Source organism: Panicum hallii, chromosome 8 (genome assembly GCF_002211085.1).
Source record: "Panicum hallii strain FIL2 chromosome 8, PHallii_v3.1, whole genome shotgun sequence".
Classification (NCBI taxonomy): domain Eukaryota; kingdom Viridiplantae; phylum Streptophyta; class Magnoliopsida; order Poales; family Poaceae; genus Panicum; species Panicum hallii.
In genome coordinates, this window is record NC_038049.1 from 26,300,573 (window position 1) to 26,372,661 (window position 72,089).

Below are 72,089 nucleotides of genomic sequence, written 5' to 3' on the forward strand. Positions count from 1 at the left end.
CGACTTCTACCGGTCCTATAAGCAGAGCAACTAGTCGGACTCAAGTTCTAGTGTCCAATACATTGGTTCCTGGAATAATGCAACTAAGCTTTCCAAACAACTCCTAAGAACCTAATGCATAAAAATATATATATAAATAATATAGGTTGCAGTGTATTAAAGTAGGGGTTATGTCCGGGGCTTGCCTTCGCTGATGGGGTTGGGGTTAGTCAAATTATTTTCTTCCGAACCTTGGTTCGGGGCTTCAGAGAAATCCGCGACGAGATTCCCGGGGTCTTCAGAATAAACTTCTTCTTGTTCCGGGATCAGCTGATAATCTCCGTCGGCGAGAGTGGTCGAGTCTACATGATATGCAAAATGAAGTTTAATGGGTGCATACACTTTTATTTTAATCCACGATAAAATTGCAATCCAAAATAAAGAACATTACATTACGACAATGATCTAACTACACTGCACTGGGCAGTCATTTATCGAGTACTAGTTATTTTTTCTAAACCCATTAGACAACGGGGTTGATTACATTAATTATCTAACTAGTAGCACGGAGCAACAAAGTGGGGTGGTTCCTAACACTTATTTTACATAACTATAATTATTTGTTATATTAATTATTCACATGGAACTTAGGTTACTATTACATTATAGATCAATTATATTATATCCAATTTATTTATCACCTAATTCTTGGTTGGAAACTTAATAACATGTTATAATATTATAGAACAGAACCCTAATATATTTTTCATGATTTTTGGAACATTTAAAAGTGTAGTTATTAATTATACAAAGAAAACTACACATTATTTCTAATAAAACTTGTACATTAAGGAAATAATACTAGAATACCATGATAATTATTTTTCTTCAATTCTACATGTAAAAAGAAAATTAACTCAACTGGTTTCACTAATTTATCATTTTTCTATAAATTACTATGCATTTCTTAAGCCTACAAGTCATTAAACTTAACAATTAAATTTGATTATCAAACATTCAGAAACTGAAGTTGACCCTTTAAGTAAAGTTGTAGATCTTTATCTAAGGATTCCAACAAAATTTAGTCTACAATTTTATCATTTTTTCTCGAATAGATATAGCATTTCTAAGTTGACAGCAATATTTACACAAGGGGGTCCCTGGTTACTATTTCTCTGAGTCTAAGGCTATGCACATAACCCCCTGAAGTTTTGATTCTTCTAAACCGAGGTCCTTGGCTGGGGAACCGAAGCAGAGCAAGGCGGGGGCGGCCGTGTTCCGGCGACGGTGGTCACCGGCGGCGAGGTCCAAGGGCAGGGAAAAACTCAGGGGCTTACTGTGGTCTTGTTGCGCTACTTGTCGAGGACTGGGAGGGCCGGAACAGAAGAGCTCGACGAGGACCCGAGGCGGCGGCGGAGGGGTCACCGTCGACGGTAGTGCTCCGGCGGTGAACGTCGGCAGCAAGCCTGCGCACGAGCTTCAGTGAGACACGGGGAACGTGTACGTGCAACCAATTGAACGAAAACGTACTGGATCAGAGGTGACCGACGGAGACAGAGGCGGCGGCGACGAAGAAGAACGCCGGCGAGCGTCGGGGAGGCGCAGTGGTGGACTAGAGAGTCACTGGGTGGGTCGGGGAGCTTCACAGGGATGATGTGGTGCTGGCTAGGGTATCGTGGTGGCGTGGAGAGGCTTAGAGCGAGCTGCCCACGGTGAGGCCGAAGGTGGTGGCGGCGGCGCTTCGTCGGAAACGAAGTTCCAGTGGAAATTGGAGGAGAACAGTTGGTCGTCGAGCACGAGCAAGTAACGGGGAAGCTTGTGCAGGTGTTGATTGGGGCGGGGGTGAGCTGGTGAGGGCTGCCCACGGGCGTGCCGTGCGCGACCGGAGCGGAGGAGGACGGCGGCGGGGAAATGTGGCTCGGATGCTCGAAATTGAGTGCTGGGAGTAGCAGAACAGCACGTAGGTGTTGAAGTGGTGCTGCTGCGCGCGAGAGAGAGAAGGTTAAGGCGCGGCAGTGAGCTGTCCACGACGACGAGGAGGTGGCGGCCGGCGATGGCTCGGGGTGTCGTGGCGCGCGCGCGCGAGACCACCAAGGGAGAGGAAAGAGGTCGGGATCAAGGGAAGATGATGCGTGGACATGTGCTGCAGCTGGAGGTGGAGCTCGGGGGCCTGCACCGGCGGTGAGCGGCGGTGGCAGGCGCAGCGAGCAGAGCAGGAAGCGGCGTGCCAGAGGAAGACGAAGCAGGGAGGTGTCAGGGGGACTAGTTTGCAATTCCTAAAAACTTCAGGGGCCTCTCTGTAAACTAAAACTTCTCACTGCTACAAAGGTCAAATGAAAAAGTGTTCAACATGAAAGTTGTAGAGTTTTTCAAACTCTACAATATTGTTTTAGGGCTTAGGTTCAGAAACTCAAAGTCTATAGCTATTTGGATTATATTTTGAAACAAGATGGAATTCAAGTTAATTTATCTTTGCCCACCTAAATTTGATCAAATTTTGGGCATGTTTACAAATTTTCTGACCTGTCATGATTACTTGTATATTTACACCTTAACCCTTAAGTAAATTTGAATTCGCCTTTTATATTCCAACTATTTCAAATGTAACCCTTATATTTGTGTTAATTACACATAGGCCCTTGGTTTCATACAAAGTTTATTTCTTTTAGGTTTTAACCTAGTATTTGTACTTTTCTTTTCTATAGCCATTTGAATTTGACATTTAAGAACATTTTCACACAATTGTACATAGGGACTTATAAAATTCATAATTTACAAATACACCCCTAATTCTCTGTACAAACCTTAATACAACACACTAATACCTAGTGTCTATATTCTAATTACAGTAATGTTACAGCCTCCCCCCTTAAAAAGAATCTCGTCCCGAGATTCCGAAGCTGAGCAGAACGGATGATTAGATTTGGGGATTGGCTTGCAGGAAGTCTGGGAAATTTCGTCGAAGATAAGACTCTGTTTCCCAAGTCGCTTCTTCCTCAGTGTGATGATCCCATAAGATTTTGTACATCTTAACAGCCCTTCTTCTGGTGAGTCTTTCCTTGGTATCCAGGATTTGAAGAGGTTGTTCAATGTACGATAGATCGGGTTCAATCTCAATGGCACATGTCTCAACAATTTCCGTGGGTACTTTAACACACTTCTTAAGTTGAGAGACATGGAAGACATCGTGAATAGCCGCCCATTGAGATGGAAGATGAAGTTTGTAAGCCACTGGGCCACAAATATTAAGAATTTCAAAGGGTCCGACATACCGGGGTGCTAATTTCCCTTTTATGCCAAAATGTTGGACACCTTTGGTAGGAGATATTTGGAGATAGACAAAATCTCCTATTTGAAATTGCAGAGGTTTCCTCCTCTTATCTGCGTAGCTCTTCTGTCTAGACTGAGCGGTTTTAAGATTAGATTGAATAACCTTAACCTTTTCTTCGGCTTCAACGACTAGGTCTGGTCCGAAGATTTTGCGTTCACCGGTCTCAGACCAACTCAAAGGAGTTCGACATCTGCGACCATATAACGCTTCGAAAGTAGCCATTTGAAGACTAGCTTGATAACTGTTATTGTAAGAAAATTCAGCTAGAGCAAGGCACTTGTCCCAACTTGTACCATAGTGAATAATACAAGCTCGGAGCATGTCTTCAAGGATTTGGTTAACTCGCTCGGTCTGCCCATCAGTCTGAGGATGATACGCAGAGCTTCGAATCAATTTGGTTCCTAGAGCTGATTGCAATTGCTCCCAAAACCGTGCAATAAATTGGGGCCCTCGATCAGAGATGATGGTTTTAGGAACCCCATGCAATCGAACGATTTGTTCCAGATAGACTTCGGCATAATTTTTAGCAGAGTAGGTGGTATGCACAGGAAGAAAATGGGCTGTTTTTGTGAGTCTATCAATGATTACCCATATGGAGTCATGTTTTCGAGACGTGTTGGGAAGACCGACAATGAAATCCATGCTAATGTCTTCCCATTTCCATGACGGAATGGGTAATGGCTGAAGAGTACCAGAGGCTTTTAAATGGCTAGCTTTGACTCTCTGGCAAGTGTCACATTCAGATACATATTTGGCAATTTCTCTTTTCATTCTGGTCCACCAAAAATGTTGTCGTAGATCTTGATACATCTTGGTGCTACCAGGATGAATAGAGAATTTGGACAAATGTGCTTCATCAAGGATTTGCTTACGAAGTGGATGATCTTTAGGTACAACAATACGATTGTTGAACCAGAGGATTACTTGATGATCAGTGTGAAAACACTTATATTTGGCTTCTCCCTGGGATAACTTTGATTTGATGATTTTGATACCCTCATCATGTAGTTGCGACATGATGATTCTATCTCGAAGAGTAGACTCAATGGATAACAGATTCAGACTACCTTGAGGAATAATCTCTAAATTGAGCTTTCTCATCTGATTGCAGAGAGTGTCACTGAAGGTTACTACTGATAAGCAGTGACAATGTGCCTTGCGGCTAAGTGCATCCGCAACCACATTGGCTTTGCCCGGATGATAGTGTACCTCAAGGTCATAGTCTTTGGTCAGTTCTAACCAACGCCTTTGCCTCATATTTAGGTCAGCTTGAGTGAAAATATACTTGAGGCTCTTATGGTCAGTGTAGATATTACACTTAGCGCCCATAAGATGATGTCTCCAAATCTTGAGAGCATGAATAACAGCTGCCAATTCAAGATCATGAGTTGGATAGTTCTGTTCATGGCTCCGAAGTGCTCGGGATGCATAAGCAATGACCCGGTTGTTTTGCATAAGAACACAACCAAGGCCAATTCCAGAAGCATCCCAATAGACATCAAAAGGCTGAGTGCTATCTGGCTGAGCTAACACTGGAGCAGTTGTCAGGAGTTTTCTCAATGTATGGAATGCTTCCTCATATTTGTCATTCCAGCAGAATTTAACTTCTTTCTTAAATAGCTCAGTCATGGGTTTAGCTATCTTGGAGAAATCTGGAATGAATCGGCGATAATATCCCGCCAATCCAAGGAAACTTCGGATTTGATGAACTGAAGTTGGAGGTTTCCAGTCCATAACCTCTTGGACTTTGGTTGGATCAACCGATATGCCTTCACTAGAGATAGTATGTCCCAAAAATTTCACACTATCCAGCCAGAATTCACATTTCGAAAATTTGGTATAAAGGCGATGATCACGTAGTCGTTGAAGAACGACACGTAAATGATTAGCATGGTCTTCTTTGGTTTTGGAGTATATTAGAATATCATCAATGAAGACCACGACGAATTGGTCGAGTTCCGGCATGAATACTGAATTCATGAGATACATGAAATATGCCGGTGCATTAGTAAGTCCAAATGACATAACCAGATATTCATAGAGTCCATATCTGGTCGAGAAGGCCGTTTTTGGAATGTCACTAGGCCTGATCTTGATCTGATGATATCCAGAGCGTAAGTCAATCTTAGAGAAGACCTTAGCCCCGGCTAGCTGATCAAACAAAATATCAATGCGGGGAAGAGGGTACTTATTTTTGATAGTAACCGCATTGAGTGGATGGTAATCGACACATAGCCTTAGGCTATCATCTTTCTTCTTGACAAAAAGAGCAGAACAACCCCAAGGTGAGGCACTTGGACGTATATAACCCTTATCAAGAAGATCTTGGAGCTGGATTTTCAGTTCTGCTAATTCATTTGGAGGCATACGATACGGCCTCTTTGAAATCGGAGCAGTGCCCGGTTGAAGTTCAATGATAAATTCGATGTCTCTATCTGGTGGCATTCCAGGCAAATCGTCTGGAAAGACATCGGGGTATTCACATACTATAGGAATATCCTTGACTTGGATATTTGTGATGGTATAAGTGCAAGGATGTAGACATTCTGGCTGCGGCAGATAAAGGGTGGTGATCCCATAGTATGGTGAATCAATTTCAACAACTCGGGAAGAAATATCTAGCCGTACTTGATGTTTAGTCATCCAGTCGGTCCCAAGTATAACATCAATACCCTCCAAACTTAGTTAAACCAAATCAGTTTTGATTTCTATACTACCAAACTGAATTGGCACACTTTTAACCATTTGGTTAGAGGTGATTTTTCCTCCAGGGGTAGAGATCATGTATGACCCCTGGATAGGACAAGAATCAAGTCCTAGTCGGGTACCACAGTTGTTACTAATAAAACTATGTGTTGCTCCAGAATCAAATAAAGTAACAACTGGTTTGTGATGAATAGAAAATGTACCCGACATGACGGGAGCTCCATCTGGAAGTTCTGCCAGAGTGGTGAAGTTAATTCGTCCTTGTCGGACTTGCATCACCGGCTTCTTGCCCTTGTTCTGGTTACCCTGAGTAGAGCTTTGCCCTGGATTAGGTTTCTTGGGCCGCGGACAATCTCGGATGAAATGATCCGCACTCCCGCAATTGAAACAGCGATAATTGCTGCCTCTTTGTGGCACTTGTTGAATATTGGGCCGTTGGCCAGGTTGTTGTGCTTGTTGAGGGGGTACAGGAGGTCTGTACCTTCCTTGCTGTTGAGGCGGCCTGAAAACCAATCTACCCGTTGGGGCATTCCGCTGCGGTGCTTTGGGCGGTGTATTGGGAATAACCCGATACCTCGGTGATTGAGCACTCGAGGGTCCAGTAGGAGTCTTCCTTTTCTTCTCAGCATGATGTGCTATGATACAATCTTCTTGAGTTAAGGCCATATTAACCAGCTCGCTGAAAGTATTAGCCTTCACAAGATTTAGGTGTTCCTTGAGCTTGGTATTAAGGCCTCGACGGAAACGATCTTGTTTCTTGACATCGTTATCCGCATGATATCCTGCATATTGACACAGATGATTGAAATTCTGTGCGTACTGCAGGACTGTACTGGTACCTTGGTTAAGTGCCAAGAATTCATTCAACTTTCGCTCCAGCAATCCCTCCGGAATATAATGTGTTCTTAAGGCTGCCCGAAATTCATCCCATATGATAACATGCCCTGCAGGTTGCATGGCATAGAAATTGTCCCACCAGATTCGAGCAGCACCACGAAGTTGTTGGGCAGCAAAGGAAGCTTTGCTAGAGTCCGCACATGGTATTGTCAGTAAAGCGAACTTCGATTCGATGATATGGAGCCAAGCATCGGCATCCAAAGGTTCTTCGGCCTTACTGAAAAAGGGCGGCTGGGTACTGAGGAAATCTTGGTAACTAGCCACAGGAGGATTGTGATCATCACAGCCTCCTCGGAATTGATGCTGCTGGTTCTGCTGTGCTTGAACCAGCAAGTTAAGCAACTCCGTTTGCTGAGCCATAACTTCGGCAAGGTTGGGAGGAGGTGGTGGCGGTTGTTGAGAACCGCTGGCCTGATCAGCCCGGAAACCTTTTGGGGTTCCGCGTGTGGCTCCAACCATCTGAAATAAAGGAGATGTCCATCATTAACCATATAGCCTTACTCCCAATTTCAGAAGATATAAACAAAGCACATACTCCATTCAATCATCTCATTTCAGAATCATAAGGATAATGATCAAGATGATAAAACAGGAAACTTATATTACAATATTGGTTCTGTTTGTTCTCCGCATCGTACATCCGAAAGATCTCTACGCAGGCCATCTATGTTACAACAAATGGCATGAGATCTAGGTAAGTTACACACTCCCTAAGTTATTACACTCCCATAGATTACATCTAGCTAGTCGGCGATTTTCAACACTAGAAATCATCGAAGTTGCCTATTGACGACTGACTGCCAGAGGGAGAGTGAAAGGGACTAAGAACTGGGTCCCCATGCTCAGAGTCAATCTCTGAAACACCCTCAATCTCTTCTGGGTCTTCTTCTTCTTCTTCAGGCATTATGGGTATAGCGTGAAGTATCGGTTGCTGCTGTAATTCCTCAATGTGAGCCTGAGCATCATCAGCTGCAAGTATCAGATCATGAATTTGTGCCTGTAGGAACAACAGTGTCATGCTGAGTGATAATATGATCACTCTCATTGATCTGATCTTCACGATGGAGGATTGTCTCATCCCTTGCTGCAATGATTTCATCTTTCTGAGTCACCAAAGCTTGTAATTCCACTATTTGGGTCACTTGGCGGTCAGCATTCCGATAGTGGCTTTGAGCCACACCAGTTATCTGATTCATACCGTGACGCAGTAGAATCTGGTAATGATGTGGCGTGGAGAGGCTCAGAGCGAGCTGCCCACGGTGAGGCCGAAGGTGGTGGCGGCGGCGCTTCGTCGGAAACGAAGTTCCAGTGGAAATTGGAGGAGAACAGTTGGTCGTCGAGCACGAGCAAGTAACGGGGAAGCTTGTGCAGGTGTTGATTGGGGCGGGGGTGAGCTGGTGAGGGCTGCCCACGGGCGTGCCGTGCGCGGCCGGAGCGGAGGAGGACGGCGGCGGGGAAATGTGGCTCGGATGCTCGAAATTGAGTGCTGGGAGTAGCAGAACAGCACGTAGGTGTTGAAGTGGTGCTGCTGCGCGCGAGAGAGAGAAGGTTAAGGCGCGGCAGTGAGCTGTCCACGACGATGAGGAGGTGGCGGCCGGCGATGGCTCGGGGTGTCGTGGCGCGCGCGCGCGAGACCACCAAGGGAGAGGAAAGAGGTCGGGATCAAGGGAAGATGACGCGTGGACATGTGCTGCAGCTGGAGGTGGAGCTCGGGGGCCTGCACCGGCGGTGAGCGGCGGTGGCAGGCGCAGTGAGCAGAGCGGGAAGCGGCGTGCCAGAGGAAGACGAAGCAGGGAGGTGTCAGGGGGACTAGTTTGCAATTCCTAAAAACTTCAGGGGCCTCTCTGTAAACTAAAACTTCTCACTGCTACAAAGGTCAAATGAAAAAGTGTTCAACATGAAAGTTGTAGAGTTTTTCAAACTCTACAATATTGTTTTAGGGCTTAGGTTCAGAAACTCAAAGTCTATAGCTATTTGGATTATATTTTGAAATAAGATGGAATTCAAGTTAATTTATCTTTGCCCACCTAAATTTGATCAAATTTTGGGCATGTTTACAAATTTTCTGACCTGTCATGATTACTTGTATATTTACACCTTAACCCTTAAGTAAATTTGAATTTGCCTTTTATATTCCAACTATTTCAAATGTAACCCTTATATTTGTGTTAATTACACATAGGCCCTTGGTTTCATACAAAGTTTATTTCTTTTAGGTTTTAACCTAGTATTTGTACTTTTCTTTTCTATAGCCATTTGAATTTGACATTTAAGAACATTTTCACACAATTGTACATAGGGACTTATAAAATTCATAATTTACAAATACACCCCTAATTCTCTGTACAAACCTTAATACAACACACTAATACCTAGTGTCTATATTCTAATTATAGTAATGTTACACAAGTCATGATACTGTACATGACCCCGTCCATGATCCTTATAGTGATTGCAGAATAGTAAACATTCAACCCCTATATCGCGTGAGTGACAGGAAATCACCCGAGTTCTGTCGGTCCTATTAGCAGTGCATCTATTCCGTAAGGACTCAGGCACAATACATAGGTTCCTAGAATTTATGCATCTAGGGTTCCATTTCAACTCCTAGACGTAATGCAAGATATAATATACAAGTATAGCATTGTAGTAAATTGAAATACTGGGTTATGCATCGGGGCTTGCCTTCCTGAGCGGGGCTGGGGGCAGGAGTGTCAAAGATTTCCGAACTTTGGTTCGAAGCTTCAGTTAGAGTCTCGACAATGCTCACTGGGTCTTCAGAAAACCTTTATTCTTGTTCCGAGACTAGCTCGTAGTCTCCGTCGTCGAGTGTCGTTGACTCTACATGATATGCAATGATTTGGTTTAGATGGTTCTCGAGTTAAGAGTTTCATTTCACGATAAATTTGCAATCCAACAGAGTAATTCACACAAATTCATAAAGCAAGAGGTTTAAATATAATTTTATTATTGGTATCCTAATCCAATTATCCTAATTAGTTGAATTAATTGAATTAGGTTAATAAGTTTGATTTTTATTTTGAAATCCACAAAGGCCATGTCTTTGAATTTTTATGAATAAACTTATTTCTAGTGGATAAGTTTACCATGAATTTTTCATAATTTTCTAAAAACATATACTAAAGTATTTGAATTTAGCTCAAATGTCAAGTTTAAATTCAAAACTTAGGTAGAACAATACTATATATTCTTGAAAAATTAATTATGAACTAATTATAAACATATCAACACATAGTAAAAAGATCTAAGCATGAAAAGCTTAGGAACAGGTTTGAAGAAATTTAAATCCTCTCAAGCTTGATTTGCACAAAATTTAAATTAACTTAAGCTGGAGTGTAGCATGATAGGTGAATTTTTCACACAAGATCACTTATACCTTAAATAAGCTACTCACCAAAGTTCACAGGTAAAAGAGCTAGCATGCAAAAGTTATGTACAAGATACCCTTTTGCTAAAGTTTAAAATAAACTAAAAAGTATTTAGTTTCAAACCAGACTCAATTAACAAAAGTTGTAGAATTAGACTCCTGGATTCCAACAAAACTGGTTTGGTAATTTTCAGATTTTTCTGCAAATTTCTCTGGATTTTACAAGTTGACTGATTTGAATTTAGAGAGAGGTGCTGATTTCCTACAGATAGGCCCCTGGAAAGTTCTGAATCGTTGCAATTAGGCCCTTGGTCGGGTTTTACAGAGGGGGCAGATCGACGGTGACCAAATCCGGCAAGGGGGCTCACCGGCGGCGAGGGGCAAGTGAGGGGAAATGCTCAGGAACTCACGGTGGTCACGGGGGTGGTCGGTGTCGGGGAAGGGAGGGACTGTGGCGGCGTAATGACGGTGAGCAGGGACGGGCGGCGGAGGTCCGAGGGACGTCGACGGTGTTCCGGTGGCCGGAGGGCCGGAGGGCGGTGGAGGAGTAGCTAGAAAGCTTCCCCGGGATGATGTGGTGCTGATGGTGGGCTTGGCTGGGGCTAGGGGGCAGTGGATCGACGGGAAGACGGCGAGGCCGAGCGGCGGCGCAAGCTCGACTCACCGTCGTAGTGGTCCGGTCGTTCCGTTGCACGAGAGTGAAATTGGGAAGGCTGGGGAGCACCAGTGGGTCGTGGCGGTGCTCTAGGAGCACTGGATCGGGGATGGGAAGCGGCGGAGGCGGCTGTTGACGGCGAGCCGAGACAGCGGCGCTGCTCCGGCGGGGCGTGGTGGTCGGGACGGAGAGAATTAGTGGAAATGCACGTATGTGAGCGCAAGAGGGGGTCCGTGGGGAACTTCAGGACACGCTTAAGGCCTAAAAGAGGACACGACGGTTGAGAGCAGTGCTGGCGGTCGACGGCATGAGTGGCGGCCGCGAGCGGAGCTCAGGCAGAGGCAGGGCAGTGTGGCGCGTGCGGGAGAAGACAGTGAGGAGCACTAGGGCGGCGGCTGGCCGGGGAGCGACACGTGGAAATGGCCAGAAGCAGGAGGTGGTGCTGGTCGGGCTGCAGCGACGGCGAGCGGTGTGACACCCAGGTAATTAGCTAGGTCATACCTTAGAATTTAAGTATGCTTGTATATTCAAAGTTTGGCCAAAAATGTATTTTATATATGCAATGCTATGAAAGAAAGAATGTTCATGCAATTAATATTAACTAAAGGTCCTTTTATGCAAATTGGATGGAGGTGAGGGAAAAGTTTAAAAGCATAAGGGTTATTTTGCAAAAAGTAGTATCTGTGGTCAAATTGCAAAATTATGTGTGAAGTTACCATAGGATGTATGTGCAAAAGTAATTTTACTTAGGGATTTACATAAAACATGAAATATTTACTAAGTTCATTTTATTTCTAAAACTATTGCTCAACTGCAGATGAACCTTAAAGAGAAGTTGTAGAGTTTGAAAAACCATGCACTTTTGCTTTTTGGACCATCTTCATTTGAGCATTGGTTTAAAAGTTGCAAACCCTTTTCAGTAAGGCCCCTACCTTTCTCTGGTTTCACAACTCAGTCCCTGAGTCAGTTCACCCCCCTTCTTCCTCCCTGCGCTCTGCTCCCCCTGCTCTGCCTCCCCTGCTCCTCTGTCGCCGGCATAATGCGCCGCTCTGGCTCACCGCCGGCGATCCCCTGTGCCCCCCCCCCCGGTCCACGCGTCGCCCCTCCGCTCGGCCACCGCTTTACTCCCCCCCTTGCTGGCGCCTTGACCCCGCGCCACGGCGCCTGCGGTACTGCCGCACCGCCACAGGTTCCCCTGCCGCCGCCGCACCTCCGAGACTCCTCTCCCCCGTAGCAATTCCCCGATAAGGCTCTGCTCATCCGTGTTTTCCCCCTCCTCTTCTCTCCGTTTGGCTATAAAAGAACCGCCCGGAGCACCTCGCGCGCGTACAGAAACCGTCACTCCACCATTGCCGCCGCCGTGAGCTCGGGTCACCGTGGGACCTCTCCCTCCGCCCTTTCCCTCCCCAAATTGACTACACTAGCAGCTTCCTCGTGCCCCACTGCACCTTCCCCGCCCGCTCCTCCCCTTCCCCGCACGCCGGAACCACCCCGCCGCCGAGCGCCTCCGGTCGCCGGCCCGGCTCACCGCGGGTAGCCCAAATCCGGCCATCCCAAGTCCCCCCGAGACCACCCACAGGTAGCTTTGGCCCTCCTCGTGCTCCCCCTCTCTTTCCCCCTCACCGCCGGCGACATCCCGGCCGGAATTTGGCCGGACTAGAACCTCTCCCCGCCGGCCATGGTTGTGGACTCAATTGCTTGAGAAACTTTTCTTCCAGGGGGTTTTCTGCTAAATGCTGAGGGCTGTTCTGTAAGGATGGTTATTATTTCATGTGAATGTGATTCCCTGTCTTGTAAAATTCATAACAATTCATTGAAAAATCCAAAAATAGTGAAACCAACTTTGTTAGAAAGTAGATTTCAAACTCTATGACTCTTATTAATAGAGTTTAGTTTGAAATAAGATATTTCTACATGTATTTTGAATTTATTGTTGAAGGGTAAAATACACTCAATCTTGATATTTCATGTTCTTTTGTTCTTCTTAAAAGTATAATGTGAATGATTGATGAACTCTAGTTAACTTGTGTTAAGTTGCCAACTTAAACTTGATTTAAATTTAACTTCTTTTAATTGAACTTTCAAATTTGAAATATTAAATAAACTTATTATATAACCTCTTCTAAATTAACACCATTACTAGTCTCTAATGTGATATTTTATAATCAACTTCTAAAATCTTTTATTTGAAAGTTTTTAATTCAAATTTGGGTTCATTCCAAATTTAATTTAAATATTTTAGTTCTTATTACCATAAATTCTACCATAAATAGTATTTCAAATCTAAACCCTCTTTATTTATGCATGTTTGTGTGCTAATTGAATGAATTATAATATTTGAAATATGGTTTTCTAAATTTAAATTTTGCCTTGTTAACTTATTGCATTTCATATAGAATCAACGACACTCGACGACGGGGATTACGAACTGGCCTTAGGACAAGACCAAGGTTTTTCAGAAGATCCAGCACAAGCCGTCGAGGGACTAACTGAAGTTCCGAACCCGAGTTCGGAAATCTCTGACTCTCCTGCCCCTACCCCTGCTCCCGAAGGCAAGCCCCGGACATCTCCCACTACTTTATTTACACTGCAATCTACATCTATCTATATTATATTTTGCATTAGGTCTAGGAATTGAGGTGGAACCCTAGATGCATAAATCTTAGGGATCCAATGTAATGCTCCCGAGTCCTTATCGGATAGATGCTCCGCTAATAGGACCGGTAGAAGTCGAGTGATTTCCTGTCACTCGCGCGATATAGGAGTTGCATGTTTACATTACTGCAACCACTATAAGGATAACGGACAGGGTCATGTGCTGTATCATGACCTGAGGTTTTACCCTGTCTGTTTTGATAAAAGTCTTAAGGCCGAAATGTTTGGTAGTGGTGGCTAAGTTTTTGAAAGTACTAGCCACATGCCGCGAAATATGGTAAGCGGTAAGCCTAGTACCCGATTGGCCCGGCAAATGGACGCGCTCCCACCACTCGACTTTTATTTTATGTTACACGCACCGACGTGTGGGAGTACGTTCTGCAAGGCAGACAGGAATACGGGTTTTGTAGTCGCGCTACAGACGTATGTCCTGTACACATTGGGTGTGCGTACGGTCCTGCAGTCGCTTGTGGTGGCCCCGATCCATAACCCGGAATATGAGGGAAACGGTTGCTTCGGAATGCCCTGTTGGTATTCTAAGCGTGTGAGTTAGGTTTACCTTGCAAGGTTAAATTCGATTCGAATCGTCCGCCTCTCACGAGGATTGAGACTGCTTATCCCTTCTGCCACATTGAGTAAGAAATGGAACTAATGATAGATAATCTTGTTGAATGATAATCACTACCTTGCTTGCTTAGTATAGGTGCTAATCTAGAATAAATACTCAACTAGAAAATGAGAGCTAAAACTTGAAAATAGTTCATACTCTTTGTTACTTTTCAGCTGAAAATAAACCCAGAGCCTTTGCAATGCCTTCATGAGTCTAGTTATGGGCTAAGTATACCCAATCCCGGGTAAGCCTTGCTGAGTATTAGAATACTCAGCCTTGCCAATGTTTGTTTCAGGTATAACCTACGAGAACCCCACGGACAACCTTGGGTGGCCAACGTCCGTTCCGTTTGGCTGGTCCGTGGAGTGGGACCCGTCCCCGGCCGGCACTGACCCTCCGGAGTGACACCAGGCCCTGGGCTAAGCTTGGCGTCCGTCTTCGCGACGTGTGTAGTCGCGTAAAACTTTTTCTTCCGCTGTGAGTTTAGACAAGCTGTTATGCTTGTCAGTTGAACATGGTTATGTATAAGTTTACTTATCTTTGAAACTCGGTTGTAATAATGCTGTATGGTTGTAAATTAAAATTTGATGAGCTATTCTGTGATATGAACTCGCCTTCGTGCGAGATAAACCTGCTTCGATCCTGCTGAACCGTGGTTGAATCGGGCGGAGACCCGACAGACCAAAGGATTGTTCCGTTTGAAGTGCGTTAAGCCGATTGCAGTTGTACGGCGATCAATAGCGCACTTGAGCCGGAATAATTCGAGCGGTTCTGCCACAGCTGGTATCAGAGCTGTAGGTTTATCTTTACATCTAGAATAGCTCTTAAAAGGTGTTTTCTGCATAAAAGTTTGCCAACAAATGAGTTTATAAAATACGTTGGATCCGTTAAGGTTGTGCTTAGAACGTAAAGCCCTAAGGGTTTATATGGGAAAGTATCAGGTGGCTAATGGTATCTATATATGTATAGATAGATCTGACTTGCAGCACTACTTTCTGTCAAAACTTAAATTTCTGCACAACCCCAACCTTACTTCTTGTAACGACATCTACGAACGGAGGTAAGAAGGTAAGGATCCTCAGCCAACTGAGGGAGCTTGGCCTTCCCGTCGGTGATGCGAACCGAACGCTGTTTCTCAAGCAGTGGCCTACTTGAGATGCTGCCAATATACCAACTTAGGTTGATTATATTGGGAGTATATGGTTCGGCGCAGGGTATGGCGATCGCTGTTCATACCCCCGCATTTTGCGGTACCCCCCGTGAATACGTTGTTTCGATAACGTATGCTAACGTTGTCTGTACGGCGGTAATTGTACAGATGCTGTTTCTATAGTGAACAGTAATGTTTGGGGACGCTTTCATGTCGTGCTGCCATGAAAGGTTCATGAGATATATATATATATATCTGTGTGTGTTCTTCTGCAGGTACACTAACCACGTTTACGCTATTAGGATGCGTAGGGTTTATCGACTAGTTATATATAGTGAGAGACGTATGGTCATGCCACCGGAATTAACTACGTAAGTCCGAAAATATTCGGCAGTTGTTTTGGTTGTGAGGGCGAGTAGCGCGTGCATGCATCTTTTGCCAATAAAAGAATTTTATACATCATGGATATGTTGTTTGTTTTTGGAATAGGGTAATGAAGAGTTAAGGACAGCTTTAAGCTGGGTATCTTATATGGGATCTTAGCTTTCCATCTGATTTCCAGCCTTTGCTGTTAACAAAATTGGTTATCTTGATTCGTTTATCTTGTATTCTTCTAACAAGATAACAAGTTTTACCATTTGCATCCTGGTCGCAGATGGCAGTACCTTCCAATGTTTTCTGGGATCCGGAAGGGCATCTCCACACCAATGCCCTTCATTGGGAGGGTTTTCCCCGCTTGCTATGGGAATCTTTGCAGGCTTTCCATTATACAGAACCTCCTCAGTACGACGCTGTTGAACATGTGGAAGACGGAATCCATAGGGCCTATGTCAGGATGAGTATACCTCAGCATCCTTTCCGTTCACGATGGCAGCCCATTGAGATCAGCACGACGGGCTACAGAATTATGGACACCATTGAAGCAGCGGCCCTAGAAGCTATTTATGCTTTTTGCAGTCAACATCCCGAGGAAGTTGTAGGACAACCTATAGGTTTGTTTGCCACGACAGATCCTGGTGAAGCGGAGCGAGACCTCGAAACAATTCCTGAAAGTCATAGGCTGGAAGGTCCACCAGAAAAAGTAGTGCAAGGAATGAGGCGTTATACGGGTGTGCAATACCACTATCACATGCTGCTACGCCGTGAGATAGGCCATCTGATTACTGCTGCGCGAAGTTTCCACGGGGACGCTGCCAGATATTTTACCCAGGCAGATCTAAATATGAGGCAAAGACGCTGGCTAGAACTAATCAAGGATTATGATTTAGAAGTACACTATCATCCCGGCAAAGCTAATGTTGTTGCCGATGCTCTCAGTCGCAAGGCGCATTGTTCTTGCCTATCCATTGAAGCGTTCAACGAGACTCTCTGTTGGGAAATAAGAAAGCTCAATCTAGAGATCATTTCCCAAGGTGACTTAAACCATCTTTCGGTTGAAGCCACACTTAGAGATAGTATTGTTCTAGCACAACAGCGTAATGAAGGGGTCAAAATCATTAAACAAAAGTTAATCCAAGGTGAAGGAAAGTACAAATGCTTCCGAGTAGATCCTGAAGGAGTTTTATGGTTCAACGAACGTATTGTTGTACCCAAGGACCATAAGCTCCGCAGGCAAATAATGGACGAGGCCCACTTGTCCAAATTCTCTATGCATCCTGGCAGTACGAAGATGTATCAGGATCTGAAACGGAACTTTTGGTGGACTCGTATGAGGCGAGAAATTGCCAAATATGTGTCAGAATGTGATATCTATCAAAGAGTCAAAGCCAGTCATCTGAAGACTGCTGGTATCCTTCAACCTCTACCCATTCCCTCGTGGAAGTGGGAGGATATCAGTATGGACTTTATTGTTGGCTTGCCCAACACTTCTCGGAGGCATGACTCTATTTGGGTAATCGTTGATCGATTAACCAAGACTGCACATTTCCTTCCCGTGCATACCACATATAATGCCAAAAGGTATGCCGAGATTTATCTAGATCAGATTATTCGACTCCATGGAGTACCTAAAACGATCATTTCAGATCGTGGAGCACAATTTGTCGCTAGGTTCTGGGAGCAACTTCATGATGCTCTTGGGACTAAATTAATTCGAAGCTCTGCCTACCATCCTCAGACAGATGGGCAAACTGAGCGAATAAATCAGATTCTGGAAGATATGCTCAGAGCTTGTGTACTCCAGTTTGATAAAAATTGGGATAAACACTTGTCATTAGCAGAATTTTCCTATAACAACAGCTATCAGACAAGTATTAAGATGGCCCCCTTTGAAGCATTATACGGTCGCCGATGCCGAACTCCTCTGAGTTGGTCACAAACCGGCGAGCGTAGAATTTTTGGACCTGATCTAGTTGTAGAAGCAGAGGATAAAGTCAAGCTTATCCAGAACAATCTAAAAACTGCCCAGTCTCGACAGAAAAGCTACGCGGATATACGAAGAAGACCATTACAGTTTTACGTTGGAGACTTCGTATATCTTCGAGTATCGCCTATTCGAGGTATTCAAAGATTCGGTGTAAAGGGGAAACTTGCTCCTTGATACATCGGACCCTTTGAAATCCTTGAAATTTGTGGACCTGTAGCTTATCGTCTCCAACTTCCACCTCAATTAGCGGCCATCCATAACATCTTTCATGTATCCCAACTCAGAAAGTGTGTTAAGATCCCCACCGAAATCATCGATTCCCAAGCTATCGAAATCGAACCCGATCTGACCTATATGGAATATCCCATTAGAATCCTTGACACTAAAGAGAGAAGTACCAGAAGAGAGACCACCAAAATATACAAGATTCAATGGAACCATCACACAGAGGAAGAAGCAACATGGGAAACCGAATCTTATCTCCAACGCAACTTTCCCGATTTCTTCCAATCCAATCTTCGAGCTTGATCTTTTTGTCCCATCCTGCTTCGGAATCTCGGGACGAGATTCTTTTTAGGGGGGAAGGCTGTGACACCCAGGTAATTAGCTAGGTCATACCTTAGAATTTAAGTATGCTTGTATATTCAAAGTTTGGCCAAAAATGTATTTTATATATGCAATGCTATGAAAGAAAGAATGTTCATGCAATTAATATTAACTAAAGGTCCTTTTATGCAAATTGGATGGAGGTGAGGGAAAAGTTTAAAAGCATAAGGGTTATTTTGCAAAAAGTAGTATCTGTGGTCAAATTGCAAAATTATGTGTGAAGTTACCATAGGATGTATGTGCAAAAGTAATTTTACTTAGGGATTTACATAAAACATGAAATATTTACTAAGTTCATTTTATTTCTAAAACTATTGCTCAACTGCAGATGAACCTTAAAGAGAAGTTGTAGAGTTTGAAAAACCATGCACTTTTGCTTTTTGGACCATCTTCATTTGAGCATTGGTTTAAAAGTTGCAAACCCTTTTCAGTAAGGCCCCTACCTTTCTCTGGTTTCACAACTCAGTCCCTGAGTCAGTTCACCCCCCCTTCTTCCTCCCTGCGCTCTGCTCCCCCTGCTCTGCCTCCCCTGCTCCTCTGTCGCCGGCATAATGCGCCGCTCTGGCTCACCGCCGGCGATCCCCTGTGCCCCCCCCCGGTCCACGCGTCGCCCCTCCGCTCGGCCACCGCTTTACTCCCCCCCTTGCTGGCGCCTTGACCCCGCGCCACGGCGCCTGCGGTACTGCCGCACCGCCACAGGTTCCCCTGCCGCCGCCGCACCTCCGAGACTCCTCTCCCCCGTAGCAATTCCCCGATAAGGCTCTGCTCATCCGTGTTTTCCCCCTCCTCTTCTCTCCGTTTGGCTATAAAAGAACCGCCCGGAGCACCTCGCGCACGTACAGAAACCGTCACTCCACCATTGCCGCCGCCGTGAGCTCGGGTCACCGTGGGACCTCTCCCTCCGCCCTTTCCCTCCCCAAATTGACTACACTAGCAGCTTCCTCGTGCCCCACTGCACCTTCCCCGCCCGCTCCTCCCCTTCCCCGCACGCCGGAACCACCCCGCCGCCGAGCGCCTCCGGTCGCCGGCCCGGCTCACCGCGGGTAGCCCAAATCCGGCCATCCCAAGTCCCCCCGAGACCACCCACAGGTAGCTTTGGCCCTCCTCGTGCTCCCCCTCTCTTTCCCCCTCACCGCCGGCGACATCCCCGGCCGGAATTTGGCCGGACTAGAACCTCTCCCCGCCGGCCATGGTTGTGGACTCAATTGCTTGAGAAACTTTTCTTCCAGGGGGTTTTCTGCTAAATGCTGAGGGCTGTTCTGTAAGGATGGTTATTATTTCATGTGAATGTGATTCCCTGTCTTGTAAAATTCATAACAATTCATTGAAAAATCCAAAAATAGTGAAACCAACTTTGTTAGAAAGTAGATTTCAAACTCTATGACTCTTATTAATAGAGTTTAGTTTGAAATAAGATATTTCTACATGTATTTTGAATTTATTGTTGAAGGGTAAAATACACTCAATCTTGATATTTCATGTTCTTTTGTTCTTCTTAAAAGTATAATGTGAATGATTGATGAACTCTAGTTAACTTGTGTTAAGTTGCCAACTTAAACTTGATTTAAATTTAACTTCTTTTAATTGAACTTTCAAATTTGAAATATTAAATAAACTTATTATATAACCTCTTCTAAATTAACACCATTACTAGTCTCTAATGTGATATTTTATAATCAACTTCTAAAATCTTTTATTTGAAAGTTTTTAATTCAAATTTGGGTTCATTCCAAATTTAATTTAAATATTTTAGTTCTTATTACCATAAATTCTACCATAAATAGTATTTCAAATCTAAACCCTCTTTATTTATGCATGTTTGTGTGCTAATTGAATGAATTATAATATTTGAAATATGGTTTTCTAAATTTAAATTTTGCCTTGTTAACTTATTGCATTTCATATAGAATCAACGACACTCGACGACGGGGATTACGAACTGGCCTTAGGACAAGACCAAGGTTTTTCAGAAGATCCAGCACAAGCCGTCGAGGGACTAACTGAAGTTCCGAACCCGAGTTCGGAAATCTCTGACTCTCCTGCCCCTACCCCTGCTCCCGAAGGCAAGCCCCGGACATCTCCCACTACTTTATTTACACTGCAATCTACATCTATCTATATTATATTTTGCATTAGGTCTAGGAATTGAGGTGGAACCCTAGATGCATAAATCTTAGGGATCCAATGTAATGCTCCCGAGTCCTTATCGGATAGATGCTCCGCTAATAGGACCGGTAGAAGTCGAGTGATTTCCTGTCACTCGCGCGATATAGGAGTTGCATGTTTACATTACTGCAACCACTATAAGGATAACGGACAGGGTCATGTGCTGTATCATGACCTGAGGTTTTACCCTGTCTGTTTTGATAAAAGTCTTAAGGCCGAAATGTTTGGTAGTGGTGGCTAAGTTTTTGAAAGTACTAGCCACATGCCACGAAATATGGTAAGCGGTAAGCCTAGTACCCGATTGGCCCGGCAAATGGACGCGCTCCCACCACTCGACTTTTATTTTATGTTACACGCACCGACGTGTGGGAGTACGTTCTGCAAGGCAGACAGGAATACGGGTTTTGTAGTCGCGCTACAGACGTATGTCCTGTACACATTGGGTGTGCGTACGGTCCTGCAGTCGCTTGTGGTGGCCCCGATCCATAACCCGGAATATGAGGGAAACGGTTGCTTCGGAATGCCCTGTTGGTATTCTAAGCGTGTGAGTTAGGTTTACCTTGCAAGGTTAAATTCGATTCGAATCGTCCGCCTCTCACGAGGATTGAGACTGCTTATCCCTTCTGCCACATTGAGTAAGAAATGGAACTAATGATAGATAATCTTGTTGAATGATAATCACTACCTTGCTTGCTTAGTATAGGTGCTAATCTAGAATAAATACTCAACTAGAAAATGAGAGCTAAAACTTGAAAATAGTTCATACTCTTTGTTACTTTTCAGCTGAAAATAAACCCAGAGCCTTTGCAATGCCTTCATGAGTCTAGTTATGGGCTAAGTATACCCAATCCCGGGTAAGCCTTGCTGAGTATTAGAATACTCAGCCTTGCCAATGTTTGTTTCAGGTATAACCTACGAGAACCCCACGGACAACCTTGGGTGGCCAACGTCCGTTCCGTTTGGCTGGTCCGTGGAGTGGGACCCGTCCCCGGCCGGCACTGACCCTCCGGAGTGACACCAGGCCCTGGGCTAAGCTTGGCGTCCGTCTTCGCGACGTGTGTAGTCGCGTAAAACTTTTTCTTCCGCTGTGAGTTTAGACAAGCTGTTATGCTTGTCAGTTGAACATGGTTATGTATAAGTTTACTTATCTTTGAAACTCGGTTGTAATAATGCTGTATGGTTGTAAATTAAAATTTGATGAGCTATTCTGTGATATGAACTCGCCTTCGTGCGAGATAAACCTGCTTCGATCCTGCTGAACCGTGGTTGAATCGGGCGGAGACCCGACAGACCAAAGGATTGTTCCGTTTGAAGTGCGTTAAGCCGATTGCAGTTGTACGGCGATCAATAGCGCACTTGAGCCGGAATAATTCGAGCGGTTCTGCCACAAGCGGCGGCGCAGAGCAGTTCGGCGGGCGGCAAGACGGCATGGCAAGACGTGGAAAGGCCAGCGTGATCGGATGAGCGGCGGGCAGGGTGCTGGAGCAGCACATGGCGCGCAGAGGGGCGATGCGGGGCAGTTAAGGCACGGCACATGGCCGGCGCAGGCGGCGGGGGCGGCGCAGAGAGAAGCAGAGAGAGGAGAGAGCTGGAGGTAGACGAAGGGACTGACTCGTAATTTTCCAAATATGCAGGGGCTTCACTGTAAAGTTTAGCTAACTTTCAAACCATAGCTCAATTGAAAATGTGCCCAAAAGCAAAAGCGTAGAGTTCAACAGATCTACAACTTTGCTTTAAGGTTTAGTTGCAAAAGAGCTAAGTATTTGAAACTAACAAAAACTTAGCAAAGTTTTAAACTTTAAATAAATCCTATTTAAAAACTACACCACACTTGCATCGATGGGGTAGTTTCACCGATATTTGCGGTTTAAAAGCAAGTTCTTAACTTTTGCAAAACATCCTTCATATGTTTTGATTTCACCTCCCATTCTCACCCATTTAACACTAAAGGACCTAAATTTTTGAGAATATATAAAAATATCCTTTTCCCCTTGCATTTAAATTTGAACACACATACACAAGATCAAACATACCCACTTTGTACTAGAATCTAGGGTAGTTTAATCCTAAGTACCTGAATGTCACAATTAGGGCTCCAAGTGTTGAACCACCTGCAGCGCCTTGCTCATTAGAAGCATGCTGCTGTTGCGGGCTCCTTGCCACATCATTACTTCATAAGCAAGCATGAAAGCATCAAAGAACTCATGTGAAAGGATGATTAACTTAACTTACCCATGGGGTTTTCTAGAACCCATCCCGCATTTTCCGACTCTGTTTTAGCGACTGGCACATCCCTCACACCAGCATCTTCGGATCCAGTGGATGAGGGGACATGAATCTCAGGTTGTACCAATGGCTCAACAACCTCTATGGTTGTTGGCGTCACATCAACTACCTTCTCTAGCTCGGGGGCTAGGGCATCCGTGGCATTGCTAGGCTGCTCCAAGCCCAGAGCAGAGGATGGTCTGCATACAAGAATAGCTTTATGAGTTGTTGCCAAACAGATATGAACCTACAATCGACAAGGAAAAAGCATTCGGATACTTATAGTGCAGATTTCTTTATAGCTAGTTTTTTCTTCTTAAGTACTTTGGGCATTGGAACAGTACCCAAAGCACTCGCTGACGCTGGTTTGCCAGTTGAGGGTGGAATCTGCCCCGGCGAGGCAACCGTGATGATTACCATCGAATTCAGGCTAGCCGAGGGAGATTGTTTCGATGTGGCCTCAGCAGTACCGCTTGATGGGTCAACTGCGATGGTGAGCACACTCTGTCCCCTCGCAGTGTCATCCCCGACCTCCTTCTCAACAATAACCTTAGCATGCTTGGGGTTCGGGGAGCTGATAAGCAGGAATCAAGAAGAAGGGGAGATTTCAACCGAAAGTAGTCAAAAGTACATGGAAAGCAATGGGAGGCACTCACCTGGATGTCCCGATATCACCTCCACCTAGTGAGACGCTAGCCTTGTGCTTCCGGACGGTGGCTCTTGGTCCCTGAGGGTGGCCAGGCAAATGATCACCACAAAGAGAATCTACACTCTCCTAGACGGTTTTCTTTCCCTTTCCCTCCATCACCTCGGTCAATGGGCGACTGTCATCGCTATCTTGATCCTCCTCCGTGCTGGTTGGTTCAATGTCACTGTGAGAGATCAGCTTCTGGAATGCCGACGACAGAAGATGGCACGGACGTTCAGTGTCTGGCATTGGTGGCATACTCCTATAACCATTCACATCCTGCTACAACAAGATTGAAAGACATGTCAGTACTATTCAATTTAAATCTTCAATAGAAGAATACGGATACTTATCCATACATGTTTTGGAGGCTCCTTGGCAGAGTACATCTTCGGAACATATGGCATGGTTTCAGTGCCCATGAGTACTCGGCTTACTCTCAGAATGGCATCAAATTTCTGAATGGGGTCTCCAAAAAATCGAGAAGGGTCTAAGACTCCAAGGTAATCGAAGCCAAACCTAGACCACTTCTGCAGTGGTTGGATCCACCTGCCAATCCACGAATACATCACCGTCACACCAGTGACTCCTGCATCCCTCTACTTCTTGATCATACCGAGCAGCTCTGGGATTTGCCTTTCATCCCGGCAGGGCTTTCTCCACTCGGTTGTGATCTTAAGCGCCCCGGCGGTTCTTTCAGGTAGGGAAGGTTCATGGTTTCCAATGTAGAACCACCTCTGCCTCCATCCTGACAAGCTAGTCGGGAACTTGTAGGAGATGTATTTCTTTTCCATCCCCTACCTCAGTTGGAGTCTAGCACCTCTAACTTCGTAAAGGTCTTTCTCACTGGGGTAGGCTCTGAGGTGGAAAAGATAGCAAAAGAGATTGAAATGTGGCTCTATTCCTAAGAGGACTTCATAGAATTGTACAAACATAGCAATATGGAGAATGGAATTAGGGTTCAGATGATGGAGTTGGATCCCGTCGTAGAAAAGAAGACCACGGAAAAAATTAGAGGTCGTTAGGGCCAACCCTCGCTCAACAAAGTATTGGAAAAGAACCAATTCATCGGAAGTGGCAGCGCGTCACTGGATGATGGTTTTGTTCAAGAGAAGACCCTCATCAACCAGCGCTTGATGATTAGCTTCAGAGCACTTACTTGGTTTCCACCTGTCTCCGGCGGTGGCGGCGGCCTTAGACTCCTCCTTCCCCATCAAGGCACCTCGCTTGTTGCTGGCCATCCTTGTGGTCACAAGACGCTTCACTCGCATGCGCTTGGGGGCTGCAAAGAGAGAGGTGGCAAATAGTGCTCTTGAGGAGGAGGAAGAGCTGGGCGACTACTTCTCGTACCGAGAATGACCTAGATTTAACTCTGGAAGCTGTGGCGGCTGAGAGACAAAGGAAGACAAAGAGATAGAGCAGTAAAGAGTGAAAGTAAAACGTTTGAGTGAAACCCTAGGTCACTGCGCGGTTAAATAACCAGCGGTGGACCTACATTTACTGTGCGGAATGCGAAGGGTTTTTCTCTCAGGATAAGATTTGTTTTGAGCGGTAATTTCGGGTTACTTTGGGAAAGTTATTTGCTTAACCATTTTTTTAGGGTTGTTATCCCAAAAAAGGGGTTTTCGAATTTCTAAACCAAATTACACATTTTAACCATCAAGTCAAATTCTTATTATTTCCACAATTAATGCCACGACTCTTTGGATCCTTTTTTCCAAACTTTGGGATTTGGATTCAAGGCTCAGAGGCTGCGTGTCACACCCGGTTTTGAAAAAGGAACCGAATGCATCTCATATATGCGCCAGGATCAAGTTTCATACATATGATAGACGATACAAGTGTATTCCCGAAACAATCTCATAACGATAGAGAGTATCATATTACTTTATTATATGGCCGAAAGACTTAATCTTAAGCGAATAAATAAACATTTATAACTAGCAGCAGACTTCAACTTCACAGGCAGATGACTGGGAGATATACGCCTAGTACTCCTCAAAATCTTTAGGGAACTTCGGACAATTATCGTGTTCTGAGCAGCATTAGTTTTAATAAAGCAAGCGTGAGTACTGTGGCAGAACCAACCTGAATTATACCGGATCAAGTACGTGAGTCCACCCCGAGGGCTCCAACGTGCTTCAAACGGTATAATCCCTTGGCCTGTCGGGTAACGTCCCGATAAACCACCGATACACAGGATCAAATAAGGTTACCTCACACGAAGGTGAGTCCAGAGATACAATCACCATCATATTTTACATCATAGAGAATTACATAACAAGGGTTGTCCCAAAGAAGTATGAAGTTTCAAATTTAGAGAAAAGATTACAAACTGTTAAAGCTAGGGTTATTAGCAGGAAAACATATGCGAAGATTTACAATACGTCGTCAAGATGGATGTCATGCTAAGCCCAGGCACGACATCACTCTGTATCACTAATGTTGGTCGGGGACGGACCCCATTCCACGGACCAACCTTCTGGAGGAGCATAGGGCCATGACAGGGAAAGAGTAGGGTCTTCAAAGGCTTTACCTGAAAAATATAAAACTAGCAAGGCTGAGTATACTAATACTCAGCAAGGCTTACCCGGGATTGGGTATACTTTAGCCCATAACTAGACTCATGAAGGCATTGTGAGGCTCTGGGTTTATTTTCGGCTAAAAAGCAACAAAGAGTATGAACTACTTTCATGTTTTAGCTTTCATCTTCTAGTTGAGTATTTATTCTAGATTAGCACCTACACTAAGCAAGCAAGGTAGTGATTATCATCCATCAAGATTATCCATCATTAGTTCCACTTCTTACTCAATGTGGTAAAAGGGATAAGCAATCTCAATCCTCGTGAGAGGCGGAGGATTCGAATCGAATTTAACCTTGCAAGGTAAACCTAACACACACGCTTGGAACACCAACAGGGCATTCCGAAGCAACCGTTTCCCTCATGTTCCGGGTTATGGATCAGGGCCACCACAAGCGACTGCAGGACCGTACGCACACCCTATATGTGCAGGATATACGTCTGTAGCGCGACTACAAAACCCGTATTCCTGTCTGCCATGCAGAACGTACTCCCACACGTCGGTGCGTGAGAACAAAAATAAAAGTCGAGTGGTGGAAGCGCGTCCACTTGCCGGGCCAATCGGGTACTAGGTTTACCGCTTACCATATTTCACGGCATGTGGCTAGTACTTTCAAAAACTTAGCCACCACTACCACACATTTCGACCTTAAAGCTTTTATCAAAACAGACAGGGTAGAATCTCAGGTCATGATACAACACATGACCCTGTCCGTCATCCTTATAGTGGTTGCAGGAAAATAAACATGCAACTCCTATATCGCGCGAGTGACAGGAAATCACCCGTCTTCTACCGGTCCTATTAGCGGAGCATCTAACCGATAAGGACTTGGGCGCATTACATTGGATTCCTAGGATTTATGCATCTAGGGTTTCACTCCAACTCCTAGACTTAATGCAGAAATATAGATAAATAGACATAGATTGCAGTGTAAATAAAGTAGTGGGATATGTCCGGGGCTTGCCTTTACTGGTGGGTCTGAAGTCAGTAAGTCAACATCTTCCGAACTTTGGTTCGGGGCTTCAGTTAATCCCTTGGTGACGTTCACTTGATCTTCAGGAACATCCTTCGTAGACTCCGGGGAAATCTCGTAGGTACCGTTGCCGAAGTAGTCGTATCTACATGTAATGCAACATTACATTCAAGCGTGCACACAAAACTATTTTATTTCACAACAAAGTTACAATCCAGCACTTATCTAACACACTATTCACATAACAACCAAAAAGATCTGAACTAAACCTAGACAGAGCTTTAGGGGGCAACTAACTAGAATCGGCTACTCGTTGAAGATTACAACAGAGCCGATTGGAAACAACGAGGGTTTAGCTGATTGATGAGTGCGTCGGTTTCCTAGGGGATCGATGAAATCATCGATTACCTTGGCAGAAGGATGATTCCTAAAGTAGTTGTCTTAACTGAGATGTGCTTAGGTGCTATCTAGGTAACTAAGTGTGGTTGTATTGACTCGATTACGTCAGCACAACTATTGAGTGACGTACAGCCGATGGGGTATGGTTAAGGGTATAGAACCGATAGATATGTAGCCGATTTCTCAGTTGATAAATCGACTGATAGAAGTGTATAGATAAGGGTGGGAAAACTAAGGATCGATCGGCCGTGTTTGACCGATACGGAAAACGACTAGAATCGGCTTGGATCGGCCGATAGCAAGAACCCTAAGATTGTGGGTGTCTTTTCGATACATCGTCTCTGTGCAGTCGATGTAGGACAGAACAAAAGAATTGTATCGGCAATAGCCGATACTAGAAAGGTAACAATCGTATCAGCTAACCAGCCGATGGTAGAAGTATCGACTGACAGCTGTTACACAGAAACACCATAGACTCAAGAAAACTGATATTTAGCGGCTGAACCAAAAGCTGATGCTGAGGCATAACCGTAGAGATGTTTTGGCTAAGCAGCAGACATACACAAACTAACAGGGATCCTTTACGAAAAGGATCCTAAGGAAATGGCAATCGAGACCAGGTTAAAGTTTGGATGGCAGGGATAAAAGCACTCATATGAAAGGTTTAACGAAACATCACATATTTCTATTTAAAATCTATATTCTATGGCTTATTTTTTTAGTTATAACATAAGCATACAATATAAAGCACAATAAAACATTCATTCCCTAACATTTGACCTAAACCACACATCAAAGATTTTCAATTCAAGAGCATAACATAAAATTTGTAGGGTTTGACTTAGGATTTCAAAAAAAACTGATTTTACCTTTTTATGAACTTCCTACGAAAATCTATGAAATGCAGAAGTTCATCGATTTGAAATACGGAAAGCTTTGGAAATTTTACAAAGAACACCCTAGAATTTTCTAAAACATAGCGATCAAGTCCCTGGTCCGGGAAAACAGTTAATAGGAAGTTAACGACAATATTCCGGCAAAGGAATCGCCGGCATTAGAAAGGTTCAGCAGGTCAGGGCAAACCTTGGTTATGGAGAAGAACAGACGGAAGGTGATTTTCCGTGGCGAACAGGATTGGCGATGGGAAGAGCTCGATGAGAGGGTTCACGAGCCTTCTTGAGGTGTCGAGGTCTTGCTCAGAGGATCGACGAGGGATAGGAGCTGCTGGATGTCATGGACTCCTGGGACGAGACGATGGAGCCGAATGGGTTCGCTAGGTCAATTCCTTCGCGAACCTCCAGATCCTCCTACTCACGGGTTAAGCCTTCCCTGCCCATGCGCGTGTGCCGCTGAGACACGGTCGGCACACCTGCACAGTTGCTTCTTTCGAAACCGCCGCGCTATAACCGCCGCCTCCATTTCGCCGCTTCTCCTTCCGACTCGCCATGCTACACTTCCACCTCCGCATTCGCGAAGACCATGGTCTACTTGCATTAGGGCCGTGTCTTCCGTTGCCCTTTCCTCGACGGCCTTTGATCAATGCATTGCACATCAACTCGGTCGTGGCCCAGCTCGCCCAGCGGGAACACTGCCATGTGTTGCACGCCGCCGCCCTGCATGTCGTTGCCCTGCTCGTCAATGCTCTGCATAGCTCCTCCTGTTGCCGAGCTCGCACTCACCTCGGCCTTGCCGCATCGCATGTGCACATGTCCGAGCCGCGCGCATCCTTGACCCGCTCCCACTTCGCAGGCTCAGCTTCACTTCTCTCGCGGCTAGCATTTCGTCGAACACCTTGGTTGCGTCCTCGATACGGTCACCGCGTTCCCGCATCTCGCGAATGATCCCAAGAGTCGCCTAGACGCGGCCGTGCTGCTCCTCCGGGTTCACCATGCCCGGCCACCCCGCGCCTTTCCAATGCTGCCTGTACGCCCCGCCCTCAGCACCGCATCTGTACACACTACCGCTTCACTCCTACACCGGCTCTTCAGCACGCGAGCTCCTGCACCGCCGAAACCATGTCGCTTCAGCTCCCGTACTCGCTCGACGCCCATGCTCCTGCACCTGTCAATCCCGAGCGCCAGAACCGATCCGCTCCCCCGCGCTAGCATCCGCAGCTACACGTCACTAGCGCGTCTTCGCTCGCCGCGTGCACTCCGTTCTGGCCCGCTAGCCCGCTTGCCCGGCGCCTCCTTGCGCCGCAGCCGTCCGCCTGTGCGCTTGCTCTCACGCGCACCGTCTCAGGCTCGCCCGCGCATACTCGCTCGCCCCCGTGCACCACCACACTCCCGTTGCCGTGCACGTCCGCTCCTGTTCGCTGCTCCCGTGAGCTTGTGCCACGCAGCGCCCACGTCTCCACTTGCCCGCGCGCCTGGGCCGCCCGTCTGCACCTTGCACCGCGGCCCGCGCCTGCCTCCGCGTGCTGCCGGCCTCACCAACCGCGCGCTCTGCACTCCGTGCGCCGCCGGCGCCCACCTGCACGCCACCTACCTCCACACACGCCTGCACCCGCCTGGTGCCGCGAGCCGCACGCCTCGCCAGCTCGGCCTCCGCCCTGCGCAGTGCCTCCCCGCCTGGGCCCCGCGTCCGCGCGCCGTCGGCCTGCTGCAGCCGCCCGCGCGCGCCTGGCTCCAACGGCCGCCGCCCTGGGCCCGCTGCTCCCTGCGCTCGCCTGCCGCGGCCCGCCCAACGCCTGCCGCTGCTGGGCCACCTGCCTGCGCCGCTCGGGCGTTTGCGCGCTCCGCGCCTGCGCTGGCTCGCCCGGCCGCGGGCCGAGCCGCGCGCGCTGCCAAGGCTGTTCGCCAGCCGCCGGCGCTTGCCGCAGCTAGCGCCGCTCGCCTGCCTGCCGCGGCCACCAGCGCTGCCTAGCGCCTGGCCTAGGCTGCTCGTCCAGAGCTGCTGCCGCCATGGGGAAGGGAGAGGGGAAGAAAAACAGGAGGGATAAGAATGGAGCCAAGAGAAGATGTGCTGTCGGTGAGGATAAACAAACAGAAGGGAAGCGTCAGGATAAGGAAGAGAAGAAGAGAAGAACAGATGGACTTTCCCAAGGACCTAAATGCAAATACAGAAAACTGCAGGGGCCTAACTGTAAAACAAAATTTCCCGTTGATTTAAAACCCAAATGAAGAAATGTCCAAAATGAAAGTTGGAGAGTTTTTCAAAATCTACAACATTGCTTTAGGGCTCAAGTTCAAAAACTCAAAATTTATATTTTTATACGTGAAGTTTCGAATAAAAGTTGGATTTGTATTGTGTTTGTCCTAAAGAACGAAACTTTATAAAATTCAGGACCTAAATGCAAGCATTTATGACACGTCATAATGACGGGATAGACTCGTCATAATGGTTGAGTAGACATGTCATGATGACTTGCACTTTAAATTTTCAAAAACTTCACACAAACACACACAAGCTTTATACAAGCAAACACATATTTCACACTAACAAAATATATGTCTAACATTACAAATACACGAACTGTCACAGCCCTCCCCCCTAAAAAGAATCTCGTCCGAGATTCGGACGAAAGACTCTTAAGGGAAGAGAAGCAAATCACACATCAAAAGTGGAAAGAAGCAATCACACCAGAGAAGATTGAGATTGATGACGAGAGCATGACGAGATGAGTATAACGAGAGTATGAAGAGATGGTACATAGATGAGTTTAACAAGATAAGAGATTATACATAAGGACGATAAATGTCGATGACATTCATCGCAAAACTCATGGATAACAAGTAAGGATAGTACAAGGGATTGACAAAGTGATGTTTGAAATATTCTTGCTCAGAGTTTGTTACCTGAATAATTTTAGATGATGTTATTGCAAAACATGCCTATTTAGACCGATGCAATCAAGGGATAATAATAAAATGCTCTACTCCGAGTGCAATGCTCAATATAATTATGAATATGATGCACTGTTGAGATGTATGATTGTATTGATAGTGCAACATGAGGATGAGGGATCCCATGCACGACCGAAATGATGCATATGACACAATGCAATTACCATGATGTTGACCAAATGATGCATACACCATGATGCAAGGATGATGACACTTGCAATGTATGCACGTATGAAATGCATGAAGTATGATGCATACCCTCATGAGTTGATGATGCATACGAGTCGCACTCTACAGCCGTTCTCTCGTAATGAACACCTGGGTAGCTCTATATCCTTGAGCAAAGATCAGATGTTAGGACACTAGTAAGGTTACATAAGAAGAGTTTGCAGTGGGGTTACGTCACATGTACCTAGTCACCAGTGCGCTCCTAATGGCTCATTCATGTGACTGCAGTGCACATGAGGCCTTAGGTTCCGACACGGCATCATGGTCATGTGATTAAACACCACCACAAAAGAGGAATAGCAACCCTGTAGTGCCAACAGCAACAAGATAAACTTAGGAAACCGAGGACAATCCGAAGTTGCACTAGAGGCATACCCGTTAGTCAGTCTACAGATTGTCGATGACGATGCAACTCCATACACTGACCAAAGATGACATATGTTATGATGCATAACTTTTGCCATAAATCTTTTTATTTTATTCAAATCATCTGAGCAAAAATTGAAAATGCAGCTCTCAGATGTTGTAACCAGAATAGCCAATAAGATAAGGTACAACATCAGGAGAGGATAGATGGATCACTAAATAATGGATTGAAGGATTTATTGATAGTTATCAAGGTTTAACCATCAAAGGAGAAGCTCAATGTTTCTGCCAAAGCAGATTCAAAACAAGATCAAGAGTTTGATTTGGTTGTCAAGCTAGAATCGGTGATAGGGTTCAAATATAACCCAATCCACTTGATTCACAAAAGATTTTCTTAACTCTAGGATAGCCCAGCAGATTACATTAACTCCTACCACACAAAGTCAAAACAGGCATTCAGATACAAGCACATATTTCAGTACATCAACGTAACAAACAAGGCAATCAAATCAATCCAAGATAACATGATGCATGCACGTTCTACACGTCCTCACAAACAAAAATAACTGCCAAGTAACCTTGGTCTTACGTGGTTAAGTACGGTGGCATCATATAAATACGTCTCTCCCTATAATAACTAGTCGATAATCCTAACCGTTCAAAACCTATCGAATCGTGGTTAGCATTCCTGCAGAAAACACAATATATATATGCTGAACCTTTCATGCCAGCATGTCATGAAAGCGTCCCCAATCATTACTGTTCACTATAGAAACAGCATCTGTACAATTACCGCCGTACAGACAACGTTAACATACGTTATCGAGATAACGTATTCACGGGGTACCGCAAAATGCGGGGGTATGATCTGCGATCGCCATACCCTGCGCCGAACCATATACTCCCAATATAATCAACCTAAGTTGGTATATTGGCAGCATCTCAAGTAGGCCACTGCTTGAGAAACAGCGTTCGGTTCGCATCACCGACGGGAAGGCCAAGCTCCCTCAGTTGGTTGAGGATCCTTACCTCCTTACCTCACCATCGAAGATGTCGTTACAAAATGTAAGGTTGGGTTGTGCATAAATTTAAGTTTTGACAGAAAGGTAATGCTGGTAGTTAGAGTTATATATACATATACTATAGCCACCTTTAATTCCCTCATAAGCATTACCCTAGGGCTTTACGTACTAAACACAATCCTTACGAATCCAACGCAGTTTTGTCAAATACTTTGTTGGTCAAATTTTTATACTGAAAGCATTTTTAAGGTAAAATGTATCTCCAGAGTAACCTTATAGCTCTGATACCAGCTGTGGCAGAACCAACCTGAATTATACCGGATCAAGTACGTGAGTCCACCCCGAGGGCTCCAACGTGCTTCAAACGGTATAATCCCTTGGCCTGTCGGGTAACGTCCCGATAAACCACCGATACACAGGATCAAATAAGGTTACCTCACACGAAGGTGAGTCCAGAGATACAATCACCATCATATTTTACATCATAGAGAATTACATAACAAGGGTTGTCCCAAAGAAGTATGAAGTTTCAAATTTAGAGAAAAGATTACAAACTGTTAAAGCTAGGGTTATTAGCAGCGGAAAACATATGCGAAGATTTACAATACGTCATCAAGATGGATGTCATGCTAAGCCCAGGCACGACATCACTCTGTATCACTAATGTTGGTCGGGGACGGACCCCATTCCACGGACCAACCTTCTGGAGGAGCACAGGGCCATGACAGGGAAAGAGTAGGGTCTTCAAAGGCTTTAACTGAAAAACATAAAACTAGCAAGGCTGAGTATACTAATACTCAGCAAGGCTTACCCGGGATTGGGTATACTTTAGCCCATAACTAGACTCATGAAGGCATTGTGAGGGCTCTGGGTTTATTTTCGGCTAAAAAGCAACAAAGAGTATGAACTACTTTCATGTTTTAGCTTTCATCTTCTAGTTGAGTATTTATTCTAGATTAGCACCTACACTAAGCAAGCAAGGTAGTGATTATCATCCATCAAGATTATCCATCATTAGTTCCACTTCTTACTCAATGTGGTAAAAGGGATAAGCAATCTCAATCCTCGTGAGAGGCGGAGGATTCGAATCGAATTTAACCTTGCAAGGTAAACCTAACACACACGCTTGGAACACCAACAGGGCATTCCGAAGCAACCGTTTCCCTCATGTTCCGGGTTATGGATCAGGGCCACCACAAGCGACTGCAGGACCGTACGCACACCCTATATGTGCAGGATATACGTCTGTAGCGCGACTACAAAATTCGTATTCCTGTCTGCCATGCAGAACGTACTCCCACACGTCGGTGCGTGAGAACAAAAATAAAAGTCGAGTGGTGGAAGCGCGTCCACTTGCCGGGCCAATCGGGTACTAGGTTTACCGCTTACCATATTTCATGGCATGTGGCTAGTACTTTCAAAAACTTAGCCACCACTACCACACATTTCGACCTTAAAGCTTTTATCAAAACAGACAGGGTAGAATCTCAGGTCATGATACAACACATGACCCTGTCCGTCATCCTTATAGTGGTTGCAGGAAAATAAACATGCAACTCCTATATCGCGCGAGTGACAGGAAATCACCCGTCTTCTACCGGTCCTATTAGCGGAGCATCTAACGATAAGGACTTGGGCGCATTACATTGGATTCCTAGGATTTATGCATCTAGGGTTTCACTCCAACTCCTAGACTTAATGCAGAAATATAGATAAATAGACATAGATTGCAGTGTAAATAAAGTAGTGGGATATGTCCGGGGCTTGCCTTTACTGGTGGGTCTGAAGTCAGTAAGTCAACATCTTCCGAACTTTGGTTCGGGGCTTCAGTTAATCCCTTGGTGACGTTCACTTGATCTTCAGGAACATCCTTCGTAGACTCCGGGGAAATCTCGTAGGTACCGTTGCCGAAGTAGTCGTATCTACATGTAATGCAACATTACATTCAAGCGTGCACACAAAACTATTTTATTTCACAACAAAGTTACAATCCAGCACTTATCTAACACACTATTCACATAACAACCAAAAAGATCTGAACTAAACCTAGACAGAGCTTTAGGGGGCAACTAACTAGAATCGGCTACTCGTTGAAGATTACAACAGAGCCGATTGGAAACAACGAGGGTTTAGCTGATTGATGAGTGCGTCGGTTTCCTAGGGGATCGATGAAATCATCGATTACCTTGGCAGAAGGATGATTCCTAAAGTAGTTGTCTTAACTGAGATGTGCTTAGGTGCTATCTAGGTAACTAAGTGTGGTTGTATTGACTCGATTACGTCAGCACAACTATTGAGTGACGTACAGCCGATGGGGTATGGTTAAGGGTATAGAACCGATAGATATGTAGCCGATTTCTCAGTTGATAAATCGACTGATAGAAGTGTATAGATAAGGGTGGGAAAACTAAGGATCGATCGGCCGTGTTTGACCGATACGGAAAATGACTAGAATCGGCTTGGATCGGCCGATAGCAAGAACCCTAAGATTGTGGGTGTCTTTTCGATACATCGTCTCTGTGCAGTCGATGTAGGACAGAACAAAAGAATTGTATCGGCAATAGCCGATACTAGAAAGGTAACAATCGTATCAGCTAACCAGCCGATGGTAGAAGTATCGACTGACAGCTGTTACACAGAAACACCATAGACTCAAGAAAACTGATATTTAGCGGCTGAACCAAAAGCTGATGCTGAGGCATAACCGTAGAGATGTTTTGGCTAAGCAGCAGACATACACAAACTAACAGGGATCCTTTTACGAAAAGGATCCTAAGGAAATGGCAATCGAGACCAGGTTAAAGTTTGGATGGCAGGGATAAAAGCACTCATATGAAAGGTTTAACGAAACATCACATATTTCTATTTAAAATCTATATTCTATGGCTTATTTTTTTAGTTATAACATAAGCATACAATATAAAGCACAATAAAACATTCATTCCCTAACATTTGACCTAAACCACACATCAAAGATTTTCAATTCAAGAGCACAACATAAAATTTGTAGGGTTTGACTTAGGATTTCAAAAAAAACTGATTTTACCTTTTTATGAACTTCCTACGAAAATCTATGAAATGCAGAAGTTCATCGATTTGAAATACGGAAAGCTTTGGAAATTTTACAAAGAACACCCTAGAATTTTCTAAAACATAGCGATCAAGTCCCTGGTCCGGGAAAACAGTTAATAGGAAGTTAACGACAATATTCCGGCAAAGGAATCGCCGGCATTAGAAAGGTTCAGCAGGTCAGGGCAAACCTTGGTTATGGAGAAGAACAGACGGAAGGTGATTTTCCGTGGCGAACAGGATTGGCGATGGGAAGAGCTCGATGAGAGGGTTCACGAGCCTTCTTGAGGTGTCGAGGTCTTGCTCAGAGGATCGACGAGGGATAGGAGCTGCTGGATGTCATGGACTCCTGGGACGAGACGATGGAGCCGAATGGGTTCGCTAGGTCAATTCCTTCGCGAACCTCCAGATCCTCCTACTCACGGGTTAAGCCTTCCCTGCCCATGCGCGTGTGCCGCTGAGACACGGTCGGCACACCCGCACAGTTGCTTCTTTCGAAACCGCCGCGCTATAACCGCCGCCTCCGTTTCGCCGCTTCTCCTTCCGACTCGCCATGCTACACTTCCACCTCTGCATTCACGAAGACCGTGGTCTACTTGCATTAGGGCCGTGTCTTCCGTTGCCCTTTCCTCGACGGCCTTTGATCAATGCATTGCACATCAACTCGGTCGCGGCCCAGCTCGCCCAGCGGGAACACTGCCATGTGTTGCACGCCGCCGCCCTGCATGTCGTTGCCCTGCTCGTCAATGCTCTGCATAGCTCCTCCTGTTGCCGAGCTCGCACTCACCTCGGCCTTGCCGCATCACATGTGCACATGTCCGAGCCGCGCGCATCCTTGACCCGCTCCCACTTCGCAGGCTCAGCCTCACTTCTCTCGCGGCTAGCTTTTCGTCGAACACCTTGGTTGCGTCCTCGATACGGTCACCGCGTTCCCGCATCTCGCGAATGATCCCAAGAGTCGCCTAGACGCGGCCGTGCTGCTCCTCCGGGTTCACCATGCCCGGCCACCCCGCGCCTTTCCAATGCTGCCTGTACGCCCCGCCCTCAGCACCGCATCTGTACACACTACCGCTTCACTCCTGCACCGGCTCTTCAGCACGCGAGCTCCTGCACCGCCGAAACCATGTCGCTTCAGCTCCCGTACTCGCTCGACGCCCATGCTCCTGCACCTGTCAATCCCGAGCGCCAGAACCGAGCCGCTCCCCCGCGCTAGCATCCGCAGCTACACGTCACTAGCGCGTCTTCACTCGCCGCGTGCACTCCGTTCTGGCCCGCTAGCCCGCTTGCCCGGCGCCTCCTTGCGCCGCAGCCGTCCGCCTGTGCGCTTGCTCTCACGCGCACCGTCTCAGGCTCGCCCGCGCATACTCGCTCGCCCCCGTGCACCACCACACTCCCGTTGCCGTGCACGTCCGCTCCTGTTCGCTGCTACCCGCGAGCTTGTGCCACGCAGCGCCCACGTCTCCACTTGCCCGCGCGCCTGGGCCGCCCGTTTGCACCTTGCACCGCGGCCCGCGCCTGCCTCCGCGTGCTGCCGGCCTCACCAACCGCGCGCTCTGCACTCCGCGCGCCGCCGGCGCCCACCTGCACGCCACCTGCCTCCACACACGCCCGCACCCGCCTGGTGCCGCGAGCCGCACGCCTCGCCAGCTCGGCCTCCGCTCCTGCGCAGCGCCTCCCCGCCTGGGCCCCGCGTCCGCGCGCCGTCGGCCTGCTGCAGCCGCCCGCGCGCGCCTGGCTCCAACGGCCGCCGCCCTGGGCCCGCTGCTCCCTGCGCTCGCCTGCCGCGGCCCGCCCAACGCCTGCCGCTGCTGGGCCACCTGCCTGCGCCGCTCGGGCGTTTGCGCGCTCCGCGCCTGCGCTGGCTCGCCCGGCCGCGGGCCGAGCCGCGCGCGCTGCCAAGGCTGTTCGCCAGCCGCCGGCGCTTGCCGCAGCTAGCGCCGCTCGCCTGCCTGCCGCGGCCACCAGCGCTGCCTAGCGCCTGGCCTAGGCTGCTCGTCCAGAGCTGCTGCCGCCATGGGGAAGGGAGAGGGGAAGAAAAACAGGAGGGGATAAGAATGGAGCCAAGAGAAGATGTGCTGCCGGTGAGGATAAACAAACAGAAGGGAAGCGTCAGGATAAGGAAGAGAAGAAGAGAAGAACAGATGGACTTTCCCAAGGACCTAAATGCAAATACAGAAAACTGCAGGGGCCTAACTGTAAAACAAAATTTCCCGTTGATTTAAAACCCAAATGAAGAAATGTCCAAAATGGAAGTTGGAGAGTTTTTCAAAATCTACAACATTGCTTTAGGGCTCAAGTTCAAAAACTCAAAATTTATATTTTTATACGTGAAGTTTCGAATAAAAGTTGGATTTGTATTGTGTTTGTCCTAAAGAACGAAACTTTATAAAATTCAGGACCTAAATGCAAGCATTTATGACACGTCATAATGACGGGATAGACTCGTCATAATGGTTGAGTAGACATGTCATGATGACTTGCACTTTAAATTTTCAAAAACTTCACACAAACACACACAAGCTTTATACAAGCAAACACATATTTCACACTAACAAAATATATGTCTAACATTACAAATACACGAACTGTCACAAGTACACTTATGGTTGGTACTCAGCAAGTGGAGTAAATTATATGAATGCAAGGCCAAAATCAAGGATAAGCTGACATGGTTTGACTGCGATAAGCATTTTTAGTTGATCAAATTTTATTTAGCAAGCATTAACTAAATGTAAGTATATACCAACCCTTAAATAAATAAAATAGATAAGATAACAACAATAAATAAAGAACATCAATTTAGATCATTTTCAAGTTCAATTATCATGTGAGGGTCCAAGCCGCTCTTAACCATGAGCACGGCTGATATATCAGTTTTCACTCTGCAGAGGTTGTACACTTTACCCACAACTCGTGTTTCCCTTAATGCCCGGGTTTGCAAGGCCCTTAAACCCTTCCGAGGTGAGTGGCAGGGATTCACTACAAGGCCTTTACAAAGATTTCCTAACTTGCAACGGTCCGCTAAGTTTTCAGGCCGCAGTGGTCATAACCCTCCTTAATGAGGCGGTACCTTAGCCAAGGACCATAAACAAAGGCTCCAAGAGGACCGAGCTCTAATCCATCAACGCACTCCCCTCTTGCCCTTTTGAAAAGACCATTACAAGCTAAAGTTTCTAATTAATTAGTCAAGACTAGAGCCGTGTAGTATTGTGGTTGCACTGCTATCCTTGGTGGTTCTCCATATTACAATTAATGCAATGATCTTAATTATGACCATAACGGTATTCCAGAATATGAGTGTGGCAGAACCAACCTGAATTACACCGGCTCAAGTGCGCTGATCCTTTCCTGGAAGGCAGTAAGTACTCAACCGCACTTCAAACGGTGTAACCCCGTGGTCTGTCGTGTTGATAAAACTACCTAACTCAGGTTCAAAACAAGGTACCTCGCACGAAGGTGAGTCCAGAGATACAATCACCGACAATTTTACATCACATGCATACATTACATTATTATTCAAACATAGATAGTAGCAAGACCTAACTAGTACGAATTTATACAAAACTGTTTAAAGTAGAGTATCTGCAGTGGAAAATAAAACACGACACTACCAAACGTCGCGGAACGGATATTGAGCTAAGCCCAAGCTCAACATCACTCTGAGGACCTGTGTTGGCCGGGGACGGATCCCATTCCACAAACCAACCATCAGAAAGGGCATACGGCCAGGGTACAGACAGGGCCAGGTCCTCAGGGGGTTTACGTGAAAACAAAAGTCATATTGAAAGGCTGAGTATTCTAATACTCAGCAAGGCTTACCCGATTTATGGTATACTTAGCCATGTAACTAGACTATGAAGGCTTGTAATGGTTCTGGGTATAGTTTTCAGCTGAAAAGCAACAAAGAGTAGATTCTTAATTTCAACTTTTAGCTTTCAGGTTCTAGTTGATTATTCATTCTAGGTAAGCAGCTATAACTACTCAAGCATGGTAGAACTTTTTAAACAAACATCATCTTAGATCATCATAAGGTTGCTCTTATTACTCAATGTGGCAAAGGGATCAAGCAGTCTCAATCTCCACAAGAAACGGATGATTCTGAATCTAATTTCAAAAACCTTGCAAGGGTAAACCTAACTCACACGCTTGGAACATCCAATGATCATTCTGAAGCTACCGTTTGCCTTCCATTCCGACTCGTGGATCAGTACCACCTCAAGCGACTTTAGGACCATACATACATCCAATGTGAAGGACGTACGTCTGTAGCGCGACTACATGACCGTACTCCTGTCCGCGGTGCGAAACGTACTCCTACAGTGTGCGTGACTGTAGGACGTACTCTCATCCGCTGCAGAACGTACTCCCGTACGTCGGTGCGTGTGTGAAAAACCAAATTACGAGTGGTGGGGGTATGCCCACTCCTCGGGCCGATCGGTTACTAGGCTTACCGCTTACCATATCTCGCACCATGTGGCTAGTACTTTCAAACGCTTAACCACCGCTACCACACACTACGACCTTATCAAATTTTCATCAACACAGACGGGATTTTTACCAAGGTCATGAATCATAATCACAACCCCGTCCGTCATCCTTATAGTGGTTGCAGGAATGTAAACATTGCAACTCCTATAAAGCTTGCGAGTGATAGGGAATCACTCGACTTCTACCGGTCCTATTAGCTTAGCAGCTAGTCGGACTCAGGTTCTAGTATTCAATACATAGGTTCCTAGGAATATGCAACTAAGGTCTCAATACAAGTCCTAGAAACTTAAATGCACAAGTAGATATACATAGATATATAAATTGCAGTGTAATAAAAATAGTGTTTTATGTCCGAAGCTTGCCTTCGCTGGTGGGGCTGGGGTCAGAGATGCCAATACTAAAATTTTCCGAACCGGGGTTCAGGGCTTCAGTTATATCTCTGATGACGTTCCCGGGGTCCTCAGAATTATCCCCTTCTGGCTCCGGGATCAACTGGTAATCTCCGTCAGCGAGAGTTGTCGAGTCTATATGATATGCAAACATTACAATTGAGAAGATGCATACACTTCTATTTCATGATAAAGTTGCAATCTAATAAATAAATATTTTATTTAGTAAACCTATTATCTATTCTTCTACTGGGCAATCATTTATCGAGTATAAACATAATTACCTATTTGCATTAAATGGCATGTTGAGTTACTCTAAGCAACTAAGCTAATTACATTAATTAACATTGGAAAAAGATCCTAATTTATCTAACTAATTCCCTTAAACATTATTAGTTTACTTCATCACTTAGACTAATGGTTTCATTAAGAAAAAGGGTTATTATTTTAATTCTTGGTTAAATAATAAAACTCTAAGTTAGGAGTGATGACTAATGCTATAAAAATTAGCATAAATAGATCTAATTAAAATAATTTTATCTCAAAATTTTCAGAACATTTTGTTTAGTGGATAATTCATAACAATGTTGTAACTAATATATATATAAAACATGAATTATTTTTATAGATCAAACTACTGCAGCAATAAAGTTGAAATTTTTACTAGGGACAAGTTACTCTATATCTAAGCTACTGTGATTTTATCAAGATTTTTATCCTTACAGCAATTATGCTATCAAATAAACAAAAACAGTATTGTGAGGTTATGATCTATTTAGATCAGAAGTTCTACACTAGATCTTGTGCTGAATTTTTATGAATATGATGCACTACTCAAAAGTAACACTCGAATTTAATTTCATAAATTTTCATAAAGCAGAACTATTATTCATGAATTATCTTTGAATCTAAGCCTAAATTCATAACTTAAGCTACTTTATGCTAATGATGTTCAAACTTTTTTCATGAATTACACATACTTAAAGAAGGTTAGAGTAAAAATTTCAGCTACAAACCCTAACAGATTCACCCTTGAACAAATCCTAAAGCTTTCATCAATATAAAACAAAGACACTTAAACATCATAGCTAAAAAACAGTTCTGAGTCTACAAATTTTAAATAAAGCTATACATGAGACACACACCTATGTTTCAATTTTTAGCAACAGCATAGCTATGGATCAATAGATCTAATTAGCACACCCATTTCCTAGTATTTATTCTAATTCAAAATATCCATTCATTCAGCTCAAAGTTATAACACAAAAGTTGTAGAGTTGAATTCAAGGATTCAAACAAAACTAGATTGACATTTTTCTGAATTTTCTACGAATTCTTACAAATTTCTAAAGATCACTGATTATGAATTGAGGGGAGGGACTGAAATCTTGCAGTCAGGCCCTCAGAAAGATTTATATCAAAGCAATTGGGTCCTTGGCACATCGGGGAAGAGAGCCGAGACTCGCCGGCCAAATTTTAGCGATGGTGGTCGCCGGCGGCGAGAGGGAACTGGCCAGGAAGGACTAGGGGGTTAGAGGGAACCTGGTTGGGGGTGCTGTGCAGGTCAGGGTTGAACAGTGTAACATTCATGTAATTAGATATCTGGACACTAGGTATTAGTGAATTGTATGTATGTTATGAGTTGTACAGAGTGCTAGGGGTGTAATTGTAAATTATAGACTTTTATAAGTTCCTATGTGTAATTGTGTGAAAATGCTCTTAAAATGTCAAATTCAAATGACTATAGGGAAGAAAAGTACAAATATTAAGTTAAAACATAAGAGAAATAGACTTTGTAGGAAACTAAGGACCTATGTGTAATTAACACAAAGGTATAAGGGTTTACATGTAAATGGTTGAGAGGTAAAAGTAAAACTCAGTTTTACTTAGGGACTAATGCGCAAAAACATAAGTAATCATGACATCTCAGGAAAATTTGTAAACACACCCAAAGTTTGATCAAATTATTGAACAAAGACAAAAGTAATTTAAATTTTACCTTTATTCATAAATTTAACTTAAAGAGTTGTAAACTTTGAGTTTCTGAACCTACGCCCTAAAGCAATGTTGTAGAGTTTGAAAAACTATACAACTTTCATGTTGACCATTTTCTCATTTGACCTTTGTAGCAGTGAGAAATTTTAGTTTATAGAGGGGTCCCTGAATTTTTTGGAAATCACAAACAAGTCCCCCTGACATCTCCCTGCTTCGTCTTCCTCTGACCACCGCCGCTTCCCTCTCTGCCCTCTGCTCTTGCCACTGCCGCTCACCGCCGGCGCAGGCCCCCGAGCTCCACCTCCAGCTGCTACACATGCCCACGCGTCATCTCGTCTCGATCCCGACCTTTTTCCTCTTCCCTGGTGGCCTCTCGCGCGCGCGCCACGACGACCCCGAGCTTCCTCCGGCTGCCACCTCCTCGTCGCCATGGAGCGCTCACCACAGAGCCTTAACTTCTTGTCTCTCGCGCGCATCAGCTTTCCTGTGATGCCTACGCTCTATTCCTCCAGTTCCAGTGCACAATTCCGAGCGCTCGACCCACATTCCACCGCCACCGTCTCCTTTTGCTCCGGCCACGCACGGCATCACCGTGGACAGCAAGCACCAGGCCTCCTCCGTCCCAATCCACCCTTGCGCAAGCTTCCCCGTAGCTCACTGGTGCTCCTCGACCACTCGTTGCCATCCAATTGCAACTGGAACTTCGTCTCCGACGAAGCGCCGCCGCCGCCACCTTCGGCCTCACCGTGGACAGCTCGCTCCGAGCCTTTCCACGCCACCACGATACCCTAGCCAGCACTACATCACCCCTGTGAAGCTTCCCGACCCATCCATTGACCCTCTAGTCCAGCACATCTCCCTCCCGACGATCGCCGGTATTCACCTCCGCCGCCGCCGCCACAGTCCTCGTCGATTACCTGTGACCCGATGTGTTTTCTTCCAATTGATGGTACCTACACGTTCCCTGTGTCTCACTGAAGCTCTTTCCCTGAGCCTTTCCCTGCCCTTGGACCTCGCCGCCGGTGACCACCGTCGCCGGAACACGGCCGCCCCTCCCTTGCTCTGCTTCGGCCTCCGGCTTAAGGACCTCGGTTTAGAAGAATCAAAAATCCAGGGGTTATGTGCACAACCATAGACTCAGATGAATAGTTTCAAAGGACCTCCTTGTGTAAATAAAGCTGTCAACTTAGAAATTCTGTATCTATTCAGGGAAAAATCATAAAAATGCAAATTAAATTTTGTTGGAATCCTTAGTTAAAGATCTACAACTTTACTTAAGGAATGAACTTCAGTTTCTGAATGCTTGATGATCTAATTTAAATATTAAGTTTAGTTACTTATGGGCTTAAGAAATGCATAGTAATGCATAGAAAAATGATAAAATGGTAAAACCAGTTGTGTTAGTTTTCTTTTAACATGTAGAATTTAAGAAAAATAATTATCCTAGTAATTAAGTATTATTTTCTTAATGTGCAAGTTTAATCAGAAATAAGGTGTAGTTTATTTTGTATAATTGATAATTATATATTTAAATGTTCAAAAATCATGGAAATATTTTAGGGAACTATTCTTTAATAATATAATCTGTTATAGATTTCCAACCAAGGATTAGGTGTCAAAAAAATTGGACACAATTTAAATTAGTCCATAATATTATAGTAATATAAAGATCATGTAAATAATTAGTATAGTCAATGAATAAAGCTTTTAAATATAACTATTAGGAACCACCCCACCTGTTGCTCCATGCCACTAGTTAGATAATTAGTGTAGCTAACCCTGTTGTTTAATGGGTTTAGATAAAACATATAATACCCGATAAATAACTGCCCAATACAGGGTAGTTAAGTTGTTTGTCGAAATGTAATGTTCCTTTAATTGGATTGCAACTTTATCGTGAATTAAAATGAAAATGTATGCACCCATTAAACTTCATCTTGCATATCATGTAGACTCGACCACTCTCGCTGACGGGGATTATCAGCTGATTTCGGAACAAGAAGGAGGTTATTCTGAAGACCCCGGGAATCTCGTCGCGGATTTCTCTGAAGCCCCGAACCAAGATTCGGAGGATATAAATTTGACTAACCCCAACCCCACTAGCGAAGGCAAGCCCCGGACATAACCCCTACTTTATTACACTGCAACCTATATTATTTATATATATCTTTATGCATTAAGTTCTTAGGAGTTGTTTGAAAACCTTAGTTGCATAATTCCAGAAACCAATGTATTGTACACTAGAACTTGAGTCCGACTAGCTGCTATGCTTATAGGACCGGTAGAAGTCGAGTGATTTCCTGTCACTCGCGCGATATAGGAATTGTGATGTTTACATTCCTGTTATCACTATAAGGATGACGGACGGGATTTTGTGAGGTATCATATTGAGATGATACCCGTCTGTGTTGTTGTGACACTCAGGTAAGTAGCTTGGTCACACCTTAGAGTTTGGGTATGCTTTTATGTCCAAAGTATGGCAAATGTGTGCAATGTTATGGAAAAGTGATGTTTAGGTGACTAAATTTAACTAAAGGTCCTTTTATGCAAAATGGGTGGAAATAGAGGGAAAAGTTTAAAAGCATGAGGGTTGTTTTGCAAAAAGTGAAACCTGTGGTTAAATTGCAAAAAATATGTGAAATTACCCTTGGGTATACATGTAAAAGTGTTTTTAACCATAGGACTTACATAAAATGTGAAGATTTTACTAAGTCTATTTTATCTCCAAAACTATTGCTCAAATGCAGATGAACCTTAAAAAGAAGTTGTAGAGTTTGAAAAACATGCACTTTTGCTTTTTTGACCATCTTCATTTGAGCACTGGTTTAAAAGTTGCAAGTCCTTTTCAGTGAGGTCCCTGCTTTTCTCTGAAATTGCAAATCAGTCCCCAGTTCAGTTCCTTCCCCTTTCTTCCTCCTGGCGCCTCTGCCCTCTGCTCTGCTTCTGGTTCCTCCTGCCGCCGGCGCAGCACACCACCCCTGGCCGCCGTCGTCCACCCCCTGCTCTCCTCTGCCCACGCGTCACTCCCCTGCTCACCCACCGCTCTAGCTTCCCCCTGCTGGCGCCCTGCCCGTGCGCCACGGCGCCTGCGCGCCGCCAGCGCCGCTCGCCGGTGCCTCTGTTGCCGCCGCCGCGATGTCCCGGTTCACCCCCCCCCCTCGTAGCGGCTCACGCCCGACGTTCAGCCGCCCTAGCTCTTCCGCCTCACCCCTTCTGCCTATAAAAGCTACCCGGGGCCTCCTCGCGCGCGCACAGACCTCGTCGCCGCCTCCCTTAACGCCGCCGAGCTTCGGTCGCCGTGGAGCTCTCCCCTCCGCCCTCTTCCTCCCCAAATTGACAGCACCCCTACCTTCCCCGTCCCCCACTGCAGCCTCCCCGCCCGGTCCTTTCCTTCTCCGCACGCTGGAGCCCCATCACCGCCGTGCGCCTCCGGCCGCCGGCCCGGCCTCCCGTGGGCAGCACTGCTCCGGCCACCCTGAGCTTCTCCAAGCCCACCAATAGGTAGCCCAAGACCCCCTCGTGCTCCCCCTCCCCTTCCCCCTCACCGCCGGCGACCCCCACGGCCGGAATTTGGCCGGACCCGAACTCCTCCCCGCCGGCCATGGCCGTGGACCCAATTGCTCTATGTGTTTTCTTTCCAGGGGGTTGCCTGTAAAACTTAGGGACTAGTTTGTAAAGGATGCCTGTTATTTCATGTGAAAGCATTTCCTGTCTTGCAAAATTTGTAGTAATTCACAGAAAAATCCAAAAATAGCAAAACTAGTTTTGTTAGAAACTAGATTTCAAACTCTAAAACTTCTGTTAATAAAGTTTAGTTTGAAACAAAATACTTTTACCTCTATTTTAAACCTAAGGTTAAGGGGTAATTTATGCTTAATCTTGATATTTCATGCTTTATTGCTTATGAAGTTTGGCATGAATGTTTTATAGCTCTAGGTAAATTTGTGCAAGTTTCAAACTCAAATTCGATTTAAACTTAACTTCTTTTAATTTGAACTTTCAAATTTGAAATATTAACTAAACCTAATGTATAACCTTTCCTAATTGAAATTTATGGTCATTCTCTAATGTGATATTTTATAATGTTTAATATATAATCAAATTTCTAAACCCTATAATCTTTTATTTAAAAGTTTTGAATTTAAATTTTGGTTCATTTTAAATTTAATTTAAATGTTTTAGTTCTTATTTGCAATAAACTCCACCATATCTTTGTGATTCCTTTATAAATAGTGTTTCAAACCTAAACCTCTTTATTTTATGAATTCTTGTGTGTTAATTGGATGAGTTACAACATTTGAAATGTGAAATCTTAAATTTAAATTTCACCTTATTTAATTTATTGCATCTCATATAGAATCAACGACGCTCGACGACGGGGACTACGAATTGGTCCTAGGACAAGACCAAGGCTTCCCCGAAGATCCAGCGCAAGTCGTCGAGGGACTAACTGAAGCCCCGAACCCGAGTTCGGAAACCTCTGACACTCCTACCCTCAACCCCACTCAAGAAGGCAAGCCCCGGACATATCCCACTACTTTATTTACACTGCAATCTATGTCTATCTATATTATATCTTGCATTAAGTCTAGGAATTGAAGTGAAACCCTAGATGCATGAATCCTAGGAATCCGATGTAATGCTCCCGAGTCCTTATCGGATAGTTGCTCCGCTAATAGGACCGGTACAAGTCGAGTGATTTCCTGTCACTCGCGCGATATAGGAGTTGCATGTTTACATTCCTGCAACCACTATAAGGATGACGGACAGGGTCATGTGTTGTATCATGACCTGGAAATTTACCCTGTCTGTTTCGATAAAAGTTGATAAGGTCGATATGTGTGGTAGTGGTTGGTAAGCTTTTGAAAGTACTAGCCACATGCTGTGAAATATGGTAAGCGGTAAACCTAGTAACCAATCGGCCCGGCAAGTGGACATACCTCCCACCACTCGAATTTATGTTATGTTCACACGCACCGACGTGCGGGAGTACGTTCTGCAAGGCAGACAGGAATACGGGTTTTGTAGTCGCGCTACAGACGTATGTCCTGTACACATTGGGTGTGCGTATGGTCCTGCAGTCGCTTGTGGTGGACCTGATCCACGACCCGGAATGAAAGGCAAACGGTTGCTTTGGAATGCCCTGTTGGTATTCCAAGCGTGTGTGTTAGGTTTACCTTGCAAGGTTAAATTCGATTCGAATCGTCCGCCTCTCACGAGGATTGAGACTGCTTATCCCTTTTACCACATTGAGTAAAAAGTATAACTGTTGATGAGATAATCTTGGTGAATGATAATATCTATCATGCTTGTTTAGTATAGGTGCTAACCTAAAATGGCTAATCAAGCTAGAATCTGAAAGCTAAAACTTGAAAATAGTTTATACTCTCTGTTGCTTTTCAGCTGAAAATAAACCCAGAGCCTTTACATTGCCTTCATGAGTCTAGTTACGGGCTAAAGTATACCCAATCCCGGGTAAGCCTTGCTGAGTATTAGAATACTCAGCCTTGCCAATATCTGTTTCAGGTATGACCTACGAGAATCCCACGGACAACCTTGTGTGGCCAACGTCCGTTCCTTTTGGCTGGTCCGTGGAGTGGGATCCGTCCCCGGCCGGCACTGACCCTCCGGAGTGACACCAGGCCCTGGGCCAAGCTTGGTGTTCGCCTTCGCGACGTGTGTAGTCGCGTAAAAACTTTTTCTTCCGCTGTGAGTTTGGACAAGCTGTTATGCTTGTCAGTTGAACATGGTTTGTAAAAGTTTACTTATCTTTGAACTCGGTTTGTAATAATGTATGTATGACTGTAAATTAAAAGTTGATGAGCTATTCTGTGATGTGAACTCGCCTTCGTGCGAGGTAAACCTGCTTCGATCCTGCTGAACCGTGGTTGCATCGGGCGGAGACCCGACAGACCAAAGGATTGTTCCGTTTGAAGTGCGTTGGGCTGATTGCAGTTGTACGGCGATCAATAGCGCACTTGAGCCGGAATAATTCGAGCGGTTCTGCCACAGCTGGTATCAGAGCTGTAGGTTTACTTTTACATCTGGAAAAGCTCCTAAAAAGTGTTTTCTGGATAAAAGCTTGTCAACAAATGAGTTTACAAAATACGTTGGATTCGTTAAGGTTGTGCTTAGAACGTAAAGCCCTAGGGGTTTATATGGGAAAATATCAGGTGGCAATTAGAGTATATATATATCTGACTTGCAGCACTACTTTCTGTCAAAACTTAAATTCCTGTACAATTCAACCTTACTTTCTGTAACGACACCTGCGAACGGAGGTAAGAAGGTAAGGATCCTCAGCCAACTAAGGGAGCTTGGCCTTCCCGTCGGTGATGCGAACCGAACGCTGTTTCTCAAGCAGTGGCCTACTTGAGATGCTGCCAATATACCAACTTAGGTTGATTATATTGGGAGTATATGGTTCGGCGCAGGGTATGGCGATCGCTGTTCATACCCCCGCATCTTGCGGTACCCCCCGTGAATACGTTGTTTCGATGACGTATGTTAACGTTATCTGTACGGCGGTAATTGTACAGATGCTGTTTCTATAGTGAGCAGTAATGTTTGGGGACGCTTTCATGTCGTGCTGCCATGAAAGGTTCAGGAGATATATACATGTGTATTTTTCTGCAGGTACACTAACCACGATTACGCTATTAGGATGCGTAGGGTTTATCGATTAGTTATATATAGTGAGAGACGTATGGTTATGCCACCGGAATTAACTACGTAAGTCCGAACATATTCGGCAGTTGTTTTGGGTTGTGAGGACAAGTAGTACGCGTATGCATAACCTGTTAATAAAAACAGTTCCATATATGAAGATATGTTATTTGTCTTTGGAATGGGCTAATGAGATGCTAAGGATAGCTCTAGGGTGGGTATCTTATATGAAATCTTAGTTTTCCATCTGATTTTCAGTCCTTGCTGTTATCAGAAGCGGTTATCTTGTTTTGTTTATCTTGTACTCTCTTAACAAGATAAAAAGTTTCACCATTTGCATTTTGGTCGCAGATGGCAGCACCTTCCAATGTATTCTGGGATCCGGAAGGGCATCTCCACACCAATGCCCTTCATTGGGAGGGTTTTCCCCGTTTGCTTTGGGAGTCTTTGCAAACCTTCTTTTATACGGAACCTCCTCAGTATGACGCTGTGGAACATGTGGAAGAAGGAATCCAAAGAGCTCATGTTAGGATGACTATCCCTCAGCATCCTTTTCGTTCACAATGGCAGCCTATTGAGATCAGCATGATAGGCTACCGAATTGTGGATACTATCGAAGCGGCGGCTCTAGAAGCCATTTATGCTTTTTGCAGTCAACACCCCGAGGAAGTTGTAGGACAACCCATTGGCTTGTTTGCTACAACAGATCCTGGTAAAGCAGAGCGGGACCTCGGGACAATTCCTGAGAGTCATAGACTGGAAGGTCCACCAGAAGAAGTACTGCAAGGGATGAGACGTTTCACGGGCGTGCAGTACCACTATCATATGTTGCTACGCCGTGAGATAGGCCATCTGATTAATGCTGCGCGGAGTCTCCACGGGGAAGCTGCCAGACACATCACCCAGGTGGATCAACTCCGAGCTGTGGTAATTGAGAAGGATGGGATTATTGCTACTCAAAACGAGACCATCCACCATCGGGAAGATCAGATTAATGAGAGTGATCATATAATCACTCAGCGAGATACTGTTATCGAATTTCTACAAACACAAGTCCAAGATCTGATTCTTGCGGTGGATGACGCTCAAGCTCAGATTGAGGAATTACAGCAGCCCCCGATTCCTCCTGTTGCACCTGCAGCCCCTGAAGCTGAAGAGGAAGACCCAGAGGAGATGGAAGGGGTCTCCGAACTTGATTCTGAGCACGGGGATCCTGTCGTTAGTCCCTACCATTCCTCTTCCGGAAGTCAGTCATCAATAGGAAATTTCGATGACTTTTAGTTGTGACTGAGAGGGTGATGGTTTAGATGTAATTAGTGTATGAAGTGTAACATAAGTAGTGTATAGGCTATTTAGTTAAAAAAGCCACTTGTTGTATGTGAGGCATATACTTTTAGATAGAAGTTTGTAATAAATTGAGTGTGTTGATGTAAGATGTAAGGATACCAGTATCTGTATAGTAATCTAAATCCTGAGTTTTGGTTATTTTGTTTAATGTCTTTGCATCTGCTATAAGTGGTTTGAATGGAACATATGCATTACGTTTCAGTTTGATAATTACATATTATCTGAAATCGGAGCAAGATTATGGTTGATAATGGATGTCTCCTTTATTTCAGATGGTTGGAGCTACTCGTGGAACCCCGGAAGGATTCCGGGCAGGTCAGCCTGGTAGTTCTCAACAACCACCATCGCCACCTCCGAACTTGGCCGAGGTTATGGCCCGATAGATTGAGCTCCTTAATCAGCTTGTGCAAGCCCAAATGGGCCACTTCCATCAGCAACTTCGAGGTCGAGGTGAACCTCTGTCGGCCAATTACCAGGATTTTCTCAGCACCCAACCTCCTTTATTTCATAAGGCCGATGAGCCTTTGGACGCGGACGCTTGGTTGCGAACTATTGAGTCTAAGTTCGCCTTACTACCAGCTCCATGTTCAGATGAGAACAAGGTGCTCTTCACAGCTCAACAACTCCGAGGCATTGCTCGTCTTTGGTGGGACCAGTTCCATGCTATGCAACCTGCCGATCACGTCATCACCTGGGACGAGTTTCGGACTGCATTCCGAGCACATCATATACCAGCAGGACTCATTGAGCCGAAGCTCAATGAATTTTTGAGTTTGACCCAAGGTACCCGCACTGTTACACAGTATGCACAGGTTTTCAATCACCTGTGCCAGTATGCGGGATCTCATGCGGACACTAATGCCCGCAAATGTGATCGCTTTTGCCGAGGCCTAAACACCAAACTTAAAGAATGGCTGAACTTGGTGAAGGCAGAAAATTTTAATGAGTTGGTCAATATGGCCATTACTCAGGAGGATTGCATTGCCGCCCACCGAGCAGAGAAGAAACGGAAGGCACCTACAGGGCCTGCAACTTTGCAGTCGCCAAGGTATCGGTTGGTTCCGAGTAATGCCCCTCGAGCTCTGCCTCGAAGCAATTTATCCGGCAGATGGGTAGCTCGACCTCCCCAACAAGCACAATTCAACCGACCACCACTGCCACAAAATCAGCAACAACCCCAACAAGGTTTGCGGCCGAGCTTTCCGCCAGCTACTCCAGGAAACAACAATTATCGTTGTTTCAATTGCGGAAGCCCGTCCCACTTCATTAAGGATTGCCCTCAACCTAGGAAATCATTCCAAGGGCAAACATCTAATCCAAACTACAAGGGCAAGGGTAAGAGGCAAGTGGTGCAGGTCCGTCAAGGGAGGGTGAACCTCACCACACTCTCCGAACTCCCTGAAGGGGCACCGATAATGACGGGTACATTTTCTATTAACCATCATCCCGTTATTGTCCTTTTTGATTCCGGTGCTACCCATAGTTTTATCAGTAAAGAATGTGGCAGTAAAGTAGGTTTGGATATGCATCCTACTAAAGAAGATTATAGGATAATCACTCCTGGTGGGAAAATTTTATCAAATCAAATTTGTATGAAAGTGCCACTTCTCTTGGGTAGCCAGGTGATAAAAACCGACTTACTCCTATTAGATCTGAAGGGAATGGATGTTCTTTTGGGAATGAACTGGATGGCGCAGCACCATGTATCCTTAGATATCTCTTCTCGCACTGTGGAAATGGGTTCACCGGAGAATGAACCTACCATTCTTTATCTTCCACAACCAAAGTCCTTTAACTCTTGCACCTATGCTGCATCTAAAGTCAAACTTGAGGATATTCCAGTCGTCTGTGAATATCCAGATGTTTTTCCAGATGACTTACCTGGAATGCCCCCAGACAGAGATATCGAGTTCATTATAGAACTTCAACCTGGTACAGCCCCTATCTCTAAGAGACCTTACCGTATGCCTCCTAATGAGTTGGCTGAATTAAAAACCCAACTCCAAGATCTCTTAGACAAAGGCTTCATTCGTCCAAGTGCATCACCATGGGGTTGTCTAGCCCTTTTTGTGAAAAAGAAAGTCAATAGCTTAAGGCTGTGTGTCGATTACCGTCCTCTCAATGCGGTGACCATCAAAAATAAGTATCCTCTACCCCGCATTGATATCCTCTTTGATCAGTTAGCCGGAGCCAAGGTGTTTTCTAAAATAGATCTTCATTCCGGCTACCACCAAATTAAGATTCGGCCCAGTGATGTTCCAAAAATAGCTTTCTCCACTCGGTATGGTCTATACGAGTATCTTGTCATGTCGTTTGGTCTCACTAACGCTCCAGCCTATTTCATGTACCTCATGAATTCCGTCTTCATGCAAGAACTCGACAAGTTTGTTGTAGTCTTCATTGATGACATCTTGATCTATTCTAAAACTCCAGAAGATCATGCCAAGCATCTTCATGTCATCCTTCAACGATTAAGAGACCACCACCTGTACGCCAAATTCTCTAAATGTGAGTTTTGGCTAGATACAATCAAATTCCTGGGCCATACCATTTCTGGTGATGGAATATCCGTCGATCCCAGTAAAGTACAAGAAGTGATGGATTGGAAACCCCCGACTTCCGTCCATCAAATTTGTAGTTTTCTCGGTCTAGCTGGCTATTATCGCCGTTTCATTCCTGACTTTTCCAGAATAGCCAAACCTATGACCGAACTACTAAAGAAAGGTGTGAAATTCTTCTGGGATCAAAAATGCGAGGATGCATTTCATATTCTCAGAGACCATCTTACAACTGCACCAGTCTTAGCCCAACCAGATGTCTCAAAACCTTTTGACATCTACTGTGATGCATCAGGAACTGGACTTGGTTGTGTACTTATACAAGACAACCGAGTAATTGCATATGCATCACGAGCACTTAGGGTTCATGAACAAAATTATCCCACCCATGATCTCGAACTCGCCGCTGTTATTCATGCTCTAAAGATCTGGAGACACCATCTGATGGGTACGAAATGTCATATTTATACTGATCATAAAAGCCTCAAGTATATCTTTACCCAGGCAGATCTGAATATGAGGCAAAGGCGCTGGCTAGAACTTATCAAAGATTATGATTTGGAAGTGCATTATCATCCAGGCAAGGCCAATGTCATTGCAGATGCCCTTAGTCGCAAAGCACATTGTTCTTGCCTATCCATTGAAGCAATCGACGAAACTCTCTGTTGGGAAATGAGTAAGCTCAACTTAGAGATCCTTTCCCAAGGTGACTTAAACCATCTTTTGGTTGAAGCCACACTTGGAGATAGCATTTTTCTAGCGCAACAGCGTAATAAAGGGGTCAGAATCATTAAACAGAAAATAATGCAAGGAGAAGGGAAGTATAAATGCTTCCGAGTTGATCCTAAAGGAGTTTTATGGTTCAACGAACGTATTGTTGTACCTAAGGACCATAGGCTCCGCAGGCAAATAATGGACGAGGCCCACTTGTCCAAATTCTCTATACATCCTGGCAGTACGAAGATGTATCAGGATCTGAAACAGAACTTTTGGTGGACTCGTATGAGACGAGAGATTGCCAAATATGTGTCGGAATGCGATATCTGCCAAAGAGTTAAAGCCAGTCATTTGAAGACTGTTGGCATCCTTCAACCTCTACCCATTCCCTCGTGGAAGTGGGAGGATATCAGTATGGACTTTATTGTTGGCCTGCCCAACACTTCTCGGAGGCATGACTCTATTTGGGTAATCGTTGATCGATTAACCAAGACTGCACATTTCCTTCCCGTGCATACCACGTATATTGCTAAGAAGTATGCCGAGATCTATTTAGATCAAATTGTTCGTCTTCATGGAGTACCTAAAACGATCATTTCTGATCGTGGAGCGCAATTCGTCGCTAGGTTCTGGGAGCAACTTCATGATGCTCTTGGAACTAAATTAATTCGAAGCTCCGCCTATCATCCCCAAACAGATGGACAAACTGAACGAGTAAATCAAATTCTGGAAGATATGCTCAGAGCTTGTGTACTTCAATTTGACAAAAATTGGGATAAATACTTGTCACTGGCAGAACTCTCTTACAATAATAGCTATCAGACAAGTATTAAGATGGCCCCCTTTGAAGCATTATACGGTCGCCGATGCCGAACTCCCTTGAGTTGGTCACAAACCGGCGAGCGTAAAATTTTTGGACCCGATCTAGTTATGGAAGCAGAGGATAAAGTCAGGCTTATCCAGAACAATTTAAAGGTCACCCAATCTCGACAGAAAAGCTACGCTGATATACGAAGAAGACCATTGCAGTTTCAAATCGGAGACTTCGTATATCTTCGAGTATCTCCTACCCGAGGTGTTCAAAGATTCGGTGTAAAAGGAAAACTTGCTCCTCGATACATCGGACCCTTTGAGATCCTTGAAATCTGTGGACCTGTAGCTTATCGTCTCCAACTTCCTCCTCAATTAGCGGCCATCCATAACATCTTTCATGTATCCCAACTCAGAAAGTGTGTTAAAATCCCCACCGAAGTCATCAATTCTCAAGCTATCGAAATCGAACCAGATCTGACCTATACAGAGCATCCAATCAGAATCCTCGACACTAAAGAGAGAAGCACTAGAAGAGAAACCACCAGAATGTACAAGATTCAATGGAACCATCACACGGAAGAAGAAGCAACATGGGAAACTGAATCTTATCTCCAGCATAACTTTCCTGACTTCTTCCGAGCCAATTTCCGAGCTTGATCTTTCTATTCCATTTTGCTTCGGAATCTCGGGACGAGATTCTTTTTAGGGGGGGAAGGCTGTGACACTCAGGTAAGTAGCTTGGTCACACCTTAGAGTTTGTGTATGCTTTTATGTCCAAAGTATGGCAAATGTGTGCAATGTTATGGAAAAGTGATGTTTAGGTGATTAAATTTAACTAAAGGTCCTTTTATGCAAAATGGGTGGAAATAGAGGGAAAAGTTTAAAAGCATGAGGGTTGTTTTGCAAAAAGTGAAACCTGTGGTTAAATTGCAAAAAATATGTGAAATTACCCTTGGGTATACATGTAAAAGTGTTTTTAACCATAGGACTTACATAAAATGTGAAGATTTTACTAAGTCTATTTTATCTCCAAAACTATTGCTCAAATGCAGATGAACAGTTTGAAAAACATGCACTTTTGCTTTTTGGACCATCTTCATTTGAGCACTGGTTTAAAAGTTACAAGTCCTTTTCAGTGAGGTCCCTGCTTTTCTCTGAAATTGCAAATCAGTCCCCAGTTCAGTTCCTTCCCCTTTCTTCCTCCTGGCGCCTCTGCCCTCTGCTCTGCTTCTGGTTCCTCCTGCCGCCGGCGCAGCACACCACCCCTGGCCGCCGCCGTCCACCCCCTGCTCTCCTCTGCCCACGCGTCACTCCCCTGCTCACCCACCGCTCTAGCTTCCCCCTGCTGGCGCCCTGCCCGTGCGCCACGGCGCCTGCGCGCTGCCAGCGCCGCTCGCCGGCGCCTCTGTTGCCGCCGCTGCGATGTCCCGGTTCACCCCCCCCCCCCGTAGCGGCTCAGGCCCGACGTTCAGCCACCCTAGCTCTTCCGCCTCACCCCTTCTGCCTATAAAAGCTACCCGGGGCCTCCTCGCGCGCGCACAGACCTCGTCGCCGCCTCCCTTAACGCCGCCGAGCTTCGGTCGCTGTGGAGCTCTCCCCTCCGCCCTCTTCCTCCCCAAATTGACAGCACCCCTACCTTCCCCGTCCCCCACTGCAGCCTCCCCGCCCGGTCCTTTCCTTCTCCGCACGCCGGAGCCCCATCACCGCCGTGCGCCTCCGGCCGCCGGCCCGGCCTCCCGTGGGCAGCACTGCTCCGGCCACCCTGAGCTTCTCCAAGCCCACCAATAGGTAGCCCAAGACCCCCTCGTGCTCCCCCTCCCCTTCCCCCTCACCGCCGGCGACCCCCACGGCCGGAATTTGGCCGGACCCGAACTCCTCCCCGCCGGCCATGGCCATGGACCCAATTGCTCTATGTGTTTTCTTTCCAGGGGGTTTCCTGTAAAACTTAGGGACTAGTTTGTAAAGGATGCCTGTTATTTCATGTGAAAGCATTTCCTGTCTTGCAAAATTCGTAGTAATTCACAGAAAAATCCAAAAATAGCAAAACTAGTTTTGTTAGAAACTAGATTTCAAACTCTAAAACTTCTGTTAATAAAGTTTAGTTTGAAACAAAATACTTTTACCTCTATTTTAAACCTAAGGTTAAGGGGTAATTTATGCTTAATCTTGATATTTCATGCTTTATTGCTTATGAAGTTTGGCATGAATGTTTTATAGCTCTAGGTAAATTTGTGCAAGTTTCAAACTCAAATTCGATTTAAACTTAACTTCTTTTAATTTGAACTTTCAAATTTGAAATATTAACTAAACCTAATGTATAACCTTTCCTAATTGAAATTTATGATCATTCTCTAATGTGATATTTTATAATGTTTAATATATAATCAAATTTCTAAACCCTATAATCTTTTATTTAAAAGTTTTGAATTTAAATTTTGGTTCATTTTAAATTTAATTTAAATGTTTTAGTTCTTATTTGCAATAAACTCCACCATATCTTTGTGATTCCTTTATAAATAGTGTTTCAAACCTAAACCTCTTTATTTTATGAATTCTTGTGTGTTAATTGGATGAGTTACAACATTTGAAATGTGAAATCTTAAATTTAAATTTCACCTTATTTAATTTATTGCATCTCATATAGAATCAACGACGCTCGACGACGGGGACTACGAATTGGTCCTAGGACAAGACCAAGGCTTCCCCGAAGATCCAGCGCAAGTCGAGTGATTTCCTGTCACTCGCGCGATATAGGAGTTGCATGTTTACATTCCTGCAACCACTATAAGGATGACGGACAGGGTCATGTGTTGTATCATGACCTGGAAATTTACCCTGTCTGTTTCGATAAAAGTTGATAAGGTCGATATGTGTGGTAGTGGTTGGTAAGCTTTTGAAAGTACTAGCCACATGCTGTGAAATATTGTAAGCGGTAAACCTAGTAACCAATCAGCCCGGCAAGTGGACATACCTCCCACCACTCGAATTTATGTTATGTTCACACGCACCGACGTGCGGGAGTACGTTCTGCAAGGCAGACAGGAATACGGGTTTTGTAGTCGCGCTACAGACGTATGTCCTGTACACATTGGGTGTGCGTATGGTCCTGCAGTCGCTTGTGGTGGACCTGATCCACGACCCCGAATGAAAGGCAAACGGTTGCTTTGGAACGCCCTGTTGGTATTCCAAGCGTGTGTGTTAGGTTTACCTTGCAAGGTTAAATTCGATTCGAATCGTCCGCCTCTCACGAGGATTGAGACTGCTTATCCCTTTTACCACATTGAGTAAAAAGTATAACTGTTGATGAGATAATCTTGGTGAATGATAATATCTATCATGCTTGTTTAGTATAGGTGCTAACCTAGAATGGCTAATCAAGCTAGAATCTGAAAGCTAAAACTTGAAAATAGTTTATACTCTCTGTTGCTTTTCAGCTGAAAATAAACCCAGAGCCTTTACATTGCCTTCATGAGTCTAGTTACGGGCTAAAGTATACCCAATCCCGGGTAAGCCTTGCTGAGTATTAGAATACTTAGCCTTGCCAATATTTGTTTCAAGTATGACCTACGAGAATCCCACGGACAACCTTGTGTGGCCAACGTCCGTTCCTTTTGGCTGGTCCGTGGAGTGGGACCCGTCCCCGGCCGGCACTGACCCTCCGGAGTGACACCAGGCCCTGGGCCAAGCTTGGTGTTCGCCTTCGCGACGTGTGTAGTCGTGTAAAAACTTTTTCTTCCGCTGTGAGTTTGGACAAGCTGTTATGCTTGTCAGTTGAACATGGTTTGTAAAAGTTTACTTATCTTTGAACTCGGTTTGTAATAATGTATGTATGACTGTAAATTAAAAGTTGATGAGCTATTCTGTGATGTGAACTCGCCTTCGTGCAAGGTAAACCTGCTTCGATCCTGCTGAACCGTGGTTGCATCGGGCGGAGACCCGACAGACTAAAGGATTATTCCGTTTGAAGTGCGTTGGGCTGATTGCAGTTGTACGGCGATCAATAGCGCACTTGAGCCGGAATAATTCGAGCGGTTCTGCCACAGTTGTGGAACTTGATAAGGTCACAGTGTGTGGTAGCGGTGGTTAAGCGTTTGAAAGTACTAGCCACATGCCGTGAAATATGGTAATCGGTAAGCCTAGTAACCGATCGGCCCGAGGAGTGGACATACCCCCCACCACATGTATTTGCTTCTTTTGGTTACTTTGTTCAACGTGTAGGAATACGTGTTGCTGGGCAACCAGGAGTACGGGTTTTGTAGTCGCGCTACAGACGTACATCCTGCACTTTGGAAGTGCGTATGGTCCTGCAGTCGCTTGTGGTGGCACTGATCCACGTGTCGGAATGAAAGGTAAATGGTTGCTTCGGAACGACCCTTTGGTGTTCCAAGCGTGTGTGTTAGGTTTACCCTTGCAAGGTTTGAAATTCGATTCAGGAATCGTCCGTTTCTCGCGGAGATTGAGACTGCTTAATCCCTTTGCCACATAGAGTAACAAGAGCAACTTTGTGATTATCAAAGATGATGTTTGATTAAAGATTCTACCATGTTTGAATAGTTATAGATGCTTACCTAGATTGGTTAATTCACTAGAACCTGAAAGCTAAAAGTTGAAAATAAGGATCTACTCTTGGTTGCTTTTCAGCTGAAAACTCTACCTAAAGCTAAAAGTCTTCATGAGTCTAGTTATGGGCTAAGGTATACCGAATTCCGGGTAAGTCTTGCTGAGTATTAGTATACTCAGCCTTGCTTTTGTTGATTTAATCCATGTAATCTCCCTGATGAGCCAGCTTTCATTACACCATGGCCCTACCCCTTGCCTGATGGTTGGTCCGTGGAGTGGAATCCGTCCCCGGCCAACACCGATTCCGCCGAATGATATCATGCCAGGGCTAGCATGATATCTGTATTAACGACGTGTACCATGTTTACGCTTTTCAAACTCCGCTGCTTTATCTTAAGACTTAAACCTGTTTTGTAATAATCTCCTCTCAGTGGGAGTTAATGATGCTTTGTATATTTTTGTAATATATTTGCCTATGGTGTAAAATGTAATGGCATTTATATCTCTAGACTCACCATCGTGTGAGGTACCTTGTTGGATCCTGCGTTCGGTGGTTTATCGGGACGTTACCCGACAGGCCAAAAGATTATACCATTTGAAGTACGAGGTAACCCCCAAGAGAGGACTCGCGTACTTGAGCCGGTGTAATTCAGGTTGGTTCTGCCACAGCTGGTATCAGAGCTAACAAGTGTACCCTGGAGATATATTTAGCCTTAAAAATAATTTATAGTATAAAAATTGGTCAATCAAGTATTTGCGAACTACGTTGGATTCGTTAAGGTTTATGTATAGTACGTAAAGCCCTAGGGTAATGTTATTAAGGGAATTAGAGGTGGCTGTAATATATATATAACTCTAACTCCCAGCATTACTTTTCAGTTGAAATTTAAATTCATGTACAATCCAACTTTACTTTCTGTAACGACATCTTCGATCGTGAGGTAAGAAGGTAAGAATCCTCAGCCAACTAAGGGAGCTTGGCCTTCCTGTCGGTGATGCAAACCGAACGCTGTTTCTCAAGCAGTGGCTTACTTGAGATGCTGCCAATATACCAACTTTGGTTGACTACATTGGGAGTATATGGTTCGGCGCAGGGTATGGTGATCGCTGTTCATACCCCCGCATTTTGCGGTACCCCCCGTGAATACGTTGTTTCGACGACGTATGTTAACGTTGTCTGTACGACGGTAATTGTACAGATGTTGTTTCTATAGTGAGCAGTAATGAATGGGGACGCTTTCATGACATGCTGGCATGAAAGGTTCATTGGATATATATATGTATTGTGGTTTTCTGCAAGTACACTAACCACGATTACGCAACTAGGACGGATAGAACTTATCGACTAGTTAATAGAGAGAGACGTATTTATATTGTGCCACCGAGACTAACCACGTAAGACCAAGATTACTTGGCAGTTATTTTTGGTTGTGAGATCGATTAGTGCGTGCATGCATAATTCCTTAATCCAATGAATGCTTAATTTTGTTTTAAGAAATAAGTAACATGTTGGTATTTCCTAGTTTGGGTAAATAACAATCTTTAGCTCTTAAGTATCCATCTGATTTCCAGCCTTTGCTGTTATCAGAATCAATTTTCTTAATCCATTTACCTTGTGAGCTTTCCGCAGGGTAAATATATCTTACCATTTGCAATGTTGTCGCAGATGGCTGCTCCTGCTAATGCCTTTTGGGATCAGGTGGGGCACTTTCACACTAACGCTTTACATTGGGAAGGGTTTCCTTGTCTCTTGTGGGAATCCTTGAGTCTGTTTCATTATACAGAGCCTCCTCTGTATGATGGGGTAGAATATCGTGAAGAAGGAGTTCCTCGCTGCAGGGTTAAGATGATAATTCCTCAACACCCTTTCCGCTCCTCATGGCATCCCATAGAAGTGGAAGTGGTTGGATATCGTCTGGTTGATACCTTTGAAACTGCTGCCTTAGAAGCCATCAAAGTTTTCTGTAATCAGCATCCAATGGAAGTTGCCGCATATCCTATTGGGTTATTTCCTACCATAGACGCTGGTAACCTGGAATGGGATTTTCGGACAGACCATCTTGGTCATATGCTAGGAGATCTGGCTGAAGAAACCGTTCGTATCATTACCAGGTTTATGGATGTGCAACATCATTACCAGATGCTACTGCGTCATGGTATGAATCAGATAACTGCTGTGGCTCAAAGCCACTATCGGAATGCTGACCGTCAAGTGACCCAAATAGTGGAATTACAAGCCTTGGTGACTCAAAAGGATGAAATCATTGCAGCAAGGGATGAGACAATCCTCCATCGAGAAGATCAGATCAATGAGAGTGATCATATTATCACTCAGCGTGACACTATTATTGAGTTCCTACAGGCACAATTCATGATCTGATACTTGTGGCTGATGATGCCCAGGCTCACATTGAGGAACTGCAGCAACAACCGATACATCCCGCTATACCCATAATGCCTGAAGCAGAAGAAGAAGATCCAGAAGAGATTGAGGGTGTTTCAGAAATTGATTCTGAACACGGGGATCCTGTTCTTAGTCCCTATCACTCTCCCTCGGGCAGTCAGTCTTCTGTAGGCAACTTCGATGATTTTTAGTAAATCGTCGACTTTCGAGATGTAATCCAAAGGAATGTAATAATTTAAGTAGTTAGTAGCTTATCTAGACCTCGCGCCATTTGTTGTAATTTAGATGGCCTGCGTAGTGGACTTTCGGATGTGTGATGTGGAGAACTATCCGAGTCAGTGACGTAATATAACTTCCTGTTTTATCATCTTGTTCACTATCTTTGAATTCTGAAATGAGATGATTGAATGGAATGTATGCATTGTTTATCTAAAGTGTTATGTCTTCTGAAATTGGGAGTAAGGCTATATGGTTAATGATGGACATCTCCTTTATTTCAGATGGTTGGAGCCACACGCGGAACCCCGGAAGGTTTCCGGGCTGATCAGGCCAGCGGTTCTCAACATCCGCCACCACCTCCTCCCAACCTTGCCGAAGTTATGGCTCGGCAAACGGAGTTGCTTAATTTGCTGGTTCAAGTACAGCAGAACCAGCAGCATCAACAATTCCGAGGAGGCCGTGATGATCGCAATCCTCCTGTGGCTAGTTACCAAGATTTCCTCAGTACCCAGCCGCCCTTTTTCAGTAAGGCCGAAGAACCTTTGGATGCCGATGCTTGGCTCCATATAGTCGAATCGAAGTTCGCTTTACTGACAATACCGTGTGCGGACTCTAGCAAAGCTTCCTTTGCTGCCCAACAACTCCGTGGTGCTGCTCGGATCTGGTGGGACAATTTCTATGCCATGCAACCTGCAGGGCATGTTATCACTTGAGATGAGTTCCGGATCGCCTTCCGAGCACATTATATTCCAGCAGGATTACTCGAGCGAAAGCTTAATGAATTCCTGGCTCTTACTCAAGGCACCAGTATAGTTTTGCAGTACGCACAGAATTTCAATCATCTGTGCCAGTATGCAGGATATCATGCGGATAACGATGCCAAGAAACAAGACCATTTCCATCGAGGCCTTAACACCAAGCTCAAGGAACGCCTGAATCCTGTGAGGGCTAATACTTTCAGTGAGTTGGTTAATATGGCCTTAACTCAAGAAGATTGCATTGTGGCGCATTATGCCGAGAAAAAGCGGAAGAACCCTGCTGGACCCTCGAGTGCTCAACCACAGAGGTATCGGGTTATTCCCAATACACCGCCCAAAGCACCACAGCGGAATGCCCCAACAGGTAGACTGGTTTTCAGGCCGCCTCAACAGCAAGGAAGGTACAGACCTCCTGTTTCCCCGCAACAAACACAACAACCTGGCCAACGGCCAAATATTCAACAAGTGCCACAGAGAGGCAGCAATTATCGCTATTTCAATTGCGGGAGTGCGGATCATTTTATCCGAGATTGTCCGCAGCCCAAGAAGCCTAATCCAGGGCAAAGCTCTACTCAGGGTAACCAGAACAAGGGCAAGAAGCCGGTAATGCAAGTCCGGCAAGGACGGATTAACTTCACCACTCTGGCAGAACTTCCAGATGGAGCTTCCATCATGTCGGGTACATTTTCTATTCACCATCAACCAGTTGTTACGTTATTTGATTCAGGAGCAACACATAGTTTCATTAGTAACAACTGTGGTACCCGACTAGGACTTGAATCTTGTCCTATCCAGGGGTCATATATGATCTCTACCCCTGGAGGAAATATTATTTCCAACCAAATAGTTAAAAGTGTGCCAATTCAACTGGGTAGTAAAGAGATCAAAACTGATTTGGTTTTATTAAGTTTGGAGGGTATCGATGTTATACTTGGGACAAACTGGATGACGGAACATCGAGTACGGTTAGATATATCTTCCCGAGTTATCGCAATAGATTCACCATATCGTGGGGCCATTACCCTTTATCTACCTCAGCCCGAACGTCTGCATCCTTGTACTTATGCTATCACAGATATCAAAGTCAAGGATATTCCTATAGTGTGTGAATACCCTGATGTCTTTCCAGACGATTTGCCTGGAATGCCACCAGATAGAGACATCGAGTTCATCATTGAACTTCAACCTGGCACTGCTCCTATTTCAAAAAGGCTGTATCGCATGCCTCCAAATGAATTAGCAGAATTAAAAATTCAGCTCCAAGATCTTCTTGATAAAGGTTATATACGCCCAAGTGCCTCACCTTGGGGTTGTTCTGCTCTCTTTGTCAAGAAGAAAGATGATAGCCTAAGGCTATGTGTCGACTACCGTCCACTCAATGCGGTTACTATTAAAAATAAGTACCCTCTTCCCCGCATTGACATTTTGTTCGATCAACTAGCTGGAGCGAAGGTCTTTTCTAAGATTGACTTACGCTCTGGATATCATCAGAATAAAATCAGGCCTAGTGACATTCCAAAAACGGCCTTCTCAACCAGATATGGACTTTATGAATATCTGGTTATGTCATTTGGACTTACTAATGCACCGGCATATTTCATGTATCTCATGAATTCCGTATTTATGCCGGAACTTGATAAATTCGTCGTGGTCTTCATCGATGACATTCTGATATACTCCAAAACTAAAGAAGACCATGCTAATCATTTACGTGTCATTCTTCAACGACTGCGTGATCATCGCCTTTATGCCAAATTCTCGAAATGTGAATTCTGGCTGGATAGTGTGAAATTTTTGGGACATACTATATCTAGTCAAGGCATATCGGTTGATCCAACCAAAGTCCAAGAGGTTATGGACTGGAAACCTCCCACTTCAGTCCATCAAATTCGAAGTTTCCTTGGATTGGCAGGATATTATCGCCGATTCATTCCAGACTTCTCCAAGATAGCCAAACCCATGACTGAGCTATTAAAGAAAGAAGTTAGATTCTGCTGGAATGAAAAATGTGAGGAAGCATTCCATACCTTGAGAAAACTCCTGACAACTGCTCCAGTGCTAGCTCAGCCAGATAGCACTCAACCTTTTGATGTCTATTGCGATGCTTCTGGAATTGGCCTTGGTTGTGTTCTTATGCAAAACAATTGGGTCATTGCTTATGCATCCAGAGCACTTCGGACTCATGAGCAAAATTATCCAACACATGATCTTGAATTGGCAGCAGTTATCCATGCTCTCAAGATCTGGAGACATCATCTTATAGGTGCTAAGTGTAATATTTACACTGACCATAAGAGCCTCAAGTATATCTTCACTCAAGCTGACTTAAATATGAGGCAAAGGCATTGGTTGGAATTGATTAAAGATTATGACCTTGAGGTACACTATCATCCGGGCAAAGCTAATGTGGTTGCGGATGCACTTAGCCGCAAGTCACATTGTCACTGCTTATCCGTATCCACCTTTAGTGACACTCTTTGCCATCAAATGAGAAAACTCAATCTAAAAATTATTCCTCAAGGTAGTCTGAATCTGCTATCCATTGAGTCTACTCTTCGGGATAGAATCATCATGTCGCAACTACATGATGAGGGTATCAAAATCATCAAATCAAAGCTATCTCAGGGAGAAGCTAAATATAGGTGTTTTCACACTGATCATCAAGGAGTCCTGTGGTTCAATGATCGAATTGTTGTGCCTAAGGCTCATCCTCTTCGCAAACAAATCCTTGATGAAGCACATTTTTCCAAATTCTCTATTTATCCTGGTAGCACCAAGATGTATCAAGACCTACGACAACATTTTTGGTGGACTAGAATGAAAAGAGAAATTGCCAAATATGTATCTGAGTGTGACACTTGCCAGAGAGTCAAAGCTAGCCACTTAAAAGCTTCTGGTACACTTCAACCACTACCCATTCCGTCATGGAAATGGGAAGACATTAGCATGGATTTCATTGTCGGTCTTCCCAACACATCTCAAAAGCATGAATCCATATGGGTAATCATTGATAGACTCACAAAAACCGCTCATTTTCTTCCTGTGCATACCACTTACTCTGCTAAAAGGTATGCCGAAGTCTATCTGGAACAAATTGTTCGATTGCATGGGGTTCCAAAAACCATCATTTCTGATCGAGGGCCCTAATTTATTGCACGGTTTTGGGAGCAATTGCAATTGGCTCTAGGAACCAAATTGATTCGAAGCTCTGCATATCATCCCCAGACTGATGGGCAGACTGAGCGGGTTAACCAAATCCTTGAAGACATGCTCCGAGCTTGTATTATTCACTATGGTACAAGTTGGGACAAGTGCCTTGCTCTAGCTGAATTCTCTTATAACAACAGTTATCAAGGTAGTCTTCAAATGGCTCCTTTTGAAGCATTATATGGTCGCAGATGCCGAACTCCTTTGAGTTGGTCAGAGACCGGTGAACGCAAAATCTTCGGACCAGACCTAGTCGTTGAAGCCGAAGATAAGGTTAAGGTTATTCAATCTAATCTTAAAACCGCTCAGTCCAGACAGAAGAGCTATGCAGATAAGAGGAGGAAACTTCTACAATTCCAAATAGGAGATTTTGTCTATCTCCGAGTATCTCCTACCAAAGGTGTCCAACGTTTTGGCATAAAAGGGAAATTAGCACCCCGGTATGTCGGACCCTTTGAAATTCTTAATGTTTGTGGCCCAGTGGCTTACAAACTTCGTCTTCCATCTCAATGGGCGGCTATTCACGATGTCTTCCATGTCTCTCAACTTAAGAAGTGTGTCAAAGTACCCACGGAAATCGTTGAGACATGTGCCATTGAGATTGAACCCGATCTATCGTACATTGAACAACCTCTTCGAATCCTGGATACTAAGGAAAGATTCACCAGAAGAAGGGCAGTTAAAATGTACAAGATCTTATGGGATCATCACACCGAGGAAGAAGCGACTTGGGAAACAGTGTCTTATCTTCAACGGAATTTCCCAGATTTCCTGCAAGCCAATCCCCAAATCTAATCATCCGCTTCTGCTCAGCTTTGGAATCTCGAGACGAGATTCTTTTTAAGGGGGGAAGGCTGTAACATTCATGTAATTAGATATCTGGACACTAGGTATTAGTGAATTGTATGTATGTTATGAGTTGTACAGAGAGCTAGGGGTGTAATTGTAAATTATAGACTTTTATAAGTTCCTATGTGTAATTGTGTGAAAATGCTCTTAAAATGTCAAATTCAAATGACTATAGGGAAGAAAAGTACAAATGTTAAGTTAAAACATAAGAGAAATAGACTTTGTAGGAAACTAAGGACCTATGTGTAATTAACACAAAGGTATAAGGGTTTACATGTAAATGGTTGAGAGGTAAAAGTAAAACTCAGTTTTACTTAGGGACTAATGCGCAAAAACATAAGTAATCATGACATCTCAGGAAAATTTGTAAACACACCCAAAGTTTGATCAAATTATTGAACAAAGACAAAAGTAATTTAAATTTTACCTTTATTCATAAATTTAACTTAAAGAGTTGTAAACTTTGAGTTTCTGAACCTAAGCCCTAAAGAAATGTTGTAGAGTTTGAAAAACTCTACAACTTTCATGTTGACCATTTTCTCATTTGACCTTTGTAGCAGTGAGAAATTTTAGTTTACAGAGGGGTCCCTGAATTTTTTGGAAATCACAAACAAGTCCCCCTGACATCTCCCTGCTTCGTCTTCCTCTGACCACCGCCGCTTCCCTCTCTGCCCTCTGCTCCTGCCACAGCCGCTCACTGCCGGCGCAGGCCCCCGAGCTCCACCTCCAGCTGCTACACATGCCCACGCGTCATCTCCTCTCGATCCCGACCTTTTTCCTCTTCCCTGGTGGCCTCTCGCGCGCGCGCCACGACGACCCCGAGCTTCCTCCGGCCGCCACCTCCTCGTCACCGTGGAGCGCTCACCACAGAGCCTTAACTTCTTGTCTCTCGCGCGCATCAGCTTTCCTGTGATGCCTACGCTCTATTCCTCTAGTTCCAGTGCACAATTCCGAGCGCTCGACCCACATTCCACCGCCGCCGTCTCCTTTTGCTCCGGCCGCGCACGGCATCACCGTGGACAGCAAGCACCAGGCCTCCTCCGTCCCAAACCACCCTTGCGCAAGCTTCCCCGTACCTCACTGGTGCTCCTCGACCACTCGTTGCCATCCAATTGCAACTGGAACTTCGTCTCCGACGAAGCGCCGCCGCCGCCACCTTCGGCCTCACCGTGGACAGCTCGCTCCGAGCCTTTCCACGCCACCACGATACCCTAGCCAGCACTACATCACCCCTGTGAAGCTTCCCGACCCATCCATTGACCCTCTAGTCCAGCACATCTCCCTCCCGACGATCGTCGGTATTCACCTCCGCCGCCGCCGCCACTGTCCTCGTCGATTACCTGTGACCCGATGTGTTTTCTTCCAATTGATGGTACCTACACGTTCCCTGTGTCTCACTGAAGCTCTTGCGTAGGTTTGCTGCCGACGTTCACCGCCGGAGCACTACCGTCGACGGAGACCTCTCCGCCGCCGCCTCGGGTCCTCGTCGAGACCTCTCTCTCCGGCCATCCCAGTCCTCGACAAGTAGCGCAACAAGACCGCCGTGAGTCCCTGAGCCTTTCCCTGCCCTTGGACCTCGCCGCTGGTGACCACCGTCGCCGGAACACGGCCGCCCCTCCCTAGCTCTGCTTCGGCCTCCGGCTTAAGGACCTCGGTTTAGAAGAATCAAAAATCCAGGGGGTTATGTGCACAACCATAGACTCAGATGAATAGTTTCAAAGGACCTCCTTGTGTAAATAAAGCTGTCAACTTAGAAATTCTGTATCTATTCAGGGAAAAATCATAAAAATGCAAATTAAATTTTGTTGGAATCCTTAGTTAAAGATCTACAACTTTACTTAAGGAATGAACTTCAGTTTCTGAATGCTTGATGATCTAATTTAAATATTAAGTTTAGTTACTTATGGGCTTAAGAAATGCATAGTAATGCATAGAAAAATGATAAAATGGTAAAACCAGTTGTGTTAGTTTTCTTTTAGCATGTAGAATTTAAGAAAAATAATTATCCTAGTAATTAAGTATTATTTTCTTAATGTGCAAGTTTAATCAGAAATAAGGTGTAGTTTATTTTGTATAATTGATAATTATATATTTAAATGTTCAAAAATCATGGAAATATTTTAGGGAACTATTCTTTAATAATATAATCTGTTATAGATTTCCAACCAAGGATTAGGTGTCAAACAAATTGGACACAATTTAAATTAGTCCATAATATTATAGTAATATAAAGATCATGTAAATAATTAGTATAGTCAATGAATAAAGCTTTTAAATATAACTATTAGGAACCACCCCACCTGTTGCTCCATGCCACTAGTTAGATAATTAGTGTAGCTAACCCTGTTGTTTAATGGGTTTAGATAAAACATATAATACCCGATAAATGACTGCCCAGTACAGGGTAGTTAAGTTGTTTGTCGAAATGTAATGTTCCTTTAATTGGATTGCAACTTTATCGTGAATTAAAATGAAAATGTATGCACCCATTAAACTTCATCTTGCATATCATGTAGACTCGACCACTCTCGCTGACGGGGATTATCAGCTGATTCCGGAACAAGAAGGAGGTTATTCTGAAGACCCCGGGAATCTCGTCGCGGATTTCTCTGAAGCCCCGAACCAAGATTCGGAGGATATTAATTTGACTAACCCCAACCCCACTAGCGAAGGCAAGCCCCGGACATAACCCCTACTTTATTACACTGCAACCTATATTATTTATATATATCTTTATGCATTTAGTTCTTAGGAGTTGTTTGAAAACCTTAGTTGCATAATTCCAGAAACCAATGTATTGTACACTAGAACTTGAGTCCGACTAGCTTCTATGCTTATAGGACCGGTAGAAGTCGAGTGATTTCCTGTCACTCGCGCGATATAGGAATTGTGATGTTTACATTCCTGTTATCACTATAAGGATGACGGACGGGATTTTTTGAGGTATCATATTGAGATGATACCCGTCTGTGTTGTGGAACTTGATAAGGTCGCAGTGTGTGGTAGCGGTGGTTAAGCGTTTGAAAGTACTAGCCACATGCCGTGAAATATGGTAAGCAGTAAGCCTAGTAACCGATCGGCCCGAGGAGTGGACATACCCCCCACCACATGTATTTGCTTCTTTTGGTTACTTTGTTCGACGTGTAGGAATACGTGTTGCTGGGCAACCAGGAGTACGGGTTTTGTAGTCGCGCTACAGACGTACATCCTGCACTTTGGAAGTGCATATGGTCCTGCAGTCGCTTGTGGTGGCACTGATCCACGAGTCGGAATGAAAGGTAAACGGTTGCTTCGGAATGACCCTTTGGTGTTCCAAGCGTGTGTGTTAGGTTTACCCTTGCAAGGTTTGAAATTCGATTCAGGAATTGTCCGTTTCTCGCGGAGATTGAGACTGCTTAATCCCTTTGCCACATAGAGTAACAAGAGCAACTTTGTGATTATCAAAGATGATGTTTGATTAAAGATTCTACCATGTTTGAATAGTTATAGATGCTTACCTAGAATGGTTAATTCACTAGAACCTGAAAGCTAAAAGTTGAAAATAAGGATCTACTCTTGGTTGCTTTTCAGCTGAAAACTCTACCTAAAGCTAAAAGCCTTCATGAGTCTAGTTATGGGCTAAGGTATACCCAATTCCGGGTAAGTCTTGCTGAGTATTAGTATACTCAGCCTTGCTTTTGTTGATTTAATCCAGGTAATCTCCCTGATAAGCCAGCTTTCATTACACCATGGCCCTACCCCTTGCCTGATGGTTGGTCCGTGGAGTGGGATCCGTCCCCGGCCAACACCGATTCCGCCGAATGATATCATGCCAGGGCTAGCATGATATCTGTATTAACGACGTGTACTATATTTACGCTTTTCAAACTCCGCTGCTTTATCTTAAGACTTAAACCTGTTTTGTAATAATCTCCTCTCAGTGGGAGTTAATGACGCTTTGTATATTTTTGTAATATATTTGCCTGTGGTGTAAAATGTAATGGCATTTATATCTCTGGACTCACCATCATGTGAGGTACCTTGTTGGATCCTGCGTTCGGTGGTTTATCGGGACGTTACCCGACAGGCCAAAGGATTATACCATTTGAAGTACGAGGTAACCCTCAAGAGAGGACTCGCGTACTTGAGCCGGTGTAATTCAGGTTGGTTCTGCTACAAACGGAGGGGGTGGAACGGCGACGAACCGAGGCGGTGGCGATAGAGCTCGACTACGGCGGCGGTATTCCGGCGTGAGGGCTCACCGGCGGTGGATCGGAGGTGGGGAATATTTCCAGGGGAGCAAGGCGGTTCGATTGATCACCTTGGTGAGAGCTAGGATGGCCAGAAGGTCGGGTTCCCACGGCGACCGGGGACGGCGGCGAGGGGAGGAGCTCGTCGGTGAGGTGGATGCAGTGCTCAAGGGCGGCGATGGAGGGGCTGGTGAGCTTCATGGGATCACGGCGAAGCTACTGGAGGTGATGGTGTGGCTTGAGAAGGAGCGGGGCGAGCTGACGACAGCACAGTGGTCGACGGCAGACGGCGAGTGCGGCGGCGGTCTAGTAGAGAAGAAGTCGAGAAAGCGAATTGCGGCCGTGCGAGCGGATATAAGTAGTCGAAGAGAGCTCCTGGTCATGCTGTAGGACTAAGAAGAGACACGGCGAGCGGTAGCTGCTGCTGGCGGCCGATGGCGTGCGTGGCGGCCAGGTGAAGCTAGGGTAGAGGCGGGGCGACGTGGAGCGCGCGTAAGAAGGCCAGGGGAGAAGAGCTAGGGCGGCGGCTGGCTTGAAGGCGACATGTGGGAGCTGCTAGAAGCAGGATGTGGCGCCGGCAGGGCGGCAGCGGCAGTGAGCGGCGGTGGTCTTTGGCGCGGCAGAGGGAGAACAGAGGAAGAAGAAAGGGGAGGGGAGCGCCAGGGGCTGCTGTGAGATTTCAAAAACTTCAGGAACCTCAGTGTAATATAAAATTTCCCACTATTCTAAAACTCAAATGAGAAAATGGTCAAAATAAAAGTTGTAGAACTTTTCAAACCCTACAACTTCTATTTAGGGTTCAAATTCAAAAACTCAAAGTATAGAGCTTTATTTTAAAACCTTGGACTTAATTCAAACTCTCTAAAGTTTTTGTCCTTAGTAAGGTAAATTTTAGGTATTTTTGGACTTAATTGCTAGTTTTATGTAATGCAATAATGACTAAC